Source organism: Poecilia formosa, unplaced genomic scaffold (genome assembly GCF_000485575.1).
Source record: "Poecilia formosa unplaced genomic scaffold, Poecilia_formosa-5.1.2 Scaffold151, whole genome shotgun sequence".
In the NCBI taxonomy this organism is placed as follows: domain Eukaryota; kingdom Metazoa; phylum Chordata; class Actinopteri; order Cyprinodontiformes; family Poeciliidae; genus Poecilia; species Poecilia formosa.
In genome coordinates, this window is record NW_006800090.1 from 917,261 (window position 1) to 989,349 (window position 72,089).

Here is a 72,089-nt window from a genome sequence, read left to right on the forward strand (position 1 = left end):
CTGGATATCTGTGGTCAGTGTCAAAAATAACAAACAGTTTCCATCAGATGAGGATGGAAAAAGTTTCCATTCTCAAAGCCAACAGAGACAAATGCTGAAAGACCTGCAGCTGCAAATGAGGTCAAAGGTAAAAGGTCATTCTACAAAGAAGCACCACGGGGGACTGAGCACAATCTCAACCACCATGTGTAATTTTCCTTCCATTAAACATTTAGTTGGTAGTTTGTTGTAATCGTTGTGTGGTTATGATTTATTGAAATATTTAAAAGTGAAACGATTAGTTTTAATGTTGAGCAGCTCTGAAAAAAAAAATTGAAAACCTCCTGGTTGTTCCACCAAATATTGATTCCTGAACTCTTCCTGAGTTAAAACATTAGCATTTATGTTTCTAAATTAACATTAACTTGTTTTCTTTATGTTATTTGAGCTCTGAAACACTGCATCTTTTTCCTTATTTTGACATTTCTCCTTTTCTGCTAAGAAAAACCAAAATGTTGCTTGGAAATTGAGAGACATGTCAGTAGTTCATAGAATAAAATAACAATGATCATTTAAAAACTGATTATTTACAGTGGTCTCTTAATTTTTTAGAAACAACGTGAGCTGTGTAATTTGACCTTTTTTAGTTGGAGAATTTAAAAAAATACACATAAATTCATTATTACCTCCTCTACATGTGGACATTTTTGCTTTAACAATGCAAATAGTAATTTAAAGTGGCATGAAAAACATGTACAGCGACAGCAACACAAGTAATATTCTTACATTTGGTTTAGTTTAACAATATATCATTTCAGAAAAATAAACTTAGTGTGTTAAAGACAACGTAAGACGCAGATTAATCAATATTGCTGCTAGTATTACTGATATTTATAAGTAAAGAGCCTTCAGATGACATTTGTTGTGAATTGGTGCAACTGAATTAAACTGAATTGTTAATCATTTGCGTAAAGCTCAATAATCACATCCTTCAAATCAAATGGTGTAAAGTAAAACTTAAACGTCCCAAACTGTTTCCAGCAACATATTTCTGCTTTATTATTGCTTCTCCCTCATAAAAGAAATTAAGATTAATACATGTGATAGACACAAGACAGACTAAAGGTCAGATAGTTTTTAATAGATCACATATTGAAGTTGCAACACTAATTTGTCACATGTCGATGAATGAAAAACGTGAAGATGGACAGAGCAGCATGTGGCTAAGGGCTGAAACACGAGGAGAGCTGACCGAGCAGATAAGGTTAGCCAGACATGTCTCACTAAATGGCCTGTCAAATCATTAATTACTCAGTAATACTACGCTTTAATTAAGCATTTTCCTTCAACATACATATTTTATTTATTGTTTTTTGGCTTTGATACACACACACACACACAGCAGCAGAGTTTATTCATTTTCATTTTTTCAAACAGTTTTCCAGCTTCTCACCTGCTTTGTCTCCCCACAGATCAGTGGTAAACCCTCTGGATTTATCATTTTACTCCTCAGAATGGCAGAGTAAGGCCTCACAGAAACACAACTGGTATATTCCATGAACGGGGGGAGTTTCTTCTAGTAAAACCATTTTAAGACCATCATCTTCTTTATTTCTCACAAGAAGCAAAGTTGTGAGCAGCCTTGGTCACCTAGATTGATATATTCAAAGTGTAAAAGCATTAGTCTTTCACTCAGGGAGTAATTTGCTGCTGCTGCTCCTGTACTATCAAAACAACCAGAAACTTTTTTTTGCTTTATTTCCAAACCATTACTAAATTACAGTAAAAACTATAATTGGTGCAACATTTGTTGTGATTTGTTTACTTTCAGGTCACACATACAATAAAGGCTCAATTCAACGTTAATACTTACTGGCTATATTTTGTGGGTTACATGTTCTTCTCAGGAGGTCTCCTGCCAAACCGCTGCTGAGGCTAAGTGCTTCTTATAAATCTGGGTGGTGGCAGATAGCCGGACCCAGAATGGGGCGGAGCCGGACTCAGAACGGGCGGAGCAGGACCCAGAACAGGAGGAAGGTTTCTCTATCTAAAAATAGAGCAGCTTTCCATGATGATGCCCTATTTGGCTGAGGAAAAGTCACTGGGTGATATTCCATCTGACAGAAAACGAATATCTATCTATCTATCTATCTATCTATCTATCTATCTGCGGGTAGGAAGGATTTCCAGTAGCAGTCAGTCTTGCAGTGATTCTTAATAGGCCTCTAACTGAAGACTGTGTCATGACATGCTATCAGCTCAATATTGAGCAAACTGTCCTGAATGACACCATCAGCTGTTAGCAAGCACTGCTAATCCACCTCATTTGCTTTTGCCGCTCCTCTTTGAATCTTTGCCGTTAGTTAGAGAGACGTTGGAATCAGAGATATAACGCTTCCCCTTTATGACAAATGGAAAAGATTTTCTCTTTCTCATGCTCGCCAAACATGAAGCCTCGTTTTCATCTCCTCTAGGATTTAGGGTCATAGTTCAGCTTTTATTTGAGATGCTAACTAGCTGCACCTGGTTCTATAAATAAGACCTTGTTGAGACTGTTGTACATAAAAAAGTAAAACAATATAAAGGCAGAAATCCTTCCAACTGCACAGGATCCAGATGGAATCGCTGTCCAAATAAAAATAGCTGAACTCCTCCAGTTAGTCTCCTTGTTGCTGCAGCCAAACAGCTCAGTTTTTCTCACGAAGGCATTTAGTTTGTCCATGTGGAAATCTGCAGGTTTGATGTGACCTTAGGCTTCATTTCAGAGTAAAAGCTGCTTTCTCTGGAGCAAACAAAGCAGGCTAACATTAAGCTTCTGGAATTGCCTCAAATAATATGTTATTATTTAATAGGAATATTAAAAATAAACCAAAATAAACATGAAAAATCAGAACAGGAAAAAAAACAAGAATAAAACAACAATATTGCATTTATCCAGAGGAATATTAAAACTTTGCCTATCCTTTTTGTGCACCTCATTATCCAAATTTTAAGAAAATTCACAGGCACATTGGGCAAAGCTAATGCAACAAAAACATGAAATATCAAGAAATAGAAAGACCTATACTGCCGCCTTCTGGTGAACGTTTAAAACTGTGTCAAGCGTGTGAACTCCAACCAGGTTGTTGTTTTTTTAGGAATCATTTTGATGTTTTCAAAAAAATTACAGCAAACTGCAAGACCGTACAACATTTTGAATCGTTTTAACATTCCAGTTTTACAAATGAAAATAATAATAATTAAAAATAAACATCTGCAGTTTGTTATATTTGCTGATCTGCAACACTTGAAAAATAAATTAAGTACATGTTTAATTATAGATGCGGAAGTAAATGTAAGATATTAAAAGATTGGGTGATTTTCTTTGTGGAAAATAATTAGATTTAATGGTAGCGTTGGGATGGCCGGTATTCACACTCGTGCGTAAAGTTTACTGAACAAACGTCCTCGTGTAACCAAAGTTAACCATGGCGAGGGAAGGGTTAATTCATCGTCATGGGAGTTTGAGTTTACAAAAGTAACTGGACAAATTTCCAGAGGCCAGGTCCGTCCCTCCTTTCTGCTCAAGCTGTTAAGTTATGCTGCTTCCAAGAGTTGGACCCGGGTGCGCATCTTCGCTTTTCATCCTCTTCTTCCAGCTTTTCTGCACCTGATTTCTGATAACATATCATTTAAACTTGTGCATTTATTTTTATTTTCTCTTATTTTTGTCATGGCAAAGTGGTTGGTTTTATTATATCTTTCCCAAGTCCTTCTGCCTTTAGTTTTTGGACAGCAGCGCCCAGCTGGACCCTGGCGGCACCGCATCCAGTGGGAGAACAACGGGCAGGTTTACAGCTTGATGAGCACCGGATCAGAGTACCAGGCTCCGGCTCGGCCTGGCAGCCAGTCCAGAGTTTATCTGAGCAGGAGGAGGGAGGGCGCTGTGCCGGGTGCGCACAGAGGAGCGCAGGTTGTGAGGTTTACTGACCCGCAGCGCTTCAATTCCTCTTCATCCAGGAGTTTAAGAGACTCATTAAACAGAAGAGAAGCTGCTGGCGCATCCAGTAACACAGGAGAGCAGCAGCAACTCCAACAACTACGCGCGTTGCGGGACGGGATGCTTGTCTCCAGGCAACCCGCGCATCCATCAGTTCTGGAAACCGAACCTGACGCTCCCGCTCCGCTCCCAGTGTCAAGAGTTTATCTAACGAACGAGGCTGACGGAGACGGCATGGTCAGCGACGACCCCCGAAATCCGTTCAAAACGCACAGGAACTCTGTTTTTTACAACATGTATCCCGCCAGAGGCAGGTCAGTGGGCCGGACGCGCCACCCGCCCGGGACAGGGTACGGAACCAGGTACTTCCAAAATGGTGAGTCCAAAAGTGTCATTGGGAGCAAATCCGGTCACATTAAAAACAAGCCTCACTTTAACCGGAGTACATTTACTTGAGTAACATTTTTTTTGGGGGGGGGGATACTTTAAGGAGTATTTTAATTACTTGAGTAATTTTATTTTGTAGTATCGCTACTCTTACTTGAGTAAACTTTCTGGATACTCTACCCAGTTTGAGTAACTTCACAAATAATTTAACCAAAAATTCACCGGACATAAACACACTCCTGCAGTTTTTGTTAAAATTTCATAACTTTAATAATAAAAGAAACTGATTTTGAAATGTTTATTTTTGCCCCATTTTGTTATTTTATAATTATGTTATGAATTATTTTCATTTAGGTTTTTAAAATACCTAAATATAATCATAACTTTATATTTTGATGTGTCTGAATATGTAATCTTTAAACATTAAAAGATTGATGTTTTGATCAGTTAACACATATTTTACTCTTGAGTAAGTTTTACTTCTACTGGTGTAAAAATATGTGTTTGTATCAAAAACTGGAACATTTTCAGGAAGCATCTGATAGAGTTTGATATCCAGAAGTTAAAATGTACAAACTGGATTGGATAATCCTTTATTGATACTTCTTCTTAAGATTAGGGGCTTGTTAAGATGACTGTCAAATTTTATTACCATAAAAAGTATTCACTCATATCTTAAAGAAGAGCCAGTATGTCTGTACAGGAAGTCGTCATTTATTCAGCTGCAGCTCAATAAACTGAAATGTAATCTAAAATGTCATTGATTTAATTAAATTAATTCAAATCTATTATAATTAAAAACCTAAAATTCTGTTTCGCTAAAGATTATTGGAAAGTTCAGTGGAAAGAAAAAGTTTAATAGCTGCTCCAAAAAACAGAGGTAACTGCAGGCTTGAGAAGATTGTGAAGCAGAACCAGTGCATCAGTTTTTTGACCAATTCAAGATTCAAAATTCAAGTTCTACACTTGAATTTGACGATAACGTTGGTAAATAATGTGTGCTTCCATCACTCTGCTACTGTGATACTGTGTCTAACTAGATAAATATATATTTTGTTTTTTTAAAAATGCAAGTTTATTGCTCAATTATTGCACCTTAAGCAGTCCTTCCTGATATAAATCAGCAGTAGTTTCTATTGCATCAAAGGATTTAATGTTAGCAGTAGCTCATTCAGTTGCTCCATGTAGCAGAGAAACACAGCCAAACATAAAAACTCTTCTTAAGTTGTTTCTCCACCATTACCACATTTAGCAGTGAGTACATGAGCTTGATTGGCAGCGCTAAGACCCTCCTCCTGGCCCTGATTGGTTGGGTTTTGTTGGAAGTGGTGCATTTATTCAATAGGCAATAGTAGCTCAGAGAGGGGATGGTGGCGATCAATTTTTTCACAACATGATGACAGTTTTAACAAATGTGAAAAAAGCAATTAAAAAAAAAAAAGTAAGACTTTGTTTTTAATTCCCAACTTGCATAATTTGATGATTATCCTTTGAATCATCTGATTCTGTGAGTATTTTTCAATTTAAGGAGCGGTGATGTGAACTGAGAAAAATGCCTTTGGACCAAGCTAATACCAGAAACAATGATCGTGAAGGAATTCAAACATTTTTTAGTCCAGATTTCACCTCCACAAACTGTTTCCAGCCTAAATAAGTTGGATTGTCCTTCTCCAGGACTGCCAGACCTCATTCCAGACCCCTACGCCATCCAAGCAGGGACTTACGTCCAGCGCATGCAGATGTACGCGCTGCGCTGTGCTGCAGAGGAAAACTGTCTGTCCAGGTATGTTTCCAAAGGTCATGCAAGTCTTGTACGCACTCAGCTGCACGTCCGCACAGTAACTCACACGAGCACATGAAACTTTCCTTTACGTTTCAGCTTTAGGTTGTTTTGGGTTTTTTCTTTCTTTTGATTTATATAAGTGAAGTTATAAAAGCTGTTTGATCTTCCTATGGAGAAGTGGCTGGCCAGAATAAAGTCCTGCCAAGACATAAATGTTCTGGGTTGATTTTCCCAAAAGCACTGAGCTCACTCGAACAAATCATTTGTGCTTCAATACATTTAAGAAAACTACAGCTGGGAGCTCAGCCAGCAGCAGCAGCGCTTTCCAGCTCCTCTTATCCCATTTTTTATTTTTATTTTTATCTCCATCCAAGGTCGGCTTACGCGCCCAAGGTTCGAGACATCGACTTCAGGGTTCTGCTGCGATTCCCTCAGAAAGTGAAGAACCAAGGAACCGCAGACTTCCTCCCGCTCAAGCCCAGATATCAGTGGGACTGGCACAGCTGTCACCAGTGAGTTTAATGTACAAATACGAGACGTCGCATCATTTTGTTTATAGATGGTTGGATTAGTGCTGCTCTGTTCTGATCTGACGAGCCAGGAAAGCATCACCACAACCCCAAAATACAGTCATAACAATAAAATTGCGTCCCTAGAGGCATTCCTGAGGCCTGCCAGAAGAAATAAAATGTTATTTTCAGTTCAGCTTAATCTGTTTTACATCCTCAGGCATTTCCACAGCATGGACGCCTTCAGTAACTACGACCTGCTGGACATCATGACGGGACATAAAGTGGCTGAGGGACACAAGGCGAGTTTCTGCCTGGAGGACACGGGCTGCGACCCGGGATTCAGACGACGCTACGCCTGCACGTCTCACACGCAGGTAGAGCTGGAAATGAAGTGTGAGCCAAGACTTTACAGCTGCTATGATTTTCCTTCAAACATAAAAGTCCAGGTGGGCCTGTTGGTCACTGTAAACGGACCTCCAGCTGCCGCCAAGCAGAGTTTCTGTTCAGCAAGAGAGTATATGGTAAAACCTGTCAAAAATCTGCCTTTTCCAGAAAATATTTAAGTAGGATTTTGTCCTAATTTGGTCAGAAAAGAATGAAAAAGCCTTCCAAAACTATTCACAATAAGCAATTAATCACGTTAAATTAAAATTAGCTTGATGATTAATATTTTTTGAAGGGATATTTCGTTTGTAGAGACTTCATAATCCATTTTACTTATGGTTTCAGTTGTGTGTGGTTTTTATTTATTGTTTATAAAATATTTGCCAGTTTCGGTGTTGAGATCTTTACAAAAATTGAAGTTTATTCGTCTTTGAGAGGGCAAACATGTATCATTGTCGATATATTACTTGAAAATGGGTTCAAAACAATGTTATAATTTATTGTAATAATTACTGGGACAATTTGTCATCTAGCAAAATTTATTATTGTGGCAGGCCCTTTTATACCCCTTAAACTTTTACACATTTTAACATGTTACAACCACATAGATGTATTTCACTGGGATTTTTGTGATTACAAAATTGTTACAGTCAAACTCCAGACATGACCTAGTTGAAAATTTGTGGCTAAGCTTGAAAATGAACTCTTTTATACCTAAGTTTCAAATCTCCGCCTGGATATTCTTGCTTATTTTAATTGTACGCAGTTCTTTAAATATCATGTGAGTAAATATACTGCTCAAAAAAATAAAGGGAACATTTCACTTTAATTTTGTGTGTGGCTCCAAATCCAGGCCTCCATTGGTTAATAAATTTGATTTCCATTGATGATTTTTGTGTGATTTTGTTGTCAGCACACTCAACTTTGTACAGAACAAAGTATTCAATGAGAATATTTCATTCATTCAGATCTAGGATGTGCTATTTGAGCGTTCCCTTTATTTTTTTGAGCAGTGTATATTTGCCCATTTATCCATAACAAGTGGAACTTTTAGCATCTAGCTAGCAAGTTATTTTCACTCCCTGCTACGGCGGGAGTGAAATTACCGTAATAACCCCATGTTGGCTGGAAAGCGCAACGTCTCCCCTCTCAGAAAACGTTGGAATTTTTCAGGTACCGCAAAGTGTAGCAGAATTATGGTAATGCTAATTTGGCTGGATTCCCGCCGCTACGTTTGGTCTGGAAGGGTTAAAGTTTACAGACTCGGCTTGCGCTGTTTTGAATGAAGAATAGAAATAAATTCACCCTCTAAGTGCAAGACAAGTAGAGACTCTTAAACACTTGCAGCGGTAACTGCAGCAAAACCTGGTTCTACAAAAGTATTAATGGACGGGGAGCTGAAGACTACAAATGGATGCCACATATTTCAGATTCTGATTTGTAAAAATTCAAGAAACTTTGTGTAATTTTCCCTTTACTTCACAGTTATGTTGTCTTGGACTATGGCATAAAATTCAATAAAATCTGTGATTGACAAAATTCATTGGCATGAATAGTTATATTTCTATTAATCCGTCAAATTCAGTTTTTTATAAAATGTTTTTTCGTCACTAAACTTTATTGTATCTGTTAAACTCAACTCTGAGTTGAGTTTGTATAACCGGACAAAAATACAAACTTGACAAAAATAGAGTAACCAGATGTTTGATATTTGAAATTTATTTTTGAAAATTATTAATTTATTTGGGGACAAGTCACATTAATTAACTTTGCTGTAACTGCGAAAGAATTAGTCAATTAGCTGATTTTTCATTTGCTATTCCTGATACATTTGTCTTGCTAAAAATAATCAGAATTTATACAAAACAAAGTTAAAATGACTTAATTACAAAATAATATCAGTAAATACAATCAATGCAAAACTTTAGATAAAGACAGTTATAATAAAAAGATAAATTGATCTTCCATCAAGAATAAATACAAACTTTTTCCAGGTTCTCACAGTTTTAAAGAGTGGATGTGTTTGTGTTTTCAGGGGCTGAGTCCAGGCTGCCATGACACTTACGCCGCCAACATCGACTGCCAGTGGATCGACATCACCGACGTGCCTCCAGGAAATTACATCCTACAGGTTTACGATTCATTCTCCTGATTCATGATTTCATTGAATTCACAGCAGAACTCCAAACATTAAAAATGTTCCTGCAGAATCGCCAAGTTTTTGTTGTTTTGTTTGTTTTCTTCAGGTTACAGTGAATCCCAATTTCCACGTCCTGGAATCAGATTTCACCAACAACGTTGTGAGGTGTGACGTCATATACACAGGCGTTTATGTTCAGACACGCGGCTGTCGAATAGCAAGGTACCAACCACGCACTTTAGGAGCCTTTTAATAATCAGTTTGTGTAGCTACACACTTCGTTATTCTGTTACTGATAATGTGGTAAAACTTGATTAAGCTGAAATTAATGTGAAACTTGTGTCCACTTCCCAATCATCTTAACTCTTTCTTTGAAGTATGAGATAAAATAATTTAAAGGTAGTCCTCCCTCTTTATTCCTTCCACTTTGAGCGGCACCATTCCTGAAAAAAGTCCCACAGCATGACACTGTCAACACCATGCCTTATGATCATTTCTCAGCAGAGCTGTCCTGTTATTGTGGTCAAATAGTTTAATATCTTTCTGATGTGAATATAAAACGTTTCACCAGAAGTAATGCTGTTTCTCCATGTGAGCATTTGAACATTTTAATCAAGTCAGTTGAGTTTGAAGGAGGTTGTGTCAATCCGATGTAAATTACAGAGATATTTCAGCACTTTCAACTTCATGAGCATTGACTTGTCTTTAATTGTCTGTGAATGTTCAAACAAATTCACTTTTATCTGAGCTGGACAATTTGTAGTTTCTTCTGAAACTAATTAGACACAGAAAAACTTGGACTTATGTGTAAATGTCTGAACATAGACTTTGGTTTGATCTGCTGAGTATATGCTAATCCAATGAATGCAGGCAAATAAATCATTGTTTGCTTGTAAATGGGATTAATGTTCTGCAGAAGTGAACAGGTCATGACTTGGTGAGGTAAGAAGATCTTGAGCATCATTTGTGAAGTGATTTAGGTGAACTTTTGCATAGATTTTACAGAAATTCTTCTATAAATTGTAGTTTCTGCAAACGATAATATTGTTTTTACACTAATGGTTGCAGAACAGCAAAAATAAATCAGTACAGCCCATCATTCATATAAGACTTTTACCCATAATATACATGTATACCCTAGTATGTCATATGTCCACACATTTATCATGTCTTTCTTTTTTTCAGGGTTTAAATATTCCTAAATTCCTGCATCAAGCTGCTGGGTTTCTGCAGCAGAACGTCGCCTCCTGTATTCTGAAAGAAGCAACTGGTGAAGTTTGTATTACAGATTTAAATGGAAAAAGTTGCATTTATTGGTCATTTCTGTAAAATATTGTGAATGAAACTAGAGATTTAATAAGAATTACTTGATTATGCAAAATCTGCAAGTACTGTTGCTTTGAGAAGCGTTGCTTAGCGGCTTTAAATCTTTGTTTTGTTGTCGTTTCTCGGTTCTCTTCTTGTTGTGCGCTGCTCTGTCCTGTCTGTGTCCGCAGAGTTCGTTGTATATTTTAACAATAAAACTCCTGGAAAGTTTTAAAACCAGCAGCATTTTTGGTCAGGCTCCATCTTTCAGGCTGGACGGCCGTCAAGTGAACGTTGTTTAGTCTGAACCCAACTCTGGGGAAAACAATCTCAGAAACCTCGAAGATCTGTCCCGAGTTATGTAGTTTGGTTTATTTAAAAAGCTGCATGCAGCGGGATACTGAAACAACTGTCAAGTGTTAATTCTGGCAACTGTTGCACAAACATGGCAACCTCATGGTGGATGTGGGCTTGACCAAAAGTAGCTGTGATAATGAAGGAATGTCCGGTTTAAACAGAACAACCAAATATTTTCAGGGAACATCAGATTTGTTCCCCATGACACACGAAACACTGATTATCCTTAACCTTTTCCTTCAACCCCGCTTGATTTGTCATTTACAAGCATAGGTTAGAGGCAGAAATGTACCTACACCCATCGTTTGCATGCATGTGATTAATTTGGGCTTTTAATGATTAATTAGAAATGTCCTCTTTCCAGTTGTTTTCTCCAACGAAGACACTGGTGCTCCAGTTCGACTAAAACCTTGTTGGTTTTGGGTTGTTCCTAAACATTATGACCAATTTCCTTGCAGGAAATTGACAAAAGCTGCATTTCCATTACAAATCTTTGTTGATATTCTGCAGCTTACGAAACCACCCCTCCACCCACCCACAATTTCGCAATTGCGGTGTTGCCATTACATAAGAAATTAAACTAAAATCACGCGATAAGTCATTGGAAAACATTTTGCACCATCATCCTCCAACTACTTACTTTTGCCTTCTTCATTTTTTTAATCAGTAACATCTGATTGTTGATCACCTCATCGTAGTGCAAAAACTTTTTATTGAAAAACATGAGTTTTTTTTTTTTATTGTTGTGTTTCCATTAAGCAAATTTGTATTGGTAGTTTCAGTTTTCAGAATTTTATGGAAATGGAGTTAGTGATAGTTTGGATCAGACGGTTGACTGAACATGATCCTTAACAGACATCAAAACTGGCTCTGGAGTTATTTTTAACTGATTAATTCATTTTAATTTAGGCTAAAATGAATCCCCAGAATCAACCCGACCGCAGCTCTACTGAAGATCTTAGAACTAGGTTTAAAAACCAGAATAAAAGTGGATAAATATCCACACAGAACTGCACAAAAAGCTTGTTGAAGGCTACAAAAAGAGTGTTGTCAGGTTCTAGTTTTATGGGGCGCAATTATCAACCAAAACATGTGCATCTAAAAATGTTTTTTTTTTTTTTTTTAATCTAAGTTTTTCGTATATTATTACATGCTGGAGCTGTAAAGTGGTGCAGTTTGTATTGACAATGAGTGGATGTTTCTCTCCCGGAAAAAGAACTGTTCAAATCTATCTTTAAAAGCCTCAAATTAATATGAACTGTTAAGTCAGAGTAAAATTTCCGAGCTTAAATACGTGTGTTCATGTGTATTAGAACAAATGTGCGTTTTTGTCGACTTTATTTTAATAAAATATTGTTCAGAATTTATTCCGGTTGGATTTAAATCAACGCACTTTGTTGAGGGTTTGAATTTATGAGAGCAACATTTCTGAAGTAAATCTAAATTGCCTCCATTTTTATGGGAAATCTTCTTTATTTGCAATAAATATTGTGTTTTAATATAAAAATGAAAATAATTGTATGTTACTGCAGCATCCTGTGGTGCAAGAACGTCTTTTTCCCACTGTCGGGTGAGCGGAAGAGCTCTGCTTTGATGGATGTGGTTGAGCAGCTTGTGGCTTCAAACACAAACAGAGCTGCAATTAAACACCAATGGCATGTTTGCCGACAGATCTCTGTGAAGGCACAATAACGAGATCTCGTGTTTCTGTGTCACTTTTACTGAAACACGTCCAGGGAGGAATGAACAGAGGCCATTTGTTACTGTCCTCCGAGTTGCATTGTTAAAGAAAAAGCCAATTTCTTTATTCTAATTCAACACATGCTTTCGTCGTCACTGGGGACTTTGTAGAAGTTTCAAATTGCAAAAAAGTAAGATAAATGCTGGAGGATATAAAGTATTTCACCAGCATGGTGTTTGAGTTCAGTTTTAGCTTTAGAAACCAGGACATTTTAGTTGCCAGGCTCCTTCCCTGCCTCAATACATTGTGTAAGCCACAAAATATGTTTGGAAATCCCCCCTACTCCAATTATCCATCTCCATTCCTGTTTGTCTTGGACTTCTGGAGCTAATATTTACAGACAGGGATCTTTCCAGCAGCTGATTTCAGCTACAAAAGCCTAAAGCTGAGATTGATGTGCTTGACTAAATAAATATCAGAGTTCAGAAATGTGCTAAGAGCTCATCAGGGTTGTACTTGAGAATGAGACTGTTTTCTTTGTTACTAATGTTGGCTGAATAAACACCTACAGCTTCTTGAGGTTTCTGCAATAAAATGTTCATTAGGAACAATCCAGTCATAATGGGGCTGGCATCCTGCGATTTTTAGTTTTTATCCCTGGTTCAACACACCTGAATCAAACGATGGTTCATTAGCAGACGACCTTTGACTGAATGAGAGGTTAAAAGCATTCCTGAAAGGAAAATTAAAGAAAAATGGCAGAAACAGTGGGAAGATTATTCAAAAGAGAGATTGTTCTTCAAGAATTCAAAGAACCATTTGAATTTTATGGTTCCTTGAATTTCAAATAATTTGTTTGAATTAAAATTGCTTGTGTTTCCAGCACAAACAACTGTTTCCTCCAGCAATTTGTGCTTGAAGAAGCAATTCAGGAAAGAATAATAACTATTACTGCTGGGACATTCAGGTCTTAATGCAACTTTACATGTATGTGAGTTCTGTGGGGAAAATGAGACAATAAAGTATACAATGTCTAGAAAAAAGAAAGACAGAACATAATCAATAAGGAGGCTAGAAATGGAAAAAACTATAATTTTATAAATAACTTTTTCTAAAAAACAAGACTTCATATTTTTGAAAGGTTTCTAGCACATAAACCACCATAAATAGTCATTTTGAGACTAATTTTGTATATGTTCTACAAAGAACATGAATATTTGTAAGTTTCTTTCTCTCAAATTTTAAAATTTTGGCATTGCTCAGAAATATTCTTGTTTTTTCTAGAAAATTTCAGAATTTTCTGACAGACATTTACCATTCCTAAAAATCTACAATGGCCATAACATGATGTTGTAAGTATTTTAGTTTCCTAAACTGCAAATATTATTTATTTATTTATTTTACAATGTTATAGATGCGCTCTAAGAAATCCACAGAAAAATCGACGAATTTCTGAGTTGCAGACAGATGACGTGGCGCAGACAGATGACGTGGCACCGACGTCACACAAAGCCGATGAAGTCAGGAAGTAACAGGAAGTAATTGCAGGACGTTTATTTCTGTTGATCCAGCTTCAAGATGCCTAAAGTCCGCGTCCTATACAGTTTTAACAACCGTTTTAATAGTGAGAAAGATAAACGTTGGAAGGTAGTTTTTCACAAGGGAGTTAATTTAAAACAAAACAAAACAAACAAAAAAACGTACCGAAAAAAGACGAGAAAAGTGGATCAACAACCTACGGCTAAAAACAAGAGGTGCGCAAACTAGCAATGCCAGTTTGCATTCCACTTTCCACTTTCTAACAGGTAAGGATCGCATCGTTTAAATTGTATTGTCAGATATTTCATTGGAAAGTTACTTAGTCAAGCATTCATATGTTAGGTAAGATATGTACCATGTTTTTAATGGTTGACTTACATTGTATAAAGGTAGAATGATTCAACATTAACATACAACTCCAGCATGAATTTGGGTTTACAGAAGCTAAATAAATTATTCACCAGGAGATTCAAGCACATAGAAATAGCATGGACTAGTTCGTTCTTAGCATGGCGATAGCATTGTTATCGTAAACTAATTACTCAAAATAGCATAAGTCGCTACTCACCCAGCAGAAACAAGTCGACAGACATAATGCTTCTCTTGATCCCAAATGTTTGACCCAAACAAAATAATTGCTTCAGGCTATTGAAAGGCTCGTCCAGCACCAGGTATTGGTTAATGTCGATCGCCTCGACTCCGGGTAAATCCTCAAGATTATATGACAAGTCTTTTTTACCGAGGCAATATGGATCATATCCTACATATATTCATGTTTTTTCAAGATACTTCGTCCGTACCAGCCCATTTAGGGCAGTAGCGTACTTGCTGTGGTCCATTTTGCTCTATTTTGAACCGAATAAATCCACTTCCTGACCCCCATCTGAATTTCGCCCTCATCCGAGTCGCGTTTGAAACCCAGCAATACAGGAATCCTCTGTAATGATGTCTAAATTGTAGCTAGGATTGATTGAATTGGCTTAAAATGCAGTGAAAACGTTAGATTTTTAGCGCATTTTCTTAGCTAATATTAAATTTTTAATATTAATTTTCACTCTCCACCTCGCTTTTGCCAATTTACATCCAATGTCCAGTGATGCGTTTAAATCTGAGTGAGAATGGTTTGTTCTTTTTCAGACCAATATGTCATTTCAAACAAGCCGGGCTGTGGAGAAGACAATACCTGTTTGCTCAGCTGTGCAGCTTCACGTCAACATCTGGAGACGATCCTTTGGCACTGAAAAGCCAAAGGGAAAAAAAATACTAGGCTGGTATCTTTTATTTGGCTGGAGAACATATATTCCAGTGTACAGGGAGGTGAAGAAGGGAGGTTGTGCCATATGTATTTATCATACACTGAGTGGAAACCAGAGGAGCTTTCCAGGTGTTGTAGTGTTTGCGGAGGTTACAGAGGGCAGGGTTTGGTATTTGGAGGTTGTATTTCAACAAAGCCAGCCCGCGTGACAGCGGGCGAGAAAAGGGAAACGTGCTCGGCCTACAGAGAGCATCGGCAGGTTGGTTTAGGCGCAGAGAGGAGAAATTCCTCAGCAGCTCTGTAATCCTGCTGAGATTATTCAGGACGGCTTGGGGGTCATCCGACGGCCCAGGGGAGACGGAGAGCAGACACACACTTCCTCACATCGGAGTCCTTACACAACAAGCACACACACGCTTCTTCCAGCGAAGCCAGAGACAAAACAGTTGAGTCATCTTTGAGTGGGACTGGTGATGGATTCAGTTTTTCTTTCTCTCAAAGTGGGTGGTATCATAACTTGGGTGGTATTTGGAGGGATTTCTGCTTCTCTTGACTCAACATGTTCTTCATCTCTTCTAGTGATTGTGGCCACAACATAAAAGTTGTTTTGATAAAACAAATGAAACCTTGCTTGAACATAGAAAAGCCTTTTTAAGATCTGGCTCCTAATACTGATAAATGAAAAGAGATGACAAGAAAAAAGGTTATTAATGTTTAAGGGGTCCGTGATTAATTGTAAGAACAGATTTTATTTGAGAAATATTCATTTTAGATGTAAAAACAATACAGTAATAACACTGTAGGCCGTTTAGTTTTTATAAATTTGAATAAAATATTGTCACACGAACGTCTCCATATTGTTCATGCTGCAATGCATTCTGGGTAAATCATGTCTAATGGTCCAACTGTGGTAGCCCCGACCAGCTAAAACAGCAATGAGTAACATCATGAAACCTTTTTAATTTGAACCAGAGCGTTGAAATCGATGGGAGTGTAGAAATCAGAAGAGGTGATGATGAGGAGGAGGATCAAATGGAGGAAGAGGACACAGTTGGTCATTGGAGCTGGTGTTTGCTGCTGCTGCTGCTGCCTTCAGCTTCGTAAATTAAACAATGAATGACAGTACCTCTGGTCGGACTGTGTGATCCGGTCAGTACTTCTATAGGTCTGTGTCCGGTCCGATGTTCGTCTGGGCCAGCAGTAGTGCTGCTAGTACTACTGCTGCAGAGCTCCGTTAGCATTTAAAAGAACCTCCAGTGCTGTCAGTCTGATCTCCCAGTGTGTTTTGCTCCGGCAGGGTTTAGGCGTATTGTGGATAAAAACGGTCCACACTGCATTTGCTTTCAACTCACTAAGGTAATGATCACCTGTTAGAGCCTTTGTCGGTTTTGCTCATGCAGATGACGTCTTCTGGAGAGAAATGTTGAGATCACAGATTAGATCCTTCAGAAGCTGTGTTCGGCTCCGACTCTCGCACTGCGCTCTTCTTGTTTTTTGTGTGTTGTAGGCATCCAGATTCACCTCACTGATTTTTTTACTTTATTTTAAATTACAGCCAAAAGTGACACAGTGTGACATTATCTAAAATTACACCAGTCAAAGAGAATATGATAAACTCAGGTAAAATTAGCCTTCCTGTGTTTACTCTGTAGATTCCAGTACAGAATGGACCAGTATGCGTCGTCAACCTATCGGGTTTAAAAATGGCGACCTCCATGAGTGGAAAAAAATAACAAAAATTATATATTTTTGAAGTAATTATGAGCTTTGCTGTATTACAGCATTTTTTTTAGTTAGCCAGAAAGATACAACATATTTATGTTGTATATATGACCATGTTATTGGCCAACATGGTCAACTATTCTTGGATCCCTTTAATGAGGAAACATCTGATATCGCTGATAGAAAGGTGAAAATTAAACTGATGAGAAAGAAGCAGTGAGTCACATATTATTTGTTGTCCCATGAGTGAATAAGAAGATATTAGTAAGTATCGTCCTTGGTTTGACTCTCTTTGGTTCATTCCACCAGTATTTACAAAAAAAGCAACGTTTATGCTCCGTCTCACAAGATTCATTACCCCAAATGGCGAGGAGACTCAGACTTGGACAGCAGATCAAGACATGACCTTTCTCGAAGCCAGAGAGGCTGTGGAGCTCCAGACATTACCTAAGACTCTGTTTCTTCATGGATCGATGCTTTTCTTTTTGTTTAACTTTGTATTAATTCAGCAAATGTGTCTGAGCAGAAAATATGATTTTTCAAAATGAAACAGGGTCTATAAAAGAATGCGTTGATCTCGTAATATAGTATAAGTCTTAATCAATCATTTTTCAGGCTTATTCCAGACATTTTGAGGCTTATTCACATGCAGCTCTGCAAATTTAAGTACAAAACTGCCTTTTCCACCCACTTAAAGGCCAGGGATATGGCCAAAGAGGTTGGGGGCATGGCCAGTGATGTCAGGGGCGTGGTCATAGATGTTAGGGGCGGGGGCCACTTGCCAGTTTACTATCATATCGTACATGGATTACAGTTTTGTCCACACTTAATGTCGATCCTAATCCTTTTGCTGTTTTCAACCGCCATTAATATTTTCTTTTTGTTTACTGTTTCAAGTTTTAAAAATGGGACATTACATAATTAACATTTACATGTACATAAATGAGAGTAGAGCTCTATACAGTTAAGCAACCCTAAGCTAAACAGGCTAATCATGTCACTGGTAAAATTAGCTTGTAACAAACAAATTTACTTTATAGTTTTCATATGCTTTTTTGTTTTGGTAAATAAATAGTTCTGTTATTCAAGTTCTGGCCTACTGTTCATTTTGATATAAACTTAAGTGTATTTAGATGAAATTGCTATTTTAGAGTGCTACATTTCTACAGTTTATCCCTCTGCCTGGCATAAAAATATGCCGATAGCAAACTGTTCACGGACCACACACCACTGATGAAGATGAAGATGCGTTTCAGCAGTTTGAGCAAAAGCGCTCCTTCTTCAGAGGACATATTAAGAACTTCTCATACACGGGTGTGATGTAATGCTGGTGTAATCTGTTTATTTGATTTGCAAACATGAGACATTCAATAATCAATTATGTATTTCTAAAATAAGTGAGATGTCTGATTTGTGTGGCAAAAGTGCAGGAAATCTCATTTTATTGCAATTCAGTCTCTGCTCTTCAAATTCCTGTAGCAGAAAGAAAAACAGTCTTATGTAAGAAAATAACTTTATAGCTTCATAGATGATATCTTTTTTTACAGTACACTCTACTTCAAGCAACATCCTTACTGGAAACCGCATAAAAATAGATCTTTGGGGGATGAAAACAGTAAAAATAAATAAATTCTATCATGAAAATACATCTTTTTGTTTCAGTTGATGGATGTTTTGCGTTTAATTTCTGTTTGTACTAGCTATACATCTCCAGGTAAATTTTTGAGAGAGGTTTGAGAGCCTCATGCTCTCATGCGACAGCAGCAGGTCAACGCTCGACTTTGGGGGAGTTTTTCCCTGTGAAAACATCCCCACCTTCAGGCCGTGCTCCGTTTCCACCAGCTTGTTTCAGCAGCATCTACCAAAAAAACACCCAGAAATCAAAAACGTCAGACCAAACAGTTTAAATTGAGAGCGTAGCAGTGGCTCAGAAAGTTCTAACTCCCTGTTCAAACATGGTTTTATTCACAGTCTGTGCTTTTTTCAAGGTTTTTCCAGCAACATCATTTAGTGGCAAAACCACTCAGCCTTTTACTGAAAGGGAGACACTGTGTGTCCTTGTGAGTCATGTCAGCTTGCTGTGACTCAGGTTTTTGTCAAACTTGTCAAAAGTTTGTGCATTTGCTCCTTCTGATTTTGACACCCGCTGCAAGTTTTGTACCTTTTGCAAGGACGAATATGGGAAACTTGAGATGTTAAGTTCACATCTCATCATTTGCAAGTAAAATTAACCTTCTGGTCATGACTGATGCACAAAAGATTTTTTTTTCCTCACTGTTTATTTACTTTTTTTCTGCTCCAAAGAGGCTGCAAACAGCATGAAATAAGTAATAACATCTTCAAGATTGAATGCAAAAGGCACGAATTTTACTCACAGCAACATGAAAGATTATTTTAATCTGACGACATATAACACATTTAGGTTCCTTACAGCATAATGTTTAAAACATTGTAAAGCAATCCATGTTATCATTTGCATTGAATTTGAATTATTTTTAAGTGTTTTGCAAAATGATTCATAGCCCCTGAACTTTTTCAGATCCTATCATGTTAAAACCGGAAATTTAAATATATTTAGCTTAAATTTTATACAGCTTTAAGTGTTTTTCAGTGTAGAATAGACTTTTTATTGAAAAAAATGTACAAAAAAATTGAGATCAAAATTAAACTTTGGGAGGGGACTGTAGGATTCATTGTTCTGAACTATCCCCATTAAATAGTTCAGATCATTATATTTGAATGGCCTAGTCAAAGTCCAAACATAAATGAAAGTTCCTTAAGGAAGACTTAAAAAGTGAGATTCACAATTGCTCTCCATCCAGTGTGACTGAGGTAGAGTCATTTTGCAAAAAAAAAGTAGAATTTTGTTTTGCAAAAAATGTGCAACTTTTTTTGGCAAATTTCTAGTTTTTCTAGAAAAACTAGAAATTCAACTAGAAATTAGAAATTTATTTTGGGCAGATATTACATCTACACAAATGCAGATGTAATATCAACAAAAGACAATTCTTCAAAAGAATTAAATTAGAAAAGCTAAATACGATTTCCAAACAACACTTTTCAGATTTTATTTTTAAAAATATTTAAAAATATCATGAGTCAGTTTCCTTCTGTTTCTCAGTGATGCACCACTGTGTGTTATCATATAAAATCCCAATAAAACAAATCAAAGTCTGTGGTTTGAACATATGAAAATGTTCAGGGGGTGTGAATATTTTCACAAAGCACTGTAAAAGCCAAACAATAAAAAAAATGTTTTGACAATTTAAAATTCAGATTGTCACACTCACTTAACAAAATTCAATTTATTAATTTTACTTACAATTCTATTTATAAATTATGTCTTTAAGCAAGAATTTATTATGATATTAGCAAATTAGTTTTCAGATTTAGTTTTATTTTTGCTGCTAACTCATGTCTGAGAGCGGACCTGAAGACTTTAAATCCAATTTTTGTGATTTTAAAAGCCGCACCAGGTAGGTAAACTGAGCGAAATAACAGCAATTTCTATCACCACGACAAAAAAATTACATCTAATGTGTAAGATATTATACAAATCTTCAATTATTTAATACATTTTTGCAAATTAGGGTTACAGTGTGCATCGTTTTTTAATTAGTTCATTTATTTCTGTTTCTTTGATGCCCACTCAGAGGCCGGCGATCACACAAAAGGACTCTAATGGGAATTTTTATTTAACAATAAAGAAAAGGGGACCAAGAGACAACTTGCAGTGCAGGGCTCAGTTGCTTAGCAATGTCTTGCACTAGTCGCTTTAACATTGAACCTGCTTTGGGTGATTAATTTAGATGATTCATGCTTGCAAAGCAACAACAGCAGGGAGGGTTTAGAGACGCTTTGGTGACGAAAGGAGAGCAATAAACAGAGGAGCTGGTGTTATTTAAATACGTAAAACTCGAGAAAAGCTGAAACATTGCAAAGCTCCAGCTTGAGCCTGTAACCTTGAACAAATAAAACACAGAGCTGCAGGTTATATGTTTATAACGACCTCTCAGACGTACGAAGAGTTTGACTTACTCTGCTCTGTCACATGGCTGAAGGAGTATAGTGATTAAAACCAGACTCCTGCAGTTTGCGGAAGCCAGAAAAATAGATTGCAGTTACAGATATTCTTCACAAGAGGGAAGTACAGAAGCATGCGCCTCAGCCTGTGCAGCATTAGTAAAGGTAGACCCACATGAGGAGGACTGAAATTAAAGTTTAACTCAAGTTTCCACCTTTGGTATGAAAACACTTTTGTAACTACGTTCACATTCAGTAAAACCAAATGTGAAAGTGAGAGAAAAAGAAACTAAATTCCCCGTCTTTTACCCAATTCTGAGTCATGCAGTAAATATACCAATGCTTCCTTTTGCATCATGAGAGGAGTGTGAAGCAAGTTTGGGGTTTTCCTTTTTAAAAAGAAAAAAAACAATTCCTGCTAAATCTTATTTTCCTGAAAGCGGTGACTGCTAAAAATAGATGTCTGCTCTGTCACTGTTTCTGTCTTCATGCCCAACAGATTCAAACTAATTAGCTAAAACATAGGAAACACAAGGCAACCTGTTTGTACTGTTTACTTGAACATTTTCACTTAATATCCCATTAGAACGACAAACCTTCATGTAGTTTTATGTGACAGACCATTAAAAAGTGGTGGATAATGCAGGGTTTTATTTTTCTGTATTTTAAAATCTAAAAATGTTGCCCATTTGTACTGAATCTCTTTTACACTAATCTCTGTAAATAAAATCAACCATTTCTCTCGGAGGCAGTGCTAGACTGGTGCATTTGTTTTGGTTGTATTTACCCATAATTCCCTGTGATATAGTTTGTTTTTGCTTTGGGAGCGGCCTTTCGTCCGTTTGGCATACAGATATGCATTCAAACCATGCCGAAGTTCACTCTAATCAAAGCGAGACGTAGGTTTTTAGGCAGACCAGAGTTTGCCTTTATGGTTTAGGGTTCGACTGCGCATTCACACCTCCCCAAAATGAAGCAGACTTTCCAAATAAACAAACTAGAGTTCGATTAAAGTGGGCTAAACAGGCCTGGTATGAGTGCAACCCCAAGTTTCATTTTGGGTCATTATCTTGAACTATCACACTCTGTTTAATTCACACTCTGGCTGCTTGTTCAGACGAGAATGATTCTTTGGATCTAAATACATGGAAGAAATTTAAATTTAAGATTTAAAGACACTTTCCAACTAAGCCTGAGCTATTTTGTAATGAAGAGTAAGCAAGAAGTTTGACAAAGCATTGACACGTATCTGGGAAACCAAATATATCTTTGTGTTTTGACCTCAGATTAATATAATTAAAGAAGATAATTTATATAAACCCTGGTCAAAGTGGAGATTTAAAAATACTCCATATATGTGTTTGCGTGTATATGGGAAAACTGAGATTTCGGGTCCAGTGCGTTAGAGTCTACAACAAATAAGGCACCAATATATCCAGACACTTAATTTGACATGATTCCCAATCGACACTGTCTTGTGTTTTAATAGTTTTATATTCTAATATGCTATTTAAAAGTAGTCCAACCTAAATATCCGTCCACACAAATGAACTTTTTGGTGCCATGTTTAAGTCCTAACAGGAAGTTGTGTTTTGAAGCAATCTGATTGGCTGACATAGATTCTAGATTTGCTCTACATTGCCCCCTATGGGTTTAAACAACGATCACTGGTGGATTTGTGAGTTCATGTGGATGAAAATTTCCTGTGTGTGCGATATTATGTTTTAAACGACGTGGCAGTGATATTTCTTTTTATAAAGACTCAGCTTCATGTGCACACCACACCTTTCAGATATAAATGTGTTAAAATCATCTATGTTTTCAATACATGTCACAATAATGTGCGATTGTGAGCTGAACTCTGCTACAAAATTCAAATTAAATACTTTGAAGTGTGGGACTGTAATTTGGAAAAATGTGAAAAAAGTCAAACAGGTGTGAATACTTTTTCAATTTGCTGCAATAAAGTGAAAAAGTCTTAAAATAGGAGTTTTGCCTTCCTGAGAGAAAATCATCCAACTCTGCTGTCTGATTACAACCACATGTGTAACATAACTCAGAAATAAATTCCCTGTTGCGCTCGCCAGGCCAGACACATTTTGCAGTGTGGTGAGGACCGGGAAATCATGTGATATCAACAAAAGCAGACATATTACGCCCTCTCCTTCCTCTGCCGCCCACACACAGAGACACACACTCACACTTTAAACACACGTGTTTTTCTTTTTTTTTTTTTTTTCTTACCCTGGGATGTGTCTGACAAGAGCAAAGACTAGCAATGTTTTTCTTTTTTTTTTTTTTTGTCAAAGAGATGGAACGCTGCTATTCATTTGCTGACTTTGAACCCTGCCCTGCCAGTAAACAGAGCAAACGTCATCAGCTGCAGGCACAGACAGAAACATCAACACTGTAAAAGACGACAGAGGGAGAGAAGGAAAAGACTTACTATGAATTGTTCCCCTGCCTTGTCCCTTTCTGAGCTCTGCTCTCCACGGCTGGGCCTCCTGTGCCAGTGGGGGTCTTCCACCAACCCACCCACCCCCCGCCTCCTTTACACCATGCTGGTGCTCTGGCGTCCTCTAGCAGGGTAGGCAGGGGTCCTAACGGGCTTCAGCGGCGGGTATGGGCCCTTCCCACATCGGCCATTTTGAGGGTAAGGTGGCGGCTTTTGAGTTCTTGCACTGGAAGTACTGTTGCCTATGATGACTGTAGGGTCAAGGGTGTGTGGGTGAGGTTCTGGACGAATCGGGCCGTTGTGGTTTAAATCTCCTGCGAGTTGCAGGTGAGGCAGGTGGCCGTTTGCGCTCGGCTTTTTGTGGCTGACGCCTTTCTGGAGACTGGGTGGGGTGAAGTGGCTCGTTTTGACGACGGACGCCATGTGGACGGGAGAGACGGAGTTGGTTCTGAATACGACGTGGTCTTCGTCAACGCCGTGCGACGATACCCGGACCACAGCGGACTTGCGAGCGGGTAGAGGGGATAACCTGAAGTCCCCTGAAGACGCCGAATCATGAAGGTTATTGGATGACCCCAGAGTGATGCACGGCTCCTCTTCGCTGAGGTCGATATTCGCTGTGAGGCGATCAATCTGCTCAACCACCTTGAATGATAATAGAGGAGGCGGTTATTACCAAACTGCAGAGCAATTTAAAATACCACTGAATTTCTGAGTCACAGTTTTTTACAAAGATTCTCTGCATGTTCTTAGAAATGACCCATTATGATTCCTTGAACAAGTTATGATAGCTATAGGCTGAACAAAACGCATTCATTACATTTTTTGCACAAAATCGCTCCTAAACGATGAGATTTCAATCTGATCAGTTCTGCCTTTTTTGAGCTCCTTTGAGCTAGTCACTTTAAATCCAAATAAGCTGCTGCTGGCCACAGTTCCCCCAACTCAACATTTAACTCGTAATTGAAAATGGCTGCAAACATATGCGCAATTCTACAGCCATACATCTTTGAAAAGCAGAAGTGGAGACATCTCCACAACCAACAAGAATGCAGCAAGTAGTTTCTGGATGACAAACACTTGTCTTTTCCAGCAGCCATTGCACAGCGGTAAAACCTGCTGACCAAACGTGCTAGAGCTCAGCTTGGGTTGCTTGGCAATAGGCTGGAATTCGCTGGGGTTGCTAGGTAACAGCGCAGTACCCGTTGATTGTGATTTAACAATCAGAAGGTTTTTGAAACAGCTCATTTGCCAGACACCTATAAACATTAACTTATTGCCAAACAAAAAAACTGCTGGGTGTTTTTTGTGTGTTTTTATGGGTTGTTTTAAGAATCAGTAGAAACTTAAATGAAAAATAAAAAAATGTGAAAAAAGTACATTTTACATAATAAGTCCAATTTGACAGCTTTTGGTTAGTAAATACAACTCTTTAGAAAAGTATCCGTTCTTTGTGAACTTTTACCTACAAATCTATTTTTAATTTAAGTGATAGCCCATCAGAAAGTAGTACATAAATATAACAAAATGTTTTATAAATAATTTTATATATCTTGCTACAGATTCTCAATTGGGTTTGGATCTGGACTTGGACTAGGCCGCTCTACTCTACCTCTGTCTGTATCTTCATCGTTGTTGTTTTTATTAGGATTAATCAACACCCAGTCTAACGTGTTTTTGCTGCCTTTAACAGTTTTTTCCGGGACAGTCGTGTATTTAGGGCCCATCCACATGATGGGAGTCAGTCTTGCCACACAGCATGGTGCTGCCACCATCATGATTCACAGTTTTAGCTGTTTGCCACATATAATGAGGGTAGCGCAGAAAATTAAGGTTTATTCTCATCCAATCAGAGCGCCTTATTATTAACTCTGATTAATGCTCGTCAATTACTCTGTTTGAAAGGACGGCCATATCGGGTCTGAAATGTTCAAAGTTTAGTTTTTCTAACATAATACTACTTTAAACACAAACCTGAACTCTTTTCTCTCATTATGTGACATTTGAATGGGTCTGGTTAAACTAGAAAATGGGACTAAAAACAAATGCTTTCCACCTTTTCATTTCCAAACATTATTAAAAACTTAATTCTTCTATTTTACAAATATGCGTTACTTTGTTTTGGTCTATTTTAGAAAAATCCCAATGAAACACACTGAATTTCATTTAATTCAAAATATACTGTCGGCTTGTGATTAAATACAGAATCATATGCCATTATTAACATTCTCCTTTCTGAAGTCTCATTCTGGATTTTGCTCAAAATGATCACAGATTTATACAATTTAAATTATATCTAGACTCATTCGTGTTTATCTGCAGATTTTTTTTAAAAATACTTAAGGTACAAAAACTTCAAAAATAAGATGCATTTGGAAGGGATGTCTTGGATTGCTTTTGAAGCAGGGATCTGTGAAGTAGGCATGAAATATAATCGGCCTTAAAGCAATTTTATTTGTCCTTGCTTCTTTCATTGCTTAGGGCTACACAAACAGCTTTTTTTATCCAAGTAAATATTCCTGTTCTACACTGGGATGCAACCAGTTTCTGTACAACTAACAGATGATTCCTGTTTTGAGAGATGATGTTTAACAACCAACCTGCTAAATCGCTAAAGCTAAAGGAAAGTGTCAAAGGCTGCTTTTGTAACTATGCACTATGAATTAGCAACAGAAAGACATTTTATAGACTTTCTGTAATTTATGGAAAGCTTCTTATCCATAGTATTGATATTAGTAGCCATTATGTTACCTGCTAATTAACAGAAGTCATAGCACTCTGAATCAGAATTAACAATTTAAAAATCCAGAGGAAGGTTAGCAGTTCATCAGACATGGTGTCCTAATGAAACAACCAAAACAACTAAAAAATATCCTCCTTAGAAAAAAAAGAAATCCTGAATTTGGTCGTTTAAACCTCTTTTTCATTTAATTGCTGTTCCTTTATATCTCTTTGTTGCTGGTTTAATCATATTGATTATGGCTTTCCTTGGTACAAAAAGGACCTCTCTTCTAAAAATAAAACATGATTTCGTAATTTTTTTTAGAAATTTCACGGATCAATTCGTACCAGCAGAAACAATCTTTTGAAGTAATTTGCAATGATCTACTATGAAGAAAAAATGTATATAACTTCAGTAAAAGTTGTCAACTATCAAGAGGTTGCTCAGTTATTTGAGTTTGATCTCTGATCAAATCCTATATTTGCACTAGCTAGCACGCTGAAACTGGGATTAGAAAGATATGCAAATGAATTATGGATGAAAGTCTGCTTTTTATGTTTATTTGTCTCAATAATGACAAATCGAGTTATGTGCAAGGCTTAATTATATAGATGTGTGTGAAATAGAAGCATAGAAACAAGCAAAATGGCAACATGTTGGCACACGAGCTACCTGTGCTGACTGCTGGTTGTACTTGTCACTCAATTCGAGGAGTAGATATTTTGATCCGGCCCCTTCGGTGTTGGGTTGTTTTTATTTTGCTTTTTTCGTGCATTTATCTTTGAAATATAAAAAATGGCTTTAGGAGGATTTAAGAGGGTTTGGATCTCTGCTTGATGTAGGATACAGACTGACTACAAAGCACTGGCATCCTCTCTGGAGATAAAAATGAAGCAGTGTCCTTGATTCATTCCACTCATTTCAGCATTTGCAGCTAAAATAAAGTGGCACCAAAATGCAGCAGGTAGACTTTTTCTCTCTGGAGTATTCACATTAGCACTGTCACTTTCTACCCCTGTTCTGTCATTCTGTTGGCGTCTGTAACCACCAGAAGTTTCTGTGTTTATGTTCCTTTGTTTATTCCCATGTCCATGGAAGAGCAATGTTATTTTCTGCTTTGCTATCGCTTCTTTTTACTATCTAGCAGTTGTTTTTGAAATAACATTGACCCCCTGTTGAGAAAACGGGGCCAAGCTGAGCAAATCTCCCCACAACAAACAGCTAATGTAGTGTTTGCTTGAACCGGTTTCCCCCAGAAAACTTGCTAAACCAAGTGGTTGCATGTTAGGGAAGTCATTCATCCTTCGTGTTTTTGAGTTAAAAAATGCTTAAAGTTGACAGGAAATTTGAAAATTTCACTTGATAATTATGTGTTATTAAAAGATTGGAGGATTAATACCTGAACACCAACTGTAAAATCTTAAAAAATTTAAACATGTACAAAAAACTTTAAAAAATAAGCAATGCTTAGCCTGCTGGGGACACAAGAAAAGCCTGGTGGCCCGCCAGGCTTATAATACACTGGGGTAAACCAGATATAAATTTGTTGACTTAAGGACATTTTCTATGCCTAAAATCACATCATGATTATTTTCTTTCTTAAGGCTAACTTGCCATAGCATTACGATTATGCGAAAAGCTTTTCCTATTTTTTCAAACTCTGACCACAGGGGTTTCTGTCAGCTCCAGGTAAAACAGTAAAGTGGCCAAAAATATAGTTTAATTTGGGGCCCCACTTCCAGTTACCTCTATCAATGCACCAATAATGTCTCTTGTTAATTGTCAAAACTCAACTGTTAGAAGGTTGTGTATTTAACACCCTTTACTTCATGGTTAGCAAACAAAATGAACGAACTGACTCTGCTTACCCTCAAATTATTAGGATTCAGATTATTTCTAAAAGATTTTCAATGTTGTGGTTAGTTTTACAACCACACATGGAAGTGTAATTTATTTATAGCTCAATATAAGGTACAATGTGCATAAATGAACACAGATATATTCCTTGTTAGACCAGAAATATAATGAATATTAGCATAACTATTCACATTGGCGGCTCTAGACCAAATTTACCAGGTTTTGCAGTGTTTTTTTTTTCATGGGGACACAAAACTATACTGTAAAAAAACAAAACAGGTCAATATTTAATTGTTTAATATTTTAAATGACCCATAGAAACTACAGGTTAAAAACCCATGATCGAGCAGATGAAAACTGTGATCCATCTTGGTACAACTGAAGCTAAAAACATCAGACTTTAATGTTTAATTCATTGTTAAAGTAAAACTGCTAAGGTAAAAAAAATTTAATTAGTCAACGGACCAATTAGTTTCTCTTTCTGTGCCAGTAAGAAACTGATTTAGCCAGTTCTAAAGGGGCAATGGCCCCTGTTGGCCCCTGTCCAGAACCGCCCATGACTATGAAAATATGAGTCATTTGAATCACTGTCAGTTCTCCTAACATCTAAATAAGTTTAAAATCTTACAAGCCTGCTATTAGCTAATTTAAAATCAGCTTTAGTCTTAATAAACACACCACACATAAATATATGTGGAGCCCCCTGCTGGCCTGGGGGACCTGGGCAGCAACTCGGTTCACTTTGCTTTCACTGCAAAAGCACAAAATCTTACCAAGTATTTTTTTGTTTAGTTTCTAGTGCAGATGTCTTGTTGCGATTGAAATAAGACAAAACTAACTTACACATAACTTTAGAGCAAGAAGCAGGAGCTTATTTTACGTCAATAAGTCCTTAACATTGATCAAATAAGTCCTATTTATAAGTGAAATAATCCAATTTTTCCGATGTCTTGTTCCACTGACAGATTATTTCACTAATAGCAAGCACTTTTTCATCAATATTAAGGAATTATTGACCAGACCAAAATACTTGGCAGGATTTTGTGCTTTAGCAGTATTGAGCTGGCTCTGATTACTTCACATAAATTTGAGGGTTTTTTTAGCTCAGGTAAGAAAAAAAGAAGTTTTTTTATTTATTTAATAATCTTAGAGTGTTATACATAATAATATGTTGTCTTAAAGCCAAACCTAAAGACTGAGCACTTTTAAGCTTGTATTAGCAATCGATAATTATTTCACCTCTGCCAAATTGGAATATTTGTGTAAACATTAATATAAATTATGAACAACTGCCTTAAATTAAACATTTTTTCATCTATTTTGTGTCCATATGGCTCGGTTTTATTCATCAAGCAGCAACACCAGGCATTTGGCTCCAAATCAGTGCTCATTTACAGCCACATGCACAATGAATGCTGCATGATTTAGTAAGAGTCTATATCTCTGGGCTTTGTAATGTGTCGGCTGGAACGCTGCCGGTACATCGGCGCTCTGCTAAAGGTCAGTGCAAATTGTTCTCAATCACGTCTTTGGTGAGAGACGATGACTGACTCACAAACAATGCAGTCAGCATGTTGAGACACACACACTCACACTCACACTCACACACATGCTATGAGGAGTGCACATGTACACACTCATGACCTGTGTCAAAATGCTCATTTTTTTCCAGGATCTGAGCTTTGTGATAATCACTCTAAATGTCACTGTAGCCAGGAGAGAATTGATAAAAGGCTGAGGCATCTGCAGCAGATGCAGTCTTTCATGATTGGACACCTGAGGTACGCCCAGAGGATTAAACATCTTTAATTACAGACCTTCCTACCTCTTTCATCTCCACGTGAACTTGCTTCAGACCCCCCAACACTTCCTCCAGATCTGCTACGACTTGTCGGATTTGATCCCTCACCAAGTCCTGCCGCCCCCTTTGCCTCGTCACTTCTGAACCTTCACTGTGGAGATCATTGTTGGTGGTTGTTTTGGAGGTTTCTGAGCAGGTGATGTCAGATCCCTTATGTCTCCTTTGGCTCAAGTGCTTCTGAGGGACTTCAGTCGGAAAGAAGCCCTTATCAGACTCAGCGTAGCCGTTAAAGTGGTCCTCTGATCCACCCTTTGGCCTGCCCTGGTCCAGATAGCAATCTCTTTCCTCCTCTCCCTTAAAGACCACACGCCTCGGTCCACAGTGGCCATTTGTCAAGTGCGAATGACCCGACTGGGGATGGCGCAGCTCCAAATGATAGCCATTAGGAGCGCACGCACAACCTTCCTCCTCATCCACCGATATGTACCTGACAGTCCGCCTTCGTCTGTACCCTTGACCTTTGACCTGAAGATGAGGGAGAGGGTGGGGTATCCCAGAGTGGAAGGGGCGTGCTCTGTCACTGCCTGCCACACAGCCACACTGTTCTCTCACAAATGAGCAGTGTCTCACCCCAGGCTCCGTCGGGTCGCCCCACTGGGCAGGGTTCAACTCCCAGGGGCAGGATTGACTCAAGTCATCCGACTGACTCCAAGGGCCCAGCCCCGCAAACACAGGCCTCCTCTGTGGGCTGAAATGACCGCTTCTTTCAACTCTGTCCACCAGGAAATCTCTGCCTCCTCCATCTTTACCCCGAGGAGCCTGGGTGTCTCTCCAGCAGCCGTGCGATGACGGGTTCATTTGTCTGGCTTGCTGATGCCCGTGCAGCTGGTCATAGTAGATGCAGTGCCGGCAGGGGCAGGGGCTGTTACTGTTGCTGTAGTTCAGAAATCGGTGGTGTCCCGTCGTTTCGGAGCCTTCTGTGTACATGTCCGAAGTGGGCAGCAGACTTGAGAAGAAAACGCCTTAAAAAACGACTGCTTTCCTTTCCATACGAGCTCACTCCAGCCCAGTCATTTGCTCGCTGTTTTTCTCATCTACGTCTTCCCACAAGAAAACTTTTGTCTTTCTTTTTTTTTCTTCAACTCTCAACCCAAGACTCCTTCCTCCCTCCCCTTCCTTCCTGTCTGTTGTTTCCCCTTTTCTTTTCTCTTGTAACTGTTAATCTTACATGCACACTTTCCGCAGACCTTCGATACTTTACGTACTTCCCCCCTCAAACTTTTTCTCGTTCCTTCTTCTTTGGTCACCCTGTAGCCCTCTCTCCAGGACGGGGCCCCTCTCCACCTCCCTCCCTCTCTGTCTCTCTTTCTACCTCTCCCGCCTCGTTGCTCTGTCTCATTTGGTGCTGCAGGCGTCCAGTCTCTCTCTCTTTGGCAGAGTATTTCCCGTCTCCTCCCCTCCCCTCTCTGGCTCTTTTCTCCACCTCTTAGCGCCTCTCGCCTCTGGTATATTCTCTCACATAGTCGATAGTACCTGGATTATTTGAGAATCCCTTCTCTCCCCTCCACCTGAAATCCAGCCGCTGTGTGAGGCTCGTCTGGTGAAGGACTCCATGTGGTGTTTTGCTTTCTCAGAGGGTGCGTGGAAGCGCCTCAGCTCCGGTGCTGAGCTCATTAGCCCAACTAAAAGCCTTTGCACTCTGCAATTAAACGCTGCCTGGGATTCCTCAGCCAGAGACTGAGAGAAAAGTGGAAGGGAGGGGTTTGGAGAGGACCGCTCTGGGAGGTGGAGTTTCAAACATACACAGACGAGGGAGCAGACAGCAATCTGAGTCAAAAGCGACGCAGTCAGGGACGACAGTTTTTCATTATTCTCATCCTCAGATTTCTCCCACGTATTTTTTTTTTGTTCTCTCCATTCAGAAAATTTTGTTCAACACAACAGCTGAAAAAACTTCAGTCTACAGTCACAATCCTATGCAAACGTTTTCATTTGCTTCAGACTTTCTCAATTCGCAACCACAGAATATTACATATTTTATTGACATGTTATGTGAACAGAAACACCTTTTGCACTTTGGAGTATGTCTCTAAGGGCTTTACGCATTTGGGATGTTTTCACACTTGATCCTGTGGTAGACTCAGTTTGATTGGGCACCAAATTTGCAACATTTGCTGCATTTACAGCTGATGCAGTTCACTTTCACACTGAAACGATCCAAAGCTTTTGAAGAACCTGTTCACCCCCTCGCCTGTGGTGGCTCTTCAACAAGAAGGATAAAACACAAAAACCTCTGAAGAAGACATTAGCTCAACCTCCTCCTTCGTGGATGTAAACAAAAATGGAGTGACATCAGCTTTTAGTGGTTGTAGGATTTCTCTTTTGTTCTTGGGAAAAGACCATGATCCATTTCTCCCACTAGTGCCAGACACTTGCTTTAGTTTTCGTCGTATTTACCCAGAATCCCAAGTGCTATAGTTTGCTTCCTTCTTTTGGAGCATTTTCTATTCTGCTTTCATCCACATATGCATTCAAACCGCACCAGAGTTTGCTTCAACTGAACCAAGATCTAGCTTTGTAGGTCATTTTTGACCGTTTTTTCAAATTAAATTACTTCCATTTTGCTCAGATTGGATGGAGATTAACTTTGAATGGCTACTTTAAAAATGTCTAATTGGACTCAGTTCTAGACTCGGGATTACTTCAAGGGAACATTCAAACAAGCAGTATTTAGTCTACGTTATTTGAACCTTAGTTTGTTTGCTTAGAAAGTATGACTCGCTTGAGGAATTTTGATTACACAATCAAACTCTGATGAAGACCAAAAAAAAACAAGAACTCTGGTCCATCTAAAGACGTAGGTCTTGGTTATGTTGAAGTGAACTCTGGTGCGGTTTGAATGCATATGTGAATGGCAAGTGGACTGGAAGACGTTCCAAAAGCAGGAAGCGGACTAATCGGATAGAACTACTAGAAGAGAAACATCAGCATTTATAATCTGCAGTTCCTTCTGAGTTACCATGAACCTCTTGGCTTTTTGTTTTCTGCTTTTCTCTGTTTTCAATGTGCTGTTTGCTCACAAATGTCCTCTTAAAAACCACTGAAACATTTTTTAAAACAGCAGTTTTTATACTAAGAATAAATCAGACACACGTGGACTACATCAACTACTTGGTGAGTTCTGAAGGTAAATGTTTGGGCTTCATTTTATTTAGAGAAAAGGGGCCTTCCCCTTTGCACAACAGCCCAATGATATACACTGGAATTTGTGATTGCAACTTTTGCAAGGCACTGAATTAACTCCAACTCTACCATGGTTTTGTAGGAGAAAGCTGTGCCCAATCAGGGCGTAAAGTCATTAGTTTTTCCTCTCTCAGTTTTATGTGTGTAACTAAACTTGATAAGAAGAAGAAAACAGGCGTGTCAGCGCAGGATGAGCTCGCAATATCTCTCTCTGTTTCGCTTGTGTTGCAGATTTTCATCTGAGGAAGGTTTCTGCTTGAAAGAAAATAACTGGAGCCTTGAAAACAATGGGTTGTAAAAAAAGAACTGCTGAGGATAACAGCAGAGGAAGATGAAGGGATCCGTCCATCCCAGCAGGAGGATGAGCAGTCCAACCACAGCTGCAAGGAAGTACTGTGGTTAGAGATGAAACGAGATTGAGATAACTTTATCTTATTATATAAATATATTCAACAAGTTTTCCTGTGGAAAACAGAGGTATGCACATATGCAGAGAACTGCATTAAAAGTTTTAAAAAGCTTTATGTGTATGTTTTTAGTTACTTAAGTGAATGTATTCCTTTTGGACAGTGCTTTGCAAAAGTAATCTCTTGAAGGGCAAACTACTAATTTTTTATTAGGCATGTTTTGTGAAGTGGGAGGAAGATGGGGTGTTTTTTAGACTAGTTCACAAATAAAAGTCAATTTTAGCCATTTCAAAAATCCTTCAGTACAACCCAGAAACAGTCTATTAGTAATGAATAGAGTCCATCTGTTTGTAATTTAAGCTCAGGATGAACCCTGTCTATAGCTGAGTTTCAATTACAAATGTGTGCAAACCTCTGTCAATATTCTGCTAATGTTGTAAAAACACAATTTCATAATTGAGGTGTTTTGATTAGATGGAAAAAAAAACGCAATTAAAATCACATGTGTATAAGTGTGTTCATGCAGTAGGTCATTAAAAAACATGCCATGTTATTCTTCCTATATGTAGTCTTTTCATTCATTTGTGCCGGTGTCAACATCCGGTTGTTGATCACGTGACTCTTGTTATATGGAAAAAAGTTTTTCTATTGCAGTTTTGTAAAATAAATAAATTTTAATAAGACAAAAAAAAACGCTTCATCTTGGTGACAACTTTTTATCGAAAAACAAGTTTCTTTCAAAATTGCTGTGTTTTCATTAAGCAAATTTATTTTCAAAATCTTAAAATTGCGCATTATATGGTTAATGTAAACGAAAGCCAGTATGACTTTCTTTATTTGAGTGTGTTCACTGTCCATTTTTAACAACGCAGAACATTTCATATATTGAATAAAATAGTTCCCAAAATGATTTGTAAAGCCTAATTCATCCAAGAGTAGCCATAGCAGCGCTGAAGCTAAGCTAGCTCAGAGCTAGCAGGCCTTAGCATGTCCGGGGAAGGAGTAGCCGCGGTTGTGTGCAGACCAGTTGGTGTTTTCTCTCCTACTTTCCTCCTCCTCAGGGTGTGACTGCAAGGTGCGGTCCCAGCTGAAGCTCATCAGCAGCAATCAGGAGCATTTAGAAGGGCGGATTCCCGCAGGCGGACGCCGTTTGGTTTTCTCACTGCATGAGGTAAACAAATCCTCGGCTACTAACTGTCATCCCAGAACGGACCTGTACGTCTTCCGTTCCAGTCTGTTCCTCCGTCGATGATCCGTTCCTGGATCAAAATGATGTCGTCTCCGTCTCATTTGTAACTCTTCCTTTGAATCCCTATTATTAACTCCAACTCCAGATCGGTTTTGTAGAGTTTCGCTTGCACCCAGTGCTGTTTCCGAACATTATGACACAAATATAAAGTGCAGCAACACCCTCAATTTCTCTCCATAAATTTTTGAAAAATTGTTTTTGTAATAATTTGATAATTTTATGAGGAAAATGTTAATTATTATCTGATCGTCAATATGGGTTTAGAGCCAAAAGGTCAGCTTTAATGACCATAATTCAACTAGTAGAAGATATAAATACAATTTATAAAAAATAATACATACCATGGGAGTTTTTATAGACTTCAAAAAAGCATTTGACAGTAAAGATTATGGATTAGTTTTAGATAAATTGGAGAACTTTTTATTACTCGCTGTATGGATCATGGACTATAACCTGACCCCAATTAAAGCTAAGGAAGCTGTTTAGTACAAGTAAGAAAGATTTTGATAATTTTTGAGAGAAATCTGTAATAAACTCCCAATTATGTATTAGCACAAAAAAGTGCAGGGATTTGTTGATTTTGCTTGAATTTCCACAATAATTCTCAAGAAACTGGAAAGACTGACATAATTTGGCAGTAAATGGATAAAAACGTCATTCATTTGATTAATAACATAATATTTAAGACCACTTAGAGGGCCACATAAGACGCTACGGGGGGCCGGATTTGGTTTGACACGTGTGGTGTAGCATATTCAATTAGTAGTACTAAATTACAGAAGAAGAAAAAATCTAAAATCCTTAATACTTTCCACCAAATTTATTCATATTTAAAATGCCAATACATGGAGAGCAAAGTGGAACCAAAGTCAAATTCTTTGTTTCTGTAACCAATAAAGCTGATTCTGATTATGACTAAGGCAAAGCTTCATTCTTTCACTTAGAATAAAACATATTTTTATACTTAGGAATATGTCAGAAATGAAAAAGAGTCACCAGGGAACCCGGTAACGAAGTGATGTGAAGCTTTTTACTTTTATCCAAGAGCCAACTCTCACCACATTTTACTGTCAATCTTGGATCTTCTGACTGAACTCCTTTCATGCCAGAAGGCATTTAAACTGCTTTGCAATAATGCCTCCCTGTTATTTAGAACATTTTTAGTTTGTCTCCACACCAAATGTTAGAATGGTAATATTTTCAAGCAACAACTCACAGCGTGTCTTTCAAAACTATATGGGAATGATTTAAGTAAAGCTGGAGTTGAATTATTGGTTTTATATGCAGATTATAGGATGGCTTATGTTGCCTCCAGTACAGTGAAAATACCAGCCTTGCTGTTCCAAAGTTAGAGATATTTTCATACTTTGTCAGCATCACATGTGCATTCTTCTTTTAAATGTGAAAAATAAGATAACAATGCAAAGCTATATGTCTAAAAATACAAAATCTGCCCCTTTAGGTTAATTTCCTGTCGTGCATAAAAGCACTACACAGAAACTATATCCAGCCAATCTGCATTCCTTCGGCCCAGACAGAAATACAGAGACGGGTAAGCTGATGAGAGCAAATGAAGCAAGATTTCTGTGTGTCAACTTGATCTCAGTGGTTCTTAGGAAAGATTCTTCTGGCATGACTATTTCTTTGTACGCAATACAAAAGAAAAACCAGAGCTACACGTAGCTGTCTGCAAGTTCACAGCCTTTGCAGCTCTAACACCAGAGTGTTTTGTCGCCCTGCCAACCTTCGCTTCACTGCACGACTGGAGGGCAACAGCAGCAGAGAAAATAGGAGCCACACTGTACCACTCCACCACTGTGAAGCCTTTTAACCTGAACACGGTCAAGACGACCCAACTAGCACAGATGGATGCGTCTAAATGAGAGCACAAAGCATTAACAGATACCAGTCAGCCAGCGTGGCTCGTTTACCCTCCTGCTGAGGCAAACACATTTTAACATCAACATTAAAACGATTTTAAATCTGTAACACTTTTATTATAATAATGAATGTTTTATTAGCAAAGGTTCCTACTTTCTACCTTGTATTATTACAAGTCTGAGCCAGAAAACCTAAAAATCTTCATAGGTGATGTTCTAAGTCCTTTATTTAAACTGAAAACTTATTGAATGAATGTAAACAATTTTTTAAAAATATATTTGTTTAAACTGTCACAAACCGTATCTATAGCATAAGATACTAGAATCTGCTGAAATACGTTTCTTCAGGTCAGAATCAACCAATCAGAGCCAGTAGGAGGGTCTTAGCGCTGTCAATCATCCTTGTGTATGCACTGCAGAGCCTGCCATGAATGCTCAGGTGACTGAAGGCGGATAAACTGTTTTCCTGTATCGATAAGTTGTTTCTCCACCATTAGCACAGTTAGCTGCACAGACACGAGCATGATTGACAATGCTAAGACCCTCCTTCTGGTTCTGATTGTTTGTTTTTGGCTGGGAGCCGTGCAGTTCTTGAGACAATAGTAGCATTCTGAGCAGCTGGAGGAGACTGATCTTTTCACAGATCATCTGTCTCATATGAAACTGTCACAAATATGTAAAACAAACAAAAAAAAAATGTGTAAAAGTTACATACTGCAGATTTAAATCTTTAAAGATTCACTTTGAGGCTAAAATAATTCTTCAATGTCAAATTTAGCCTATTTCGGAAATTGCTCTCCATTGTCTGTCTAAATGCCAGTTTATTACATGTTTTTAACTTAAATATCATCAAACTTATGAGTTTAGTTGCTTGTTCCTTAACTTTTTATGTTCTTCAATACACCTCGCCAGCTCTTTAAACATTTACATGTTTGCTTTGCCTTTTTCTGTTCATCCTCACATCACCTATAAAATAAAGGCAAAACGCAGAAGATAAACTGATATCTTTATGACATTTTCTCTCTCAGGTGATTTCATGGAAAATGGTTTCAGACTGAGATCCAGGAAATAAACTAGGTCAGCGCCTTGGCTTTCTAAACACTTTTCCTCTTGGTGCTCAGTTGGCGTTTGATCACAGAAAACTAAGACTGTTTGAAACTGTTTTACATTTGAGATGCTTCTGTGTCAGTAAAAAGATTTTTTACCAAATCAAATTGAACACACTATCAGCTATTTTACCCTTTTGAAAGCAAAGTGCTTTTCTTTAGGGTCAAGCATTAATTCTGGTTCTTAAAATCTAAATTTTAGTTCAGTTTGCCTCCTTATTTCTGAAATCGTATCGTTTTATTGTGGTTTAGTGATATATAAACAGACTAAATTAAACTGAGATAATAATAAGAAGAAGAAGAACAAGAAGAATAGCAATTATTATTATTATTATGCAATATTATATTAATTTTATTATTGTGGTATAATATTATAGTATTATTATTATTATAACAAGTATTATTATTATCATTATAAAAATAAAAAACAGAGATAAATATATGAAAACATGTATTTTAATTTCTAAAATGACTAAACCAAATTTCAATATTTTTTTTAAATAGGTCCAAAATTAATTTTCTTATTAAGTCTAGGACATCTTCTTATCCTATTCTGTAAATAAATAAAAAATAATAATGATGAAACCAATTGTGTCTGGATTGAGATAAAAATGATTAAAATACTTAAATATGCCTGATGTTATTATTTTAAACAAAACCCATAACAAGCTGAAAATATGAATATATATTTTTTATTGAATACGGGGCATGAAAAGTACAATAATAAGAATAAAAAGGACTTTTCAACTTTGATTAACTCTAACGTTGTTTCATGATAAAAGCTTTCTTTAGTTCTCTCTTTATTTGCAGGTAAAAGTTAACGCTGTAACACTTTAAGATGCAATTAATGTAGAAAATTGAATTGCATCTTTTCTGCAAACCTCGTTTAAAACTCCTCTACTCTTAATAAAGATTAATAACGTCGAATGTATCGTACCTGTTTTCATGTTATGTCAAGTACAAAGACGGAGCGAGCCCACCGAGAGTTTTAATGAAGATGAACAGCCTCTGCGTCAGATGAGGTCAATCTAATTTCACTCTCAGTCAATCTCCTGCTGAGAGCCACATTTCCTCAGAAACAAGCGTAGAAATGAAACAGAAAGAATAAAAAGAAACATAGAGATGAGAAACTGTGAAAGCCAGGGAATCTGAGGAGGTAAAATGCATTAAAACGAACGAGAACGAGTTCGGCTTAATCAAGCTGATTTCCCTGAAGCAGCTTTTTGAAGGTGGCTAAATGACCGCCATCCTTTGAAGCAGGATTAAACTAATTTAGGCAAGAAAGAAGACCTGCTTGGTTTTAGCGAATAAGAGCTCTATTTTTTTTAAATATTCCCCCATGCAGGTTTTAACTCACACTGAGGTCGTGTATTATTTCTGTGTGTTCGTGCATGTCCTGTTTGAGGAGACACACAATGGTTACGTTGTTCCAAAGCCGATTATAAAACAATTCCCATTCTAAGCCAGGAAACCCAGTTGCATCATGGAGCCAGAAAAACGCTGCATCATGCTATTCCGGAAAAGAACAGAGTATCAAACTGATTTCACTTTGTGCAAGGTTGGAAAAGAGGGGCATTTTCATCCCTCTCATTTGGACTAAATTAATTTTATAGCTTTAAGACCTTTAGATGGGTTCACATGGTTAGTTATTATTACAAGTGGCCTATTTCACAATACGCTGCATTTAAAGACCATAAAGAGACCTCAGGGTGCTGTGGCTAATTCCTCTTTATGTGCCAAGCATCAAGGACACCACATGGGAGATAGCTGTTAAGAATGGGCCTGAAATTCAAATGACAACTGCAAAAGGCACTAATGGGCAGAATAATAACAGGGGGACCCATACGTTGCCTCTCAGGAAGCGGTTGCCAAGGCCGACGGTGAGGAAACAGAAGGGAAATGATTCATTTCGCCAGGTTATAATGGTGATGCTGTTTTTCCACTGAGAGCTTTACTTGGGACAGGAAGAGGAAGGAGTAAAAGCACTGAAGCTCACCTGGTTTTTGATTTGAAGGAGAGACGGGCAGCTGTTATCAGCTCTGCTCCGACTTTAGGAAGTGAACAGAAAAGACAGGACCTTGTTTTTAGTTAAAACCGCCACAGGTCAGCGCTCCAACCGGAGGCTTTTGTTGAATAAAGTTTCACAGATTCCACCATTCTCTGTGATTTTGTCCTCTACAATAAACATGTATTGATGTTTTCTTCACCAAAGTGTATTCAATTAGCTCTGAGCAACTCGGATTTGTGGAAAAACTTGAATTTTCTCATCTTTATTACCTTATTTGTGAGACCAAAATGCAATTGAATACTCCTGATGGTTGTGGATGTAATTTTAGACAAATTTTATTATTATTTGAAATCTGCTTTGTTTAGGTTGAATTATGTTGCTACTTAAAAAAAAAAAAGTAAATTAAGACGCTTCATAACATCGATTTCCAAGAAGGTTTATGAAATTTGAAAATCTAATCAAGCTTCATTTGGTGATTCAAATGCTTTATTTACTTAATAAATTCTGATTTATTGTGTTTCTGATTATTAATAAATACTGTAAGCTTTTCTGCATGAATAACTGCTCGTGTGTGAAACACTTTTTTATTACTTATTTTGTAACTACTGACATTCAAGGTTCACAATCGCCGTTTTGCCAAGAGAAAACCTCCTCTGGTTTTAAAATCTGATATTTTAAGTTGATTTCAATTCAAGTATTTGTAGCTCAGAATATATAACAACATGTAAAGATTACAACATTTAATCTGCCTCCATTTTCTGCAAAAACAGACAAACGTACAGAAAGTGCTTAAAGTTGCTCATTTTTAAACGCATTTAATGTTCTCAAGCATGACAGAAAGTACATCTCAGTGTCGTCTATTGTGGCGTTAAAGAGAAAGAACAGGAAGTAGAAACGTCATCGCTGCTCCTGCTGCTGGAGACGAAGAACTCAAAGATGGTGAAGCAATCACTCGGTTCACACCTAATCTGAGTCGAAGCATGCCAACATGGATAGAGCATGATGAAAAAGGCCAGTGACCTCATTTGGAGAAAGTTTTCAATTACGTCCTCGTCCTGCCACAGAGTAAGCGTTGCTTATGGAAATGTTGAGGAGTCGTTTATGCTTCGTAAACAACCATTAAAAGAAAGATGGGCAGTGCTGCAAGACCTCGGCTGAACCAACTCCAGGAACAGGGTGGCTTAACACGCTGCTGACGCAACATCCAGTCTTGGCTCCGACTACGCAACCTCTCTTATTTTCTTAAGTGGCAGTGTCCTATTTAGTACCGCAGCTCTTAAATAGCATTGTCTGTGGGAGCCGAGGCTCTTCGCTCCTGTAAATCACTGTCAGGAAAGATCACATGAGAAATCTTTCAAGTTCAGACTCTATCCATTCATCTGCGCTCATTACAGTTCCTCTAAATAATGTTGGCCCAGTTCCTGAATATTTTAAAGAACCGTAAATTCAGTAATATTTATTTATCTTATCCACAGTTAGACGTCCACACATCAGATGATTTTAATCACTGAAACTGTTTTTAGAAATTAAATTAATGTCTTTGGAACTAAAGAGGAACGATCCGGAGTTAACACAGCTTCACTTAATTCAACTAGAAACTAGAGATTAGGTCCGAAATCTGGGTGTCGTGATGGACTCAGACTTAACACATAAAGACAGTTACAAAGTCGGCCTTCTATCATATGAAGAATATTTACAGGATTACAGCACTAATGTCCCAGCGAGATCTAGAGAAACTCGTCCTTTAGTCGCATTGATTACTGCAACATTATCTTCTCAGGTCTGTCTAATAAATCGGTCATCCAGCTGGTGCCGATCCAGAGCGCTGCTGCTCAGGTTCTGACTAAAACCAGGAAGACGGAGCAGATCAACCCAGTTTTAATGTTCTTACACTGACAGAGAAGGCTTTAAAATACTGCTGTAGGTTTTTAAATCACTGAACGGCTTAAATGCATTAAAGATCTGCTGCTGTTGTACCGACCTTCCAGACCTCTCAGAACGTCTGGTTGTGGTTCTGCTCTGCATCACCAGAACCAGATGTAGAGAAGCAGCATTCAGCTTCTATGCACCTCAAGTCTGGAACAAACTTCCAGAAAACTGCAAAACATCCAAAACGCTGTGTTCCCTTAAATCTAGACTGAAAACCCAGCTGTTTAGAGCTGCTTTTGATTCATGATAAATGAAACATTCGATGTGTAATGATGAATTTAATGATGGTACTTGATCAAATGTAATGTCTGTTAATTGTTTTCACTGTATTGTTTATTATGCATTTTATGAGCTACACAAATAAGCTTGATTGATTAAATCAAAACAAAATGACAGGAAACAACGTGGCAGAATAATAGTAGGTTATATACATAATTATCTGCAGTGTAATATATTCGATTCACAACAGGGAACTTACATTGTTTAATCTGTCCTTTAAATGTTTACTGTCATTAAATTTAACATCAATCAGCATTACATTACACAGTTGCACACCACAGAACAGCAGCACAGTTCTCTGCTATCAGTTATAACTTTTGCATCTCTTTGTAATAGCAACACAGTTGATTAGTCAAAATTTAAATATTTGACCTTTGGCATAAAACAAAAAAGTAATGAAAGCTTTCTTTGCTCAATTGTGGAACATAGTGTTCGCTTATTTTCTTGTCAAATTCAGAAAACCTTCCGGTAAACTCTTTGAATCTGGTGTGACGAGTTGATTTCGAGAGACAGGAGAGATGGGTGCGTCGTTCACCTTTCACAAGATTTTGCTTTTGTGCGTCACAATCTGGAGCTGCAAGCGGCCTTGAACTGCCCTCTCCTTTTGGCCGCATTCCAGCTTCCTACGAAGCAACCACGAGTTGTTGCCTCCGCCGCCACACTCGAAAACTTCCAGGCTCAACATTTATGTGTGTAGCCTGTCAGTGGTGCCGAAAACGAGCCTTGAAAATTACACCCAGTCGCATTTAATTAATCAAGATCCAAAGCGTAAAGCAGCAAAAAGTTGGAGAAGTATCCAGCTGCAGGTTTTGTTTATGGCGGCCTGTCAGTGTCAGTCCTGTTTTGATTTGTGGATTTGTCGCTTTTATGCTCGTCAGGAAGCGTTGGGATGCCAACTCAACCCACTATAGATGATGGAAGGTGGAAAATTCTGGAAAAAATGAAGCGATGAACTGGAGAGCTCCTTCAGTGACAGACTGCTGCATCCTAGGTGCACAAAGGAGCGTTATCGCAGGTCCTTCCTCCCAGCAGCTGTAATATCTTGTAATTACCTAAGCTTTAAACAAAACTCAAACAAATGTTCACCTTCCTGCTGTTATTTATTCATTTTTATTTCAGCTGCACATACCTGGTGTTTCTTGCATTTTTTTTTTTTATTTCTCGCACAAATGTACATGCAGGTTTAATCATTTTTTAACTACTTTACTCAGCTGCAGTATTATTTTTTGTGTTTTGTGCAAATATTTTCTCACTGTACATTTTACTATCCTTCTGATTTTATATTTCTTACCTCAGCTCAGCTATTCTATTAGAACTGTTACACCAGGTTATGGGAACAGTGGTGGTAGTAAAAGGCGGCGCTCTACAAATGCATTTCCTGTGTGAAGCGCATTAAGAAAACTGAACATTTAAAGCATTTTCATCAGGAAAACTCCCTAAAAATTAAGGTGAGCAAAACTATGTCTACATACAAAGTTTTAACGTTAAAATCTCTTTTTAATCAGACGGTTATTCTGCTTGTTCTCCACATGTTTCATACAGGAGGATTATTTATGGTGCACTACCTCCTACCTTTATTTCCGGTTTAAACAATAATTGACTTCTCAATTTAATTCGAAGGTGATGATGGTTTAAACTTTAAAGGTTCATGGAGAATTTGGACATTGGATCATTTTTTTCAAGCCCATTTTGGATTTTGTTCCCTACAGACTAACATGTTAACTAATTAGCAATTAAGTTAAAGAAGCCAAGAAATATGTGAATTGCATTTAACTTCTGAACAAGGTCTGTGTTGAAGAAATTTCATGATAACAAATTAGTGGATGTGACCCAAACTGGTTGACATCCTGTCAGTTTTTGAGAATAAATCCAAGATACTTTTAAAATCTGGAGTTTTATTTGTGTACTAGTTTTTATACTTACTGTAAAACGTCTCTCAGGGGTTTCAGTTCAGACATTTTGGCACTTCCACTTTTAGTTTCTTTTCAAAACATCTGCTTGAATTTACTGCAAAATTTCCTGATTGGTGTTTCTGTTTGGTCCCATAAAAAAATGTCAAGTCCTTCATCAGGAGAAGAATAACAAACACATTTTAATAGGCCGTGTCTGGAGCTCAGACCCAATCAAAGTCAGACTGATGGGAGCTGGAGAAATGGGATTGCTAAAAGAAATCAGTATTTTCATCTGTGGATGAGATTTTTCTTAATCATGCAACTACTGCATAAAAGATCAAAGGTTTATTTCCTAATAGTAATTTCTGGCTTTACAAATTAAAGTTTTGTCATTTTTTCCCCACAGCAAGTGTGAATTGTATCATGCATTTCATTTTTATTCCTCCTTAACTTGTACGAAATGAACATGAAGCCTCATGCGGATTAAATTAATGAATTTGTACGAAATAAAACAGAAAGCTCAGCTGCTGTTGAAAGAAGAAGCACATTAGAGGAAACACAAAACAGCTGCTCTTTAATAATTCACACAAAGACCATTTTGATGCTTTGTTGACAAGAACGCCTTTAATATTTCTTTGCTCTGTTGGAATCCTATTCGAGCTGCAGGGATGCTTGACTAATTATTTATTTGATTGACCTAAAAAGCATTTGCACACAATAGACACATTTTTTTATTGCAATTTTTAGTGGGAAGTTTTTCCCAAAATATGTTTTCAAAACTAAATATTTATAATCATTTTAACTGTAACTAGCTGGACGATATTAAGAAAATATGACACACTTCTTTTTTTGCAACAGGAAATTTAGTTATTACTCGTCAGAACCGTTTGCTGGTTCACAGTAAGACTCATGTTTATTCATATGCTCAATTTACTGACTATAATTAGCTTCCCTGCATTTCCTGTGCGACGCCACAAACTGAGGCTTTCAGGCCGACTTGACAGCTCGGCAAGCAGAACCGACTCTGCATCCAGCTAACCACTCACAGGGTCAAATCAGTTTGCTCCAGGTGTCTTCACAAAGCAGTGGATCTTGGTTGTACAACTTTGTTAAATTATTCAGTTTCTTTAATCAATTTTTTAGTCCTCCTAGCAGGCATGGAAGTGGTTTAAGTGCTGCTGAACGACACGGCCAGTAGGTGGCACTCATGATCCTGGACGATCTGTTTTCAGGGAATAAGACCAGGACAGCGACAAATCTGACCTTCTCTTGAATTTTACTTTAAAAATGTCTGAAATCATACAGTAAATTTGTAAACTAAAATTAGTGGATGCTTTCTTCTTCATTTAAACTCTCCTGCTCAGCATGAGTGCCTCTTGTTCAAGCATTTATCACACCTCCAGATGTGATTAATGCAACAGCTCCCCCTACGGTCCATCCTCCAAAGTCCCGCAGCACATCCAGACTCTCCGACCTGCTGCTCTGTTATTTCAAGATACATTTTGCTTCTGCACTTAGCATAAGATAGAAATCAATACGTTTCTCTTTGCATCAAGAGCTTTTGCCATTTTTAACCTCCATATGTCCTCAATCCAGAAAATATATGCTTCATTTTCCACCTCCTGTAAAGATGTGAGGCAGTGACTATTTCTGAGTTCGGAGGGTTTGTCAAATGTGTCAACGTGTTCCTGTTCAGTAATGAAACTGATGAAGAAAAACAGATTAAAAGTACATTTCTGTACCTGTCAGTAAAAGTTACCAAATTAATGTTGGTGTGTAAATGTTTAGAAAAACTTGACAAATAATAAAGTAAAAATATCAAAACTTCCTTCTTAAATGGGAACCAGCTTAAAACGTAAAGCTTACACTCCCTCTGTTCCCCAAAAGAAAATCTTCCAATTATCTTTCAATCTTGACACATTTAATAAGCAGCTGACAACATGCTTTTTCTTAAGTTGATTTAAATTCACCTATAGTTGCCTTTTTTGTATACATAATTTGCTTAATGGGAGTATTTCACATGCCACTGCACTCACTCATTCATTCACTTTGGCTTTAGTTTGTTCTTAATTGCCTTCTTTTGTTTCATTTTGCAAAAGATTTTTACATGTTTTGAGCTGCTTAGTCAACATGGTGACTAGTAATAATTACTTCCGCGGTGAAATAAAATATAAAATATGTGGGTTTAAGCTGCCAGTAGAGATAAGGCATTTTCGAATTTAAATGAGTTTGATAGGAAAAACACAAACCAGCAGCCTTAAACAGCTCTGTGCAGCCTGATGCCAGAGGATCAAAATAGCTAAAATGACCTCTTTTGCTTGAGCTTTTGTTTTCTTTTTAGAATGAGTGATTTTGTAAAGGATTTCTTTTCGTGTGTTTGACTGACAGTGGTGAATTTAGTCACCATAAACACAATTCTCTGCAGAGAGTCATGCAAACAAAATGGTTTCCAGCCCCCTTTTTTTGCAGAAATAACTGCAACTTTAGTCCACCTCTAAACATATAGAAGGGCGGCAATTATGTTGTTGCAATTTGGAAAAGCAGAAAAACAAACACAGGTGTTGCATTTTAAATCTTTTGTGTAACAATAGGTATTCGTTTGGTGTGCAGAGACAGTTTGGTGATGTTTACCTTGGATGTGTTTCAACCTAGCGCTCCAGAAAATTTGAGAAACTGTGACCATTTTACTACAACTCTTTAAATATTTGAAATAATTGGACTGAATGATGTAGAAACATTGACTTTTTCTGCTTTTTTTGTTTTATTTGTTTTCAACAGCATGGCATAAACATTTGATCATATTGGAAAAACATGTGAACTTCATGAAAGACGCTCAGTATAACTTAAAGTTTTTATAATGTAAATTTGACCTTTTTTAGCTTTACATCATGTTATAAAGTTATTTGCTCATCAAAAACATTCCTGGAGTGTTGTTTTGATTCTTTCATGCATGTTTGAGAAATCCTTTAATCTCCATGGCAACCACTCAGGGGTGCTTAAATGCTTGAGCCCACAAATCTCGTCTGCTGCACTTTCCTAGCCAAGCTTCTGCCCCTTCACTGTGATCCCCAAACTCAGCTCCTTCAGACTAGCGGCAGCAGCAATTAGCAAACGCCTGCTGGAGCTGCGAGTCTAGCTCCAGCAGGCGCTGGAGCTAGACTCGCCTGCCCTGTTACACTGAGTCACTTCTCAGTGTAACGCTCCTAAGAATGGCTGGAAACGTCATTGTTGTGAAGACTTGCCGAAGGTGGAGATTCAGAAAGAGCATAAGGTTTTTAAAGAAACAGAGGCCCAATTTCAAGACATCAAACTGCAAAGCAAAATTTCTTTTAAGTCACGTATTTATAGCATTTTCATGACAACTTTAGATAACATGATTGTGCCATAAAATGGCACTATCCCTCTGGAAAATCCCAACACCGGCACTTTAAAATGTGTTTTTTTTTTCTTCAGCAGGCTATTAAAATGCTGCTGAAAAATATCATCATTTTCTGCATCATTAGTTGTTTTAAAGCTTCTCTGACATTCTGTAAATGCCAGGAACTGGTCTGCATGTCCAGTAGACATTATCCAATTTTAGATAATGAGATGAACTCTTGTTGGACTTCAAAGCGGTCAGAAAGCTGTTTACCTTTAAACTCCTTGAGCCGTGGCTGCACATAATGGACAGTCAGGCTCCTCAGAGCCAGCTAGCCCATTAGCCAGGGCTAATGCATCCAGCGCTCCCCGCCATGCGCCGTCCATCACTGCAAACTAGATCTGGTTTCACGCGGGAGCCGCCTCACCTCTTTGTGCTCGGAGGCAACTCTCGTTCCAAAACAACGACCCACAAGAAATGTGACTGATCGGGTCGTTGACACGCACACAAAGATGTGCTTTTTTCTCTTTTGTAGTGTCGAGCTTGTCAAGAGGTTAAAGGTTCAAACGACGAGTTTTACAAAAGAGAAACCTGAACGGGTTATAAAAAGCAAAACCTGCAGATGTGCACTCTTCTAGACGTATGGTGGATATTGGCTCAATCAGAAGGTGAAATTGTTGTCGACCCAGCCTGTAATCTTGGGTTTCACAGTTCCACCATGCTAAATGGACCGGGTGCATTAAAGGCCAAAGTGGAGCTGTGCAGAGTGCTTTTAAAAGGCTACGAGTTAAAAAAAAAAAAAAAAAAACAGCAGACAACCTCCCCTGTTTTCCTGCGAAGGGATGGTGACACGCAGCAACCGTGTAGCGAGGCTGTGTGTATCAGGTTGCTGCTCAAACAAAAACAGACATGCTGATGGGTAGAAAGCACATGGAGGGAACGGTGACTGACATGAGGGCTCGCATGTGACAGAGACGGGGCGTCTTCCAGCAACACGGCTTTGTTCAAACAAGCAGAGTTTATAGGTGGACATGGGAAAAATGCACCACACAAGTGGAAGAAGGTATTTTTCTAAATGGATGCCAAACCTTTCATCCTCTGCAGTCTTGTCTTTCGTTAGATGTTTTAAGGACAGTTTCCATATTACACAACAATGTTAGTTATTGCTCCTCCCAAACCAGCATCATGTCAGTCAATTACTCAGTATTATTTACAAAGAACAACATGCTTGCTCATTTCCTTCAAGGGCGTCTTTTATAAACCAGTTGGACGCAATAGTTTCCTGTTAAATAGTTGTTGAAGAAACGGGATTCTCTTGCTATTTCAGTCTTAACTTGTTGAGCATACAACACTGTAAAGTCAGGCCTGAAAGAAGGGGAAGAAGCAAAAAGTAAAGATATATATGAATCCTGACTTAGTGTAAGAATTACAGACGACTGAAAATGGATTCAATATTTTTGTTGGGTAATGATCAAAAACATTTTGCCAAATCAATAAAGAAATGATTAAACGGACAGAAAGTCAACCTTCTGTAATGCGTCTGATCCTGAAAACAAACACTGCAGATGAGATTGATTTAAAAAAAAAAAAAACTTATGCCCACTGGTAAGTACAGTGGAGAATCTGTGATGCTTTGGGCTTGAAAACTGTCAGAGAAATACAAACACATTTTAAACAATCTACTGAATCTAGATCGACTTTGCACTACGACGACTTTCAGTCCTGCAGAGAACTGTAGGGTGAGCTGAGGTTAGGAGAACAAGAGAGATCATCTCTGTATTCCCTGAGATTGGGACAGGATTTTCAGCATAACCTATGCAGGATTGAAGACTTTTTTTCCCCACAGTAAATGTGCTTCCCTTTCCAAACTAAAAATCCTGCATTACTTTACTTTAAATATAAGAATAAATGTCTAACGTAGCTGACCTAAAACGTATTGTTGTCTAGTTTGCATATATTTTAGCACACGTGAAATTGACTTATAAGTAACTTTTTCGCAAGATAGTGGAGCTTATTGTGAGTAAATAAAAAGATACTATTTCCACTGGAAGATTACTACGGAGATTACTATGGAGGATTTTTATCTTTTGCTTTCCCTCGCAATAATGTTATGATCATTTCATGCAGCATAACTCAATACTGAAAGTCTTTATTATGTTGGCCACCATACTTTCGGCTATAATGTAAGGTTTTTCCGTGTATGTTAATAACTCGTCTGTGAAATATCTGAAGGTTTATATCTTTTTCTTTAGGATAGAAATGAACCACAAACCTTTGTGCTCAATTCAAAAGCAAAACAGTCAAAATATGGCCTTTCCATCTCTTTCCAGATGCAAACGGAAACTTTATGTAAGAAGAAACAAAAGGAAAAATCCATCCAAACTATTTGGACTATTTCTGACTTATTTTTGCTAGGTAATAAAGTCATCTGACAGTTTTGATTGTCTTTTTTGTGTTCTTAGTCTGAAAGGTTTAAAGGGTCGTTTTCATCTGCAGGTCCATCTCTACACAAACAGACATAAACAAGCAGTGAATAAATCAATTTTCAATTAGTTTTTTTGCACCAAAGAGTTAAGAATATAAAAACACGAGGGAACACAAAAGAAACTGTTTTCCCCACGTCCCCTAAAGGGCTCCGTAGATTATTTCAGTCATAACAATGTCCCATTTCTTAAGTGAATTTATCTGCCACTGGAACTATAACAATTTAACTAATTAATTACTGACTTAAAACAAGCTCCTACATCTTACTGAAAAGTTACTTGTGGGTTGGTTTTGTCTTATTTCAAGGGAAGATATTCGCAGCAGAAACTAGACCAAACATACTCGTATTTCTGCGGTGTCCAAACTTTTATAGGTATTTATTTTCCATTAGGATCCTTCTCTCTCACTCAGAAACTCTCATTTTCTCCCACTTCCAACAATAACAAGGGTGACTCATCACCATGAAGCAAATATGCCAATAGTTCTCGCTACCAGCAGGGTGTGTAAATTCCACACCTGTCCCATCATCATCAGCCTCTTCCTCCTCCTCCTCCTAGCCTCCTTCTCCTCCTCTTTATGTGCCGTCTCTGTTTCCACACATCCTCCCTCCCTCACTTACGCTCATGCTCACCTCACAGAGAGCAACTTGAGGAGAAGCTAAGAACATGCACAGCCAGGCAGAAGATCCAGAGGAAGCAGTTTGGGCCCACTCCGTGCTTTTCCTTTTTTTTATTCGTCCAGGTGAGCTGAGATTCTTTTAACAGGTGTCTTCGTTGGTGAAGATTTGCTCGTCTTTCTTAAAATGCAGCAAATAAATCCCTGTTGACATGAATAGGAACTTCTTCTTTCTCATTCAGGTTGTTTTTCCTTTTGGAAATGTTTCTGTCAAAGTAGATTGCTTTTGTCTAAGCCTCCTTTCTTTGTGTCTGTTTTTCGCTGAAAGAAACCATTAACCTGAACTGAACAAGTCTGGAGAGGCAGAACTAACTCACGTGTGAAGGTGATAGCGGGGCTTTTGTCGGCCTGCTTATTTAAGATCAAGACGGATCATTACACTTTTTCTACACAGGAGAGGAAGAGGAGGAAAGGGCGTCGTGACAAAGGCTGCAGCTGCCTTTTCTTCTTCTTCTTCTTTCAAAGAAGGGGAAAAAATGACATAATGGCATTCATGCTCAGGTAACTTTCAACACTGACACCCTTGAAACTAATCCGGTCTTTGAGGTTTGTTTACGAGATTTGTGGGAATACGCACGCAGGAAAATCCAAAACTATGAATTTGCGCAAGTTGCTAAATACTGTTTTTAAATATCTTTAAACCACTCTGGATGATTGATGAGGCAAGAAGTGAAACGCTGGTATTTTAAGGTGTAAATTATCTGCTGCATCTCTCTTTACAACTTTACTGACTCCACATCAAGGCTGCGCAAACACATTAGACGGTGGAGCTGATGTCATCATGCCCCCATTTGGGTGGAATAACAATTTATTCTGAAAACTGAGCTTCGGGTCCTGAGGCTCAGACAGAATAAGAGGATCGAGTCCTGTTGCAGCTGGAGAATGGGGCCTGTAGCGGGAAAGAGAAAACTGATATTGGAGTTTGAAGTCTATAATTACGCCATCTTGTCGTGAAATTTATGAGTTACGAGAAGCTCATTTCAACAGCAATGGACAAAGACTGGCTTTTAAATAGTTCATTATCCTTCACCAACCTTTAAAGTAAAAAAAAAAAAAAAAAAAAGCTTTCTGTAACAATGAAGTTGTTTAAATGTGGTAAAACTAACTTTAATGTCAGACAAAGATAACTTGTGTAAAACTTGAGATCTTTTCTGCCCACAGCCATCACCATCTACAAATGACTTACAACAACATTTAATTTCCATTTTGGTTGAAGTATTTTTGAATTTAAAATAAAAACTTTTTAAATTATTCTTTCGTTTATTGAGGGAGAAAACCCATTCATATTACTTTGTAAAAAAGTAACTGCTCTACATTGATAAATCATAAATTAACTGTGGTTGACCTCATTTGTTTTGGAAAGTTGATAGTATTTTAACTGATCCGAACACAACACTTTGGAAAAATCACATCAGACTAACATACTGAGACCTGGTGATGGCAGTATGATGATCTGGGACTGCGTTATTACTTCAGGACTTAATGGATGAAACGATGAACTCTGCTCTTTACTAGAAAATCCTGAAGTAAAATATCCAACCATCAGTTTTATGACGAGGCTGCAAAGATCTGATGCACACCACCAGCAAGTCTGAATGGATATAAAAGAATTTGGTTTTGGATTGAAAATTATTCTTAGATAATTTATTTAAATCCAAATAAACCCAACGTTTACACTCGCATGTGAAAATGGCTCCAAACAGATTTGCAGTTACACATCTATCTTTGAACATAGCAAAATATCTTTTCTGAATGGTAAGTCCACAACCAAACTGTTTCTCTTTTCCAGCAGCTCTAAAACTAACTGAGCGAAAGTAATGGACCTTTCCTTGGGTTGCTAGGTAACCCAGTTGGGCTTGCCCGGGGTTGCTAGGTAACAGCGCAGTGGCAGTTAATTTTGACTTACCAATATTAACTTATTGTCAAAAATGGCTGTTTTTTGTGTCTTAATTGCGTAATCTGTGTTTTAGAAGCAGTTGAAACCCAAATGAAATGTACAAAAATGTACAGAAGGTGAATTTTGCATAATAGGTCCCCTAAAGAAATACTGTGATTATTATAATAATATTATTATTTCATCACTGTTGCTTTGGTCAGTGTCTTTTCAGCTCAGTAACGTTTGGCTATAATGGTAGTGACTTTGATTGACACTTTGAGCCTCATTGGCTACAATTTATCAGTCTAATCTGCCTAGAATCATGTGGCAGGTAATAATTTGTGAAGAAATATGGTAATTTTCAGGGATTTTGCAGGTTTTGTAAATGTTTGGAATATCCAACTGGATTAACAACCAGCCACTGAGACGTCAATAACAGCATAAGTTAGGGAGTCATCTGCATAAAGACTCACTTTGCTGTATACATTGTATTCACTGTAGCCTTATGAAAGTGATAAGTTCTTCAAATTTAACAAATGTCTTAATTAAATTGTACAAACTTGCTAAAATTCACTTTTTCTCCAGGTTTTCAAGTGTATTTTGCACGATAACCTTTAAGATGTGACTCAGAAATTTACTTAGAAGACAAAACGTTCTTATTTCCTATTATGAAACAAAAACGTTTTTACAAAAATTAAAGAAAACAAAAGGATTTTTAATTATTTTATTTTAAATTAAACTAACTCATTCTTTGGCAAGCCACTTCACACAATCTATTACTAGCCAGTAACACATGTGGCCACTTTTTATAGGCAAATAACTTCTGCTCTTCTGTAAGTCTAGGAATCCCATTTGGATAAATAAGCATTAAAGTCAAAGATCTTATCGCTTTAACCGGATTGATTGTGATCACCTCATCAAGCAGATCTACTATCTCCAATTTAAAAGTTTATAAGTTGCATGATGCATGTTTTTTTCTCTGTCTTGCAGAAAAAGTTATTTACCCCCAAACTGCACAACAACAAAACTGAAATTTTCTAAAGACGCAGAACTTAGCTCATCAGTGAGCATCGGTACAAACAGGATTTGTTCACAGTGGCTAAGTTCAGTGTCTGACATGAAAAAAAGTCATCTTCTGCATACCTGAAGGCCCCAGCTGTCCATAAATCCCAGAGATGAGGAGAGAGGGACTGCCGTCATTAAAAAAAGCACCTGTACTGTAAAGAGAAGAGGAATGCTGTAAAAGTCTTTGCATGTCCAGGCAAATTATGTCAGCTTCTTCTGATTTATGAGGAGAAAAAGATGAAGAATCAGGCAGTGATGGAGAGCAAAAGGTTAAATTAGGCAGATTCATGAGTGATTGTTGTTTTTGGTTTTTTTAATCACACCAAAGATGATTTTAAATGGGCATAACTGACTCAATGTGTCGAAAATGTAAAGACAGAGATGATGCAAGCCAATAAAAAAAAAATGCTATTTTTGCAGAGTTTAAAATAGAGCGAGTGCTTGTTACTATCTGTGCTTTCAATTACTTTGGGAATTGGTGACACCGAGCTGCGTTTGGGTTGTTTACTCGTGTGCCTACTGAACTGGAATCAGTGTGTCTCTGCAGAACTGGCTCAGTCCAGCAGGAACAAGAGTGACACCTAATGAGAGCCCGTCACTCCCTCCATCACATCCATCACCACTAACACGCCAGAGACGACCACCAACATTTGTATTCATTTTAAAGAGTCGATGATGACACAATGAAATAAAGTGTTCACTCCTCTGCCCTAATTTGTCCTCCTGTGTGGGCGAATCTGGCTGCCTCTGCAGGTAGTCGTTATCATCGGCAGCTGATTTCTGCTGAGTAACACTTTGCATCGCCTCTCTTCATTCGTCATGCTATAATAAGCTGTCAGTGTGTCTGCGAGCGTCTTCGCTAAACTGGGATACAACAGCTCGACACCTCTGCAGTCATTAAATACCCGAATGGACCGGCGCTGCATTAGCATAAGCAGAAGTGATGATCATAAGACGTGCTATTGATTTTAGATAACCCGGAGGGTTGAGGCCGCTGTGTGAACAATTACTCCTCACCTTGAGCCATGTTCCTGCGGATAAAATCTGAAGACTCTTTCTGAAGGAAACACGAGTGTGTGTTTACAGTGAAATGTTCATTAAAAATGTAATCGAATATGCATGATCTGAATTAGCCTAAATTACGTTTGACTGTTTACAGTCGAAGTTCAAGTTGCAAACTGGATGCGTCAGAAGTATTCACTCACTACATAAAGAAAGTCTGAGTTAATTTGAGGTGTTGAATGATAGGAAATTGACAGAAAATTATTAATAAGAGACTAACAGGTTGCATTTCCATTAACCATAAAATTGCGCAAAATAAGGAAAATAAATTTGCTTAATGGAAAACCTGCCAATTTCGAAAGCTCTTGCGCTAAGATACGGTGGTTTCTCAAAATAGACGTATTTAGCAAAACTGCTTTTTTCGCGTCACCCGAGTCACGTGATCAACAACCGGATGTTGTTATTGGAGAAAACGACGAAGAAGACGACGACAGGAAGTAGTAGGATGATGGTTTGTGAACGTTTAAGGAGGAATAAGTGAATATTTGAGCCCATATTTACCTTACAACGTTGATCCTGAGTGAAATACAAACTTACGCACCCAGTTCTTGGTTTTAAAAATATCACTTAAGTTATAAGTGTGCAGTCACCAGCCTGGACAACTTGGGATTAACCAATGTCTAAAAAAAGACACAGACACAATATGCTAATAATTTCCATGATGAGGAATGCAAATGTCCCATTTAACTGTGGGGTTTACAGTTAATTCAAAGACGTCTACCACAGATCACCACTGATGCATTACTGTAAAATGACTGACTGATGAATACAGCATTACAAAATGTGAACTGGCTGCACCATGAAAAATCATTTGCATGATTCCACCACACACATCACTCAAGCAAATTTTTGTCCTTTCTATATTACTGGAAATTTGCATGCAGACACGTAAACCACCATGACTTTTAAATTTGGGTCAATTTGTGTTCCGGAGTTAATGTTTGTGGGTTTTTCTCACAAAATTAAAAAACAAAACAAAACAGAAAACAAACCATGGATAGTAACAACCTACAGTTAATGATCACACATTGGTTTTATGACTATTACTTCTTATTACAAACCCACTAAAAGCATGTATCGTTTGTTGTTATGTTTGCAATTTTGGCATGCAAAGATTAATTACGTTTGACAAAATCATCAGTCATTGCTCAAAACATTAAGGTAAAGTTACACAAAGTCAACCAAGCCTTAAAGAAAAATAAACATTTGCATCTTAATTTCTTTATACCGTCTCTTTATACAATAAAATTTGATTTTGATTTGATTTGATTTATAATGTATCCAGTTTGTTTTTTAAATTATTGTAACTAGAAGCTCAGACTTTGTTTCATTATCATAGAATTAAATTTTTAGCACTTGGCACAACTACAGTTTCTAAATAAAACAATCAAGTAAATAAAACAAAAAACTATTAAAAAAAATCAACTGCTGTCTTTATGGTAGGGATTTTTCAAACAAATAGAAAGGTTGTATCAATCAAAGATGATTTAGCAGCATATTCGAATGAGAATATTTTTATATCATAATAATTATAAAAGTATATAATGGCCTTTAGCTGTAATTTAAAACAAGGAAATTTCTGGATGAGAAAGGAAAATTATACCAAAATGACAAGAAAATACAGCCACAATAATGTAAATTTGCTGCTCTGGAAGTTTTTCTGGTTGTAAAACTTTTTCAAATGCAGCATTACTTATTTTGCATACTAACAAGAATAGATTAGTTTGTTTTCCCAGCCGACCCCCTGACCTTCTGCAATGCTGCCAGTAATACATGAAAAACATCATGTAACTTGGTCAGATTTACACATAGAACACATAAAAACTAATAAATGTTAACCAATCATTCACTTTTTAACCAATCCAGCTTTTTGTTTAGTTTAGTGTAACTTTGACACCGCAAGGCGAACTCAGTCACATCATCATCACCTTCAGCTCCATCCAAAACATTTATTTATTTATTTATTTATTTATTTATTTATTTATTTATTTATTTATTTGTTTATTTATTTATTTATTTGAATAAGTCTTTGTATATGTTATTTATTTATATATTTATTTTTATGTTTTTTTTCTTTTTATGTATTTGTTTGTTCAGTCTTTGTAGGCGTTATTTCCATGTATTAATTATTTAATTTATTTTTATGTATTTATTTATTTTTATTTATTTGTTCAGTCTTCGTAGGCTTTAAAATGAAGTTTGAGGTCCTGAGCTTTGACGTTGTTGTAATACCTCAACGTGGCCAGACGGGGGCGCGCTAAGCCCACCACTCACCTGTACCAACCTGTACCAAGGGCATTTATTATTTCGCCTCTGAGCTTCTATTTAATTATTTTTACGATGACGGTGGCGGCCTTATTGCTTTAATTTTCTTTTTTCCCCCCAATTTTTTAGGGTTGCAGTGTTTCCAGGTTCACTGAAGGGGAAATTATCCATTAATTCCCACCTCGTCAGCGAATGTGTGCGCGCGTGTTTGTGCGTGTGCGTGTGGAGAAATGTAGGAAGTAACGATAACTTTCCGCCAAAGACGACGAGAAGACGGCAATCCTGCATTTTTCACAAGGACAAGGACATTTGCAGAAGGAATTACAACCATAAATATAGACTAAAACCTCCTTTTTCTGATCTTTGGGAACTCTTTATTCGCTTTTCAGTTCGTATTTCAGCCTGTTTTTTCTTTTATTCTATTTTCTTTCATTTCAAGTGATGTTTTTCCCCTGAAGTTGTGTGACAGGAGTTAGTCAACGTCTGTTTTTCTCCCCTGCCAGTGTTTTTTCCAGCCTTCAAAGATGGAATGAGACACTTTCCTTAAAGGTAAGACTTTGACATTTAGCGCCTCGTTGACACCTGTTACTGTTAGGTGTTTGCCACGGACAGATGTCTGTTTTCGGGATTATGTTGATTATAGGAGGATTAATGGTCTCCCAGAAAAGCGTGCAGATACTGAAAGTATAGAAAAAGTAAACAAAATGAATAAAGGCTTATAAACTCAACTTTCATTGCTGATTCTTAGTCTTCCTGAAAAAAAATGTATCCTAACTTTTATTTGAACATATTTACCGAGTGGGGAAAAAGAACCAGATGAAATAATATAATAAATGTATTTTTCTTTAAATAGCAATGGAAGAATTACTGGCACCCCTAATAATCTCAGTAAAATAAACGTCACTGTTTGTACTTTACCAATTAAAGTTGAGTAAAGTTTCTAGGAACTCATTACTAGTTGTAACCTGTCATTTTCTGTTTGCTTGGTGTTCAGATATGACGTATGCCTGCTGGTTGTTTTGGAGTCATGAGAAAACATTGTCTTCCCTACTTCTGCAAAATTTCACATGTGGATAAGATAATTAATCTGGGATTAGGTGATTTGGTTGGATTGAGGTTTTCAGCAACAGACACTGTTTGTTCAAAACAAACAGTTAGGCATGGTGGAGGCTATGTGATTCTGTGGGCCTGTTGGTCTTCCTAAGTCGCATACAATTAAAAATAAATAAAAACCTGAAAACGTGGCTTCTAACCAACATCAACGGTGGGTCAGGCATTAAAAAAACCAAAATATAAATATATAGATTAGCCTCTTTAAGTATAGTGGAAGATGTGTGATGCTGTGGGCCACTTTCATTCTAACTTTTCCAAATTGTTATGGAAACGTGGAAATTCACAGACATTAAAACTGCAAACTCAAAGCAGGTCTTCAGTATTATGTTAATAAAGTAGCAGAAATGGTTCATCAAAAAAAAAAAAAAAAATACAAAAAGTTAGTCCTCATGTAGAGCCTAAAGAAAACCTCAGGGATGAAGGAAAGTGAAGAGATTAGAAACCAAAGATCAAGAACTCTGGATTGCCTAGAGCAGCGATTGTGAAGCGTTTTTGATTTTGTCAAACTGTGGCCGCGCATTTGAGCTTATATTCATTATTAAGAGAAGCGTAAACACAACACAAACTACACCAATAAGGTAATTTTAGGAAATGAAGTAGACATTTTATGAGAACTCTAACAAAAATTTAATTACCCCAATTTTTTCTCTTTTTTTGTCATTTTAAGACATTTTTCTTGTAAAATTAGTCTTTATTCTACTAATATTATGACTATATTCTCTTGATTAAACTGAAATTCTCATAGCTAAACCCAGATACTGTTGCATACAACTCACTGAAATAAAAGCAACTTTTTGAAATCATTTTATGTCTTTTGTAATTTCATTTTCTGGAAAGAAAATGTGAAAAAATCAGCTAAAATCGAACACATATATTAGTTTATTATGCTGTAATGAGATCACTATGTTCTTGCAGCCTCGCTTTGAGAGCTTTCGCATCATCTGAGCAGAAATGTGTTTCCTTTCATGATATCCTTCCACTGTTAGATAAAAATTCAGCAGTGAAATGGACCACAGTCTAGTTCTTGTGAAGTATGAAATATCCTGGTTGGGTTGAATGAGGAAGGAGTCGTCCTACTGGATTGACATGGAAATGAGCTCCAGATAATTCACACCATGTCCTCTCCCTCTACCAGCAGCGTCTCTGTGTTATTATGCAACCAGGAAATGTGATTAAATTAAATCTTGGCGAACAGGATGGTGTAAAAGCTGCCATCCGTCCCAGAACTGCCACTGCATGGATGTTCCCACCTGTGATTTGGTTTAAAACATTAATTTATTGCAAGTCACGTTTTCTATGCAAAGCCATTCAATTGCGATCAAAGATTATTTACTTAAAGACTTTTTACATTTATCTTCCAGAGTTGCAGACTAAGGCTGGGCAGTAAATAGATTTTATCGATTAATCAAACTTTTGGTTTTTGAAAGTTGCCTTTTCTCTTTTCATCACTGGACTTCTTGGGTTTCCGTGATGTCAGCAACACGCCCAGTGTCGGCATGTCGCTTGGCAGGATCTTTTTTTACAGCTTCTGGTTGTTTAGACTTTGAATTCAGGTCAACTCTGCAATAAAATATAACAGTCAGGCTACATTTTACTTGTTTTGTTACAAGAATAAAGCCTTAATCTTAGCTGAATGAAGTAATATTAGGAAATTAAGTAGCAATTTTATTATAACTAACAAAAAATTAATTATCCAAATTTTTTCTTATTAAAACTACTTTTTTATTATTTTAAGACATTTGTCTGGTAAAATTGCATCATTATACTGCTAATATTATGACTATTTTCTCATAATTAAACTAGAATTCTCATACATCTCATAGCAGGGATGATTGCAATAAACTGAAAAGACTTTCTGTCATTTGAAATTTTGTTTTCTGAAAAGAAAACGATTAAAAAAATGTATCTGGTATGAAACAATTTTATTTTTTAGCTAAATCGCTCATTTCTAATTATATGTCATGTTCATTATGTAAAATTAATGCAATAGCAATCAAAGATGAGTTTATTTAAAGGTTTTTTTACTTCATCCAAATGTTTTCTCTCATTCTTCCATATTTTTATTAATTTATTACATTTTTCTGCTAGAATTGTGTCTTTATTCAGCTATTATGACTATTTTCTCCTAATTAAGCTAAAGTTTTTCTTAACCAGAACCAACTCTGTCGTACAACTCACTGTAGGAATGACTGAAATAAAAAAAATTCCTTTTGAAAACATTTTCTGTCATTTGTAATTTTGTTCTCTGAAAAGAAAACAAGAAAAAACTCACTTAATCTGATCTGGCATGATCAGATTTAGTTATATGTCTTGTTTTCTTTTCCAGAGGTGCTGATATTTTTGACTCTATCCAAATGTTTTCCCAGATACTCTCATATTTTTATCGATTTATTTTACCTAAAAACGTTGTTTTATTGCCACTGTGTGTGATTTCTGCAGCGCCTGGTGGGCTGTGAGTTATGCAGAAGCCCGTCTCTGGGTCAGGATGAGCACTACAGATGGAGCTGGGATCCCTGAGCACGACGAAGATGCCCGTGTGGTGCAGATCTACCCCAGGCTGCCTCTGGAGACAGAAACCTACTGTCCCCTGCAGGTCAGCATCAAGGACACGGCGAAGACTGTGATCCACAACGTTGTGGTCACGCTGGGCCTGGACTCCAGCCAGAGCTACAGCCTCCTGGAGGTGAAGCAGAGCGGCAGCAAGGAGACGCCGTTGGACGATGGCGACCGCCCTTTGGAGCGAGTCCTGTGTTGGCCGCCGGAGACACAGAAGTGGCACCCTCCCAGTCAGGGCTACTACTTCGTCCTGCAGCAGAGTAACAACGGAGCGAAGCAAGTCGCAACGTCTAAGGAGGAGTCTGACGACCTCTGCAGCCTCCCGTCTGTGACCCAGGAGGCGGTGCTGCAGGTCTTACGCCAGCGCTTCCACAAGCACAAAATCTACACCTACATCAGCAACATCCTGGTCGCCGTCAATCCCAACAAGTTTTTACCTCTTTATTACAACCCAAAGTACGTGAAGCTGTACGAGAACCAGCCGCTGGGCAAACTGAGCCCGCACATATTCGCCATCGCCGACGTGGCGTTCAGAACCATGCTGAGCCGGCAGGCGAACCAGTGCATTCTGATCTCTGGAGAGAGCGGATCGGGGAAGACTGAGAGCAGCAGCTACCTCATCCACTGCCTGACCACACTCAACCAGGGGAAGTTCTCCGGCGGACTGGAGCGAGCCATTCTGGGGGCCGGCCCGGTTCTAGAGGTAGGACACCGACATACAAACCTTTTCACAGGCTGGGCGATAAAACAATTTTATCATTTAATTCAATTTTTGGTTGTTGTCGGTTTAACTTTTGAAAAAAAAATGTTTTTTCATTTTGAGTGATGTCAGCCACCTTACAAGCGTTTTCTACAGCTTCTATTTATTTGGATTTTGAGGTCAACTCTACAACAAAATCTANATTTGGATTTTGAGGTCAACTCTACAACAAAATCTATTTTTTTAATACGCTAAAAGAACATTCCTTGTGGGATCAAGAAAGTATCTTTGAATTTTTTTTTTTTTTTTTTTTTACGAAAATAAAGTCACGCAGCTCTGGAAAAAATGAGCCCACTGTACTGAACCGCATTGAAAACCTCCTGGTTATTCCACCAAATGTTGATTTCCAAGTTAAAACATCAGTATTGTTGTTTCTGAATGAATATGAACTTGATTTGTTTGCATTATTTGAGGTCTGAAAGCACTGCATCTTTTTCCTTAGTTTGACCATTTCTCATTTCCTGCTAATAAATGCTAAATTTTTCAGAGACATGTCAGCAGTTCATAGAATAAAGAACATGTTCATTTTACTCAGAGTAAAATCAGAGGAACTGATCATTTTAATTTTTTCCAGAGCTGTATAGTCATTCCAGAAAAAAGTCAGGGTTTCCCCCAGTGTGTTATAAGCCTGGCGGGCTGCCAGGCTTTACTTGTGCCCCCACCAGGCTTAGCGTTGCTTAATTATTTAATTTCTTTTTAAATGTTTGCATTTTTAAGACTTTATAGTTGGTGTTCAGATGTTAATCTTCCAATCTTTCAATGACACTTAATTATCAAGTTATATTTTCAAATTTCCTGTCAACTTTAAACATTTTTTAACTCAAAAACACAACGCTGGATGAACGACTGCCGAGCACCCAACCGCCGGGCTTAGCAAGTTTTCTAGAGGAAACCTTGAATGTCATTTGACAAAATCAAAGTAATACGACAATACATTTTTTAATATTATCAGATTAAAATGGTAATAGTAGGAGACTGAAGTAGAACTCCAACACAAAAAATAAACAGAATTTAATTATCTAAGCTTTTTTCTCATTAAAGTGAAGTTTTAATAAATTCTTCTGGTAAAATTGCATCTTTATTCTGCTAACATTATATATAACACAGTCATAATATTAGCAGAATATCATAGTAATGCTTCGTCATACAGGGATGATCTAAATAAAAGCCACTTTTTGAAAATATTTTCTGTCAAATTGTAATTTATTTTTTTACAAAAGTAAGTGAGAAAAATTGGAAATCTGATCTGGTATGAAAAACAATCTGATATTCCAACTTCAAGCCATTTTGCCCAGCCCCACCTGGATGTAAAATCTGTAGGAATCAGAAATATTCATGTGATATTAGTTTGAAGCACAGAATAATAAACAATTTGATCAATCAGGAGCTAGCTAGCAATAGCAAAGCTAACTGGCTTTTATGTCCATCATGAACAATTTTCTTTAGTACGTTTCTGTTGCGATACAAGTCTTAAATTTAATTCATAACGGTCTTAAAGAGTCTTATATTTGTGTTGATGAAACCTGTTTTAATTTTACCATTTAGCGCTAAAATAAATTGTGTGATTAGACGAGCATAAGCATAAACAATATCATCAGAATTAGCTTTAATTGACAAGAAAAGAGAGGACTAACAATAAACTGGCCTTTAGTTTGTTAGCTAATAATGTTTCTGATAAGTTTTGTCGTAAAAAGTTGCTGTTATTTTGTGTATTTGGTTGTTTGTGGTTGAGTTTCTGGGTTTGGTTCTGATTCAGACGGAAACTCGGAGAAAGTTTTATCATTTCTGTTTTCAGAAAACCAGCTTAAATCCATTAGTGACACCTTGTGCTAAAGTTTGCATACAAGTAACCAGATCTGTTCTTATTTTGTAAACTGCTTCAAATATTTTAATCTGGCTTAATGACGCGTGAATCAGATCAGCTGAACATTTGTTTCTGTCTTTGTTAATACGCATAATCCGGAAAAACAAACGAGCTGTTGACTTTCACGGGAAACATTCTCTGGTTGCAGCTCTGTTAAGATTTTATCACAGCTCTTGCAGGGAGAGGAACTTGTTGAAATGTTACAGGCATTTGTAGCTTTCATTCCCACAGAACTAAGCACAACCTAAATCAGAAAATCTGCTTCTGCTGCAAGTGACAGCGAGAAATAAAGAAGTTAAGTTTTCTTTTTGGATTCATATCAGTAAAGCCTGTAGAGTGTGACTCACTAAAGTACGAGTTCGCTTATCAGCAGATCACTTTGTGGCTCTTTTTCTTTTTTGTCTGCCTTGTTCCGTCAGTTAAGATATGTCTGTACTACTCTCTTTTTGAAAAACTTGCTATTTGAGTCTTGAAACAGAAACTTGCAAATATATAATGTGGCCCTTCCCTGTTTAATGAAATCATTAGTGAATTGCCTATTATGAATAGATTCATGAGAAATGCAACAAGTTGGTAAATAAATGAGGCAAATCTGTTTATTTTAAACATTCTGTGAAAAACTCTTAAACCACCTCTAAAGTCTGTACTTTACCTCCAGTAATATTTAGGTTTTTGTCCATCTTTGTCCCAGATTATGACAGTCTGCTTAGAAAATGAGGATATGGACAAAGTTGAGGACAAAAGAGGAAGTGTTGCTCATGAAAAACAGTCTAAAGTAGACAAAAGTTCAAAAAAACAGCTCACAAAAGCAACATTATTTATGTTAATCTCTGTTATATAATCCAAAGTTCCAGCACATTAATGTTTGGGAATCTTCTTCATGTTCAAATTCTCATCTATGTGGCAAACTGGGTTATTTTTGGTATTGTTTAGACTAATTAAACATAAGAGGACATTTTCTGCATTTATGAGACTGCTAGCATCCCCTAAACTTTGTTTACATTCTGACATGTTAGAGACTTCAATGTGTTTTATTAGTTTTCATATGACTGTGAACTGAAAAGAAAATACGTTTTGTTTTAAGGTTTTATGGATATAATTATCTTGTGTCAATGATTTTAGAGCCGTCTTTGGCTTGCTTGCTTTAGAGGTGCAAATATTTGGTTTCCTGTCTAAAACCTTCGGATGTCTAAATATTTAATATAACCATTAAAAGAAGTTTATTCAGCAAAAAGTCAATTCAAAGTGCCTTACATGCATTAGAAGAAAAATAAAAACACAAGAACAACAAAAGAAAAGCTACAGTTTAAAATGTTCCAGTTGATGTTAAGCAAAAGTAGCTCTAGTTTTCACCCTTGATTTAATTGAGATGAGTGAATATAAAACTAAACGTTGGTTCTTCATGACATCATAAAAATACAGACATCATTTACCAAACAGTTCATGTTTTTGACCATTTGGATAAAGATCTTCTGCAAGCATCAATTTAAAGTCTCACCCCAGATTCTCAACCAGTTTATCAAGTTTATTTGTGTAGCTCTTTACACCGAGAAAACTAAAAAAAACAAACAAAAAAACAGTTGTGAAAACCAATAACAGACATTAAATTTTGTCCAGTGCCATCGCTAAAATCATTAACATTAAATATGTTGATCAAAATTTGATTTATTATGGTTCAAAAGCAACTCTACCCAGGTGGCTTGTTACTCTTGATGTGAAGGAGCTCAGTGTTTCAGCTGTTTTTCAGTTTTCTGGATGTTTGTTCCATATTTGAAGAGCATACAAACTGAACAGTGACGCTTTCTTTTCCCAGTCTGTCAGTTTAAGTGGAAAGCAACATTTTATTAGGTTTACAGTTGTGTCAATCATACAGATTAAGCAGTGGTTTCAGATTTTAAAAACTTATGATGTTGTTTTAAAACCCGTACTCTGGACTCACATCTGCTGGGTTTCCTGGTCATCATGATGCTTTTTGTTCAGTGACGCTATCCATTAAACCGCTTCACAGAAAAGCTGGATTATGCTGAGATGGACACACTTTGACTTCATTTACTGGTTTGATGATTCATAAAAGCTGGGTTGCACTTGATTTTATTTAGAGGAAGAAATATGCATGTCAGATTTTTAAGATTTTTATGTGTAAAACTTTTATATCACTTTCAGCTCCATGTTGTAAATATGCATGGTAGACTTTCACTGAATCCCAGTAAAATACACTGAAGGTTGTGGTTGTAACTTGACGAGATGTGAAAAGGTTCAAAGGTTGTGAATGTTTTTTTCTAGACACTGCAAACATAAACCATCAACTTAAAAAGAAAGTAGCTCAACAAGCAGAAACATTCCTCTGAAAGAGCGTTTTCTGGATAATTTAACATCTACAGATTTGTGGTTACTTGAGTTTTCTGTGAAAACATTTCCAGCTCCTGGCCCCAAATGTCGTTTGGTATCGACTCTCCAAAATGTCCCTTCAGGTTATCCTGTTATTTGTATCGATTCAATGGCGGATAAATCTAAGTTGTGCTACTTTGTCTTTGTCAATGAGTAACTGGATCAAATTTTTCACACACTTTGCCTCCAAAGTTTCTGTTTCGGTCACCTATTTGCTCTGACGACTGATTCAGAAATGGCGCCAAACGGATCCAAAGGCAAATACTTGCATTCTTAAATGGCATGCATGACGAAATGTGACTTTATTTTGGTTTAATTGAAGGAAAATCTAATTTTTTAGTGACGCTTGTGGCCTGAGAATGGATCCACATGTTGAAAGTGAGGCACCAGTTGGTTTCACTTCATTTAAACTGCGGTATTGGGGAACAAACTAGCGGAGTTGCTGTAGTAACAGTTTCATTCATGTTGCTGCTTTGACTCTTCACTTATTTGTTCCAGTAGTAGGTGTGGAAATACCAGAAATTCGCCCCCTCAGATTTTTGTGCTTTATCTTTCCATCTGAGCAGATGCCACAGAAAAGGCTGATATGGTTGCAGATTGCACACTTCCTCCTTTCCCAAAGGGCCCGGCTATCTTTACACGGGGACAAAACATGGATTCTCTCTCCAAAAACAAGTTCTGCACGATTCGACTTGTAAAAACCCAGCGTTTAAGATTTGTTCCACTTGTTCCCAGAGCTTCTCCTTAAAGCTTAGAGGAATTAATTTAGCTTTTACGATGTTTCATGAGTGAAAAGTAATCCCTGAGATGATTGTTTTTCATAAAAAAAGTTAAAACAGTGCTATGCTTCTGCATTCTTGCTCCTTTTTTAACATCTTGGGATTTCCTTTGCATGTGTGAGTCAGTCTGCAGAACAAGTTCCCATTTGTCTGAAACCTAAACTTCATACTTTCTTGTTGTTGTTTCCAAGTTATCTTGCCATCACTCTTTTTTTTCTTCCTGTTGATGGATACCTGCCACTCCTTCCCATCTTCTTTCCCCATTGAAAACGTTATAAATCGATAATTAAGTCGATTTTCTACCTGGACTAAACAAAGCGGGTGTTTGTATGTGTTAACTGGGTGAATTTATGCTTTAGTTTTGCGTTTGTGAAGCTGCACAGGGGGAATTTGCAGGGCGTTGTCTTTGAGGGAACACCGAAGCGAGAAGAGAAACAGAAACATGTCTGAACTGGCTTAGCCAGGTCCGCTGGCGAACCCATATAATCAAGAATAAATCAACTCCCTTCTCTCTTCGTACTTTTTTTAAAGACTGTCCAGCTCTTGCTTTTGTCAAACAGTCCTTAAATCAACCAACGTGAGATTGTAGATTATTAATAATGGGATTTCCTCCTGCACCTTACTAATTAATCTCGTTTTGGAAACAGAATAATCATATTTCACAGACAGCAGAGTCAGATTTTAAAATGGTTTTCGGTTCAGCAGAACAGTAAATACTTCAGTGGGTCTTCTGCTGCTGCTGCTGCAGTTTTTGTTGGAAAACATCTAGATCACCATCCGTTTAGGGTCCCTGTGCTATTAATGCAATTAGTGATATTTGTTGTTTAGTGCAGCAGAAAATGTGTTTTTAAGGGCATTAATATGCGAGAGGAAACCAGGCTGGATCTTTCTGCAAACGCAGGAGATGTGTCCAGATGCAACTTTTTAATTAAAATTAATTGAAATTATGAATTACATTTTTTTTCCAGTACCTGGCAGGTTACTACCACTGTAGTTGTGTTGAATTAAAAGCAGAAACAATGTTTCGTCAAATATTTGTGTAATTGCAAGTCAAATTGTCATCACAACTATCTCTGCCATTGTCACATTTTTTCCTAAAATCACACAGCCTTTTCTCAATTCAAGGTTTTACTGTTTTTTCTCAACCGTTCTGCTTTTAAGGGCCAGTTGCACCAGAAAAAATGAAAAAAACCAATAAAAAAACAATAAAAATATTAATAAATAGCTGCCTCTGAATTCAATAAGTACTTCTTAAAATTAAATAATACTGAACATCTTGTCACATTGATCATTCTCCAGGATTTTGTTGTTTCTGATTCTTTGAAATCAAAATCACTGATTTTGTGAAGCTGATTCAAAAATATTTGCAAGGTATGACGCTAAATGTGACTTTTTGTTACTCTTCACATGACTATAAAGTATAATTCGACAAAGTTTGAGGCACCAGAGTATAGAAGAAGTAAGAAATACTGCCACCTGCAGGTGGAAGATGGCATCACTTAAACTCAGTAGGTTTGAACATTTTTGCTGAAACTTTCCAATAAATTAAGCATTAGCGAGAAAAAATGTGGGAATCTGTTGATTTTTGCATGAATTTTCAACAACTGGAAGAACTGACGGCCACATAAAAAGCTACTGTGGGCCAGATTTGGCCCCCAGACCTTGAGTTTACCCCCTTCTCTGCACGTCTTTCTACTGTGTCCCAAACTTTCACATTTATTTGAATAATATTTAGTTAAATTACATCATAAATGCATGAGACAAATCCCCTCGGCTGTATTTACAGCTGTGCTGTAGGTGGGAACATTGATTTAACGCTGTGATCATCGCTGCTGGCTCGGTATCTGCAGACACGTTTCTCCGGCTTGTTGGAACAGAAACTGTGAAGCGCTGGAATGAAGGTCAGCAGTCTGATGCAAACACAGTTTGGGTTTGTGTTTGAAGATCAAATCTTAGAAAGAAAGAGAAAAAAAGTGTGACAGCAGCTGATACTTGCTTTATTTAATTATTTTGTTTAGTTTTGTGTTTGTGGGGTCAGTTTTGCCTTACAAAAGTATTCATACCCATTGACCTTTGTCACATTTTGTCAGATTAGAACCCAAGCAGAAAGCTGAAAGTTGTTTAATTGAGATTGAAAGTGGTGCGTAAATGATGATAAAGTCGTTGTTGTAATGAGACTAAATATGAAAAAGGAAATAAAATATTCTTCAATGCCTTGAGTTTCCTTTATCATTTCATCAGTTGTTTTTAGATTTTGCTTCTGCCTGTTGTTTAGACTTGTAGAAAATTATCTAGCATTTATTTAGGTTGCTAATGTTTTTTAATTAAACAAAAGGATTGGACATCAGATTAAGATTGTTAGAAAATAAAGCTCTGATTTTGTGTGGAGTAAAAAACTGGACAGAACCATTTATGAGGGGAAAAACAAGTATATCATAGAAAACATTTGAGTTTTGAAGTGAGAGAAAAACAAAGTTTGCCGTTTTATCAGTTTTACTCAACAGGAAATGATCAAATGAATGTGTTTTTACCAAGGGTTTTTTTTTTAGATTTGCCACAAGTGTACAAAAACACACCACAGATTTGTGTCATCATTTTTTAAAAATAGATTCAAAAACAAAGTACAGCTTTACTTACGCTAAAAGTGATGCTGCTAGTCAAACATAACCTTCTCATCATCAACAAGTGTCATCACCTCTGTGAAAGTCGAGTTTTATCAGAAGAAGAGTTTTACAAACAGAAGTCAATCATTCAACACTGGAAAATATTTTTTACAATTGAAAAGCATTTAAGACCGTTTTTAATCTTTCCAGCAGTTGGTAATGAAATAAGCTCATCCTAAAAGCTTCACGCTGGCTTTTAAAAATGATTTGGGTTTGTAGTGCAGCTATTGAGTCAGTAAAGAAGTTTTCTAGAGTCAAATGTGAGCATATCTGAATGACAGCAGCAAACCTACAAAAGAAAAATAATCAATTTAGATTCATGGCTCAGTTAAAGTCCAGACAACCCTCCATAGGACTGTGCAAAAACAAATCCACTGAAAACTTTTGCATCTTTGTAAAGAACAGACTGATGTAAAACTGTCATACGCTGCAGTTCAGAAAACTGTAAAACAGCCGAAACACTGAGTTCCTTTAGATCTGCACGACTAGAGTTGCTTTTGTACCATAATTAATGAAACATTAACCAACATTCTGATGTGTGATGATAACGGCACTTGGAAAATAATGTTTCAGTTGTTGATTTTTTTTGTGTTTTATGATGTAAAGCACTTTGAACTGCCTTGTTGCTGAAATGTGCTTTACAAACATAGTTGATTTATGATTTATTCTGCATGTTTGAAATGTTTTCCTGCTCCAGCAAACCTCAATCTCGAGCTTCTGCAGCAGCCTGATAGCAGGTGGTGCTAATTAAGGGAAACAATTAACAGGTTTAACTAAGCACCGCTTTACAGGACCCAATAATTTTCCACCTGTTAAGCTATTAAAACAGAGGGTGTGGTTAGTTTTGTATACAACCAATCCATTTTGATTTGGTTTTCTGTTTAATAATCACAATGTGAACAGTCTGTCCTCTAGAAGTTGGACCTTAATCAAATTATAACCTGGTAAAGACCAGGCGACTGTTCATAGTTGTAAATGCGACTAGAAATAATAGAGTTTAAAATTCATGTACTGCACCTTCATTTCCAGAAAATGTTCTCAAAAACTGAATTATTCAAATTCAGACTATATTTGTTTTTATAAGGTTGCAAATGAAGCACTTCCATACATACATATGCAAAATTTAACCAATTTTAACTCACATGCAGCAAACATTTACCCTGTTTATGTACATGAAAGGTTCTTAAGCTATGTTCTGTTTATTTTAAGCTGTGTTTCATGTGTTTCTGCAGGCATTTGGCAATGCACAGACAGCAGAAAATAACAACTGCAGCCGCTTTGGGAAATTCATCCAGCTCATCTACCTGGAAAATGGCGTCATCAGAGGGTAAAACATCATGTGCTTCTTTATAAACACTGCAAAAATACAAAATCCTGCTAACTATTTTGGTCCAGCTTCTAGTGCAAATATCTTAGTAAAGGAAACTTATCAGCAAGATATGAGTTTGTCAATAATTCCTAAATATTGATGAAAAATACTAGTTCAACTGGCAGATTATTTCACTTGTAACATGGGAAATCATTAGCAAAAACAATCACTTTTATCTTCCTGAAAAATAAGTTTTGTCTTACTTCAAGTGTACTAAGATATTTGCACTAGAAACTAGACCAGTTTTTGTAGCGAAAATGGCGAATTTTACATAATTTCTCAATGGATCACTTTATTTCTCTTTTTGTGCATAACTTACAGAGCATTTATTGAGAAGTTTCTGCTGGAAAAGAACCGCCTGGTGTCTAGAGCTAAAAATGAAAGGTAAAAAATATTAAATCTTCAAATAATCAACTCAGATTATGATCCAAATATCATATATGTGATAAATTTCTTGTCATATCTGCATAACATTGATATCTAAATGAAGCCACTACGTTTACTGCTAATGTAAATGATGAAAGTAAAAAAAAAATTTGCGGCGTCTGATCCTCAGGAACTTCCATGTTTTCTACTGTTTGCTGATGGGCGCGTCTAAAGACGAGCAGGAAGAATTTCATCTACTGAAGCCGCAGGATTATGTTTATCTCAACCAGGTACCTTTGATCCACACGCTTTCCTGCTGCAGAGAAAGAGGAAGTGACGAGCTGAAATAAGACACAATGATGAAGCCTCTGCTCTGTCTGTCATTAGACCAGCCCACTTGGTCAATACATTTCTCATAATGACTGAAAGGCTGCAAATTAACACTAAAATTGAGTAAAATCGAAACATAATTAAGCTCAGTCTACTCATATTTCCTCTTCAGTCGTAGATGAAGGATTTAGCTTAACACAGAGGTTCCCAAACTGTGGGGCGCGCCCCCTAAGGGGGGCGCCGTACCATTGCAGAGGGGGCGCGGGAAGCCATCTGGATGAAAAAAAAAACAAAACATGAACGCTGTATGCGCTGAGTTTTTACCTTAGAAAGGCCAACTCTCTGTTATTCCTCTGTCAATTTGATACAGTAGGGGCTTCCACACTTCCCATGTGTCCTCTGTTACTTTTATCAGCAGTTAAAACTGTTTAATCTGTTGTTAACATGTCATAACCTGTTTTTCCGAGCCGCCTTTAAACGCAACATGAGCGCTACGACGCTCGCGCTGGGTTTCCACCTGTGAAGGAGACCTGCTGCTCCTGTGCGGAGCTACGTAGGTTTGTGTTAGAATCACGGCAGCAAACCAGCAAAACGCAAAGAACTTTTCACAGTTTTTCCCTCCAAACTAACCGACTGAGTTGAGTAAAGCTGTTGGATGCAGGTAATGTTAGCTAAAGATGACTAGCTAATATCAATACAGCACCTTAAGCTTGTTAACAAGTAGTTTGTAGGCTACTGGTGTTGTTGTCTATGTTCAGCTACGACTCATTTTGTCCCCAAAAAAGTTGATCGCCCCCCTTGTTCGTCTGGAGCCGAGGCTGAGTATAACAGGGAGTCTCTAAGAATCCAACCCAGACCCCCCTCTTTGCTCACACACATCATTCAACCAGACAGTAAGCCATAGGGGGGCCCAGGAGAAAAAGTTTGGGAACCACTGGCTTAACACATTTCTGAAAGTCCAAAACATGTGTTCCTCTTTCATAAGGTGAATTGCAAAATTATTTATTTTTGTTGAGGAATTTCACATCCACCAAAATCTATGCACTTTATTGGTGTATGTGATAAATCAAAACTAAATGGAAGCATTTCATACATGAGTTTAAATTGTTTTAATTTTTGTTTGTAAATAAAAATCTGAAAAGTGTGGCATTAATATCTAAATACTTGACACTGGATTGTGTCAAGTATATTCAGTTTAGTTTATTTAGTGTTTTATATTCTTATGACTGATAACTATTCATA

General features: G+C 37.4%; 3 protein-coding genes and 2 long non-coding RNA genes across 8 annotated transcripts in view; 3 read left to right on the plus strand and 2 right to left on the minus strand.

Annotated features, from left to right (window-relative positions):
• The first annotated feature begins 3,591 nt into the window (after window positions 1-3,591).
• Window positions 3,592-13,266, plus strand: LOC103146069 (protein-lysine 6-oxidase-like). Its single transcript, XM_016677234.1, has 7 exons — window positions 3,592-4,334; window positions 6,020-6,128; window positions 6,503-6,640; window positions 6,870-7,014; window positions 9,060-9,155; window positions 9,271-9,386; window positions 10,350-13,266. Exons 1-7 carry the CDS (start codon window positions 3,692-3,694, stop codon window positions 10,354-10,356), a joined length of 1,254 nt encoding a protein of 417 aa, XP_016532720.1. The 5' UTR covers window positions 3,592-3,691; the 3' UTR covers window positions 10,357-13,266.
• Window positions 13,267-14,004: 738 nt separating this feature from the next.
• LOC107837564 (uncharacterized) lies at window positions 14,005-34,091 on the plus strand. Its single transcript, XR_001663584.1, has 2 exons — window positions 14,005-14,312; window positions 33,356-34,091. It is a non-coding gene; the product is annotated as an uncharacterized LOC107837564 (long non-coding RNA).
• On the minus strand, window positions 18,342-31,601 carry LOC103146070 (uncharacterized). Its single transcript, XM_007563801.2, has 3 exons — window positions 29,906-31,601; window positions 23,493-24,146; window positions 18,342-18,881 (listed from the first exon to the last, which is right to left on the minus strand). The coding sequence occupies exons 1-2, from the start codon at window positions 30,866-30,868 to the stop codon at window positions 23,598-23,600; spliced, it is 1,512 nt and encodes a 503-aa protein (XP_007563863.1). The 5' UTR covers window positions 30,869-31,601; the 3' UTR covers window positions 18,342-18,881; window positions 23,493-23,597.
• A 16,993-nt stretch (window positions 34,092-51,084) lies between the features above and the next one.
• Window positions 51,085-54,920, minus strand: LOC107837554 (uncharacterized). 2 transcript variants are annotated; one of them, XR_001663572.1, is made up of 3 exons: window positions 54,350-54,920; window positions 53,411-53,484; window positions 51,085-51,280 (listed from the first exon to the last, which is right to left on the minus strand). It is a non-coding gene; the product is annotated as an uncharacterized LOC107837554 (long non-coding RNA). The 2 variants fall into 2 exon arrangements; XR_001663571.1 differs by lacking the exon at window positions 54,350-54,920 and having other exon boundaries at window positions 53,411-54,343.
• A 1,832-nt stretch (window positions 54,921-56,752) lies between these two features.
• The window catches only part of LOC103146071 (myosin IXb), a 39,400-nt gene continuing 24,063 nt past the window's right edge, over window positions 56,753-72,089 (plus strand). For 2 of the 3 annotated variants that reach the window (XM_016677267.1, XM_007563804.2), the window contains exons 1-5: window positions 56,753-57,208; window positions 60,212-61,031; window positions 70,015-70,109; window positions 70,473-70,535; window positions 70,708-70,807. In XM_016677267.1, the coding sequence (XP_016532753.1) occupies window positions 60,258-61,031; window positions 70,015-70,109; window positions 70,473-70,535; window positions 70,708-70,807 (1,032 nt within the window). In that variant the 5' untranslated portion in view covers window positions 56,753-57,208; window positions 60,212-60,257. The remainder of the gene's footprint in view (window positions 57,209-60,211; window positions 61,032-70,014; window positions 70,110-70,472; window positions 70,536-70,707; window positions 70,808-72,089) is intronic. The other variant, XM_007563806.2, reaches the window with a different exon arrangement.

Bases quoted from the DNA above. Each gene is read 5' to 3' on its own strand.
- LOC103146069 (XM_016677234.1), top strand. From the start codon at position 3,692: ATGGCAAAGTGGTTGGTTTTATTATATCTTTCCCAAGTCCTTCTGCCT. The intron at 4,335-6,019 runs GTGAGTCCAAAA...GTCCTTCTCCAG, and splicing joins AACCAGGTACTTCCAAAATG to GACTGCCAGACCTCATTCCA. The intron at 6,129-6,502 runs GTATGTTTCCAA...TCTCCATCCAAG, and splicing joins GAGGAAAACTGTCTGTCCAG to GTCGGCTTACGCGCCCAAGG.
- LOC103146070 (XM_007563801.2), bottom strand. From the start codon at position 30,868: ATGTACACAGAAGGCTCCGAAACGACGGGACACCACCGATTTCTGAAC. The intron at 24,147-29,905 runs GTAGGAAGGTCT...TTATCATTCAAG, and splicing joins TTCACGTGGAGATGAAAGAG to GTGGTTGAGCAGATTGATCG.